The 69,625-nt window shown below is 41.6% G+C and overlaps 4 protein-coding genes across 8 annotated transcripts in view; 1 reads left to right on the top strand and 3 right to left on the bottom strand.

Moving 5' to 3' along the window:
- Window positions 1–163: 163 nt before the first annotated feature.
- On the bottom strand, window positions 164–12,598 carry ints6 (integrator complex subunit 6). Of its 2 annotated transcripts, none has more exons than XM_030786196.1 (18): window positions 12,306–12,598; window positions 12,090–12,167; window positions 11,216–11,365; window positions 10,001–10,090; window positions 9,137–9,320; window positions 8,440–8,565; window positions 7,938–8,086; window positions 7,534–7,686; window positions 6,926–7,058; window positions 6,399–6,493; window positions 5,390–5,500; window positions 4,967–5,182; window positions 4,685–4,811; window positions 4,279–4,421; window positions 3,873–4,049; window positions 2,647–2,956; window positions 1,548–1,641; window positions 164–1,125 (listed from the first exon to the last, which is right to left on the bottom strand). In XM_030786196.1, exons 1-18 carry the CDS (start codon window positions 12,414–12,416, stop codon window positions 1,023–1,025), a joined length of 2,550 nt encoding a protein of 849 aa, XP_030642056.1. In that variant the 5' UTR covers window positions 12,417–12,598; the 3' UTR covers window positions 164–1,022. The 2 variants fall into 2 exon arrangements, with proteins under 2 accessions (XP_030642056.1, XP_030642055.1); XM_030786195.1 differs by having other exon boundaries at window positions 2,647–2,958; window positions 3,857–4,049.
- A 2,813-nt stretch (window positions 12,599–15,411) lies between these two features.
- Window positions 15,412–24,878, top strand: wdfy2 (WD repeat and FYVE domain containing 2). 3 transcript variants are annotated; one of them, XM_030785998.1, is made up of 12 exons: window positions 15,412–15,632; window positions 18,677–18,744; window positions 19,006–19,079; window positions 19,395–19,449; window positions 19,976–20,126; window positions 21,391–21,503; window positions 21,849–21,975; window positions 22,727–22,832; window positions 23,240–23,341; window positions 23,773–23,903; window positions 24,113–24,221; window positions 24,555–24,878. In XM_030785998.1, exons 1-12 carry the CDS (start codon window positions 15,496–15,498, stop codon window positions 24,582–24,584), a joined length of 1,203 nt encoding a protein of 400 aa, XP_030641858.1. In that variant the 5' UTR covers window positions 15,412–15,495; the 3' UTR covers window positions 24,585–24,878. The 3 variants fall into 3 exon arrangements, with proteins under 3 accessions (XP_030641858.1, XP_030641859.1, XP_030641860.1); XM_030785999.1 differs by having other exon boundaries at window positions 15,526–15,632; window positions 18,682–18,744; XM_030786000.1 differs by lacking the exon at window positions 15,412–15,632 and adding an exon at window positions 17,025–17,038.
- Window positions 24,879–32,086: 7,208 nt separating this feature from the next.
- fam117bb (family with sequence similarity 117 member Bb) lies at window positions 32,087–59,921 on the bottom strand. Its single transcript, XM_030787548.1, has 8 exons — window positions 59,066–59,921; window positions 50,407–50,585; window positions 40,690–40,782; window positions 38,561–38,674; window positions 33,401–33,538; window positions 32,944–33,151; window positions 32,581–32,701; window positions 32,087–32,350 (listed from the first exon to the last, which is right to left on the bottom strand). Exons 1-8 carry the CDS (start codon window positions 59,919–59,921, stop codon window positions 32,116–32,118), a joined length of 1,944 nt encoding a protein of 647 aa, XP_030643408.1. The 3' UTR covers window positions 32,087–32,115.
- Window positions 59,922–65,008: 5,087 nt separating this feature from the next.
- bmpr2b (bone morphogenetic protein receptor, type II b (serine/threonine kinase)) overlaps window positions 65,009–69,625 on the bottom strand; it is a 37,790-nt gene continuing 33,173 nt past the window's right edge. The window contains exons 10-13 of one of the 2 annotated variants that reach the window (XM_030785923.1): window positions 69,597–69,625; window positions 69,273–69,445; window positions 67,601–68,850; window positions 65,009–65,692 (exon numbers count right to left, since the gene is read on the bottom strand). The exon at window positions 69,597–69,625 is cut by the window's right edge and continues 108 nt beyond it. In XM_030785923.1, the coding sequence (XP_030641783.1) occupies window positions 65,418–65,692; window positions 67,601–68,850; window positions 69,273–69,445; window positions 69,597–69,625 (1,727 nt within the window). In that variant the 3' untranslated portion in view covers window positions 65,009–65,417. Of the gene's footprint in view, window positions 65,693–67,573; window positions 68,851–69,272; window positions 69,446–69,596 lie in introns of both variants that reach the window. The other variant, XM_030785927.1, reaches the window with a different exon arrangement.

The following is a 69,625-nucleotide window of genomic DNA, read 5'->3' on the forward strand; positions in this document are numbered from 1 at the left end:
TGATTCAAAAACATTCAAAAACTCAAATAATTCCTTTAGTCGTAAACAAAAGATGAACTTCAGTCTTTACAGGAAAGAATGTCAGTTTTATTTGCAAAGGCCACTCAAAGTGTAAAATAGAAACTTTATTTTCATCCAAATACTTACAAAAAGGCCTTTACATGGTTTTATGTTTTAAATAATACTCTCAATTTTGCTTTTTACATCTATACAGATTTCTCAAAAAATACTTTTCGTAGCCACCAAATCAGCTTCACAAAAACTGAAGTATGGCAACATCTTGGTCCCTCAGTCAGGGAAAGAGATGGGGACAGGGAGAGAATGAGAGAGAGAAAGAATGACAGAGAGGGAGAGGGAGGGGGAGAGAGAGAGAGAGAGAGATGAACAATTGGCAGTAATTTGCACGTAAGAGCAGCACTGAAATCTCCCTGACTTTGTGTGTGTGTGTGTGTGTGTAAAGTGGGATGAGCAGGGTAGCACTGTACAATACTATATTACAGGACAGCAACTGTATATGTTATTACCATCATACAGATGTCTTATACATGTTCACACTTACAAATGGGAGGTTTCAGTGGATCATTCTAACCAAGGCCTCAATGTGAGCCCTATTTAAAAACTCTCACAAAACAAATGACAACACACACTGAAAGCAGCATCCAGAAATCCTCCAATGACATTCTCAACATACATTTAAGGCAGGTCCAAACAGTTGGTAGACATGAGCCTGTAAGTGCAATTTTATTGGTGGAACTGAAGATTTCGTCTGCCACTCATCACCATGAGGTAAACCAGTTGGCAGCGACAGTGAGTGTGTACCTGAAGTGCAGAGGACAAATCTATTGCCAACGAAAATCATCTCTGGTTGAGAAGAGACAGAAATGGGAAGTCAAATGAAGTCTATTTTTTTCTAAGAAAATTGTCCCAGCTCCACTCCAGTTAGCATTCTTAACAATGCTGACTCCCTTTAAAAGAAACACTTTTTCAGACAGCACATAGACCCACATACATCGAATCACTGTCTATCTGTGTGGGTCTTCCTCGAGGTGGTTCATGGTGTTGGCCCGGATGTGGATTTCTTCCAGAAAGTTCTCGAGCTGTTCAATTAGAACCCGTTTCTTAAACCTGCAGAACAGAGACAGATATGGATGAGTGACAAAAGCCTTATCCTGTTTATAGTTTAAGGAAAAAAAAAAAAAACCATGTCATGAAGGACAGATCAAAGCAACTGAAATGGAATGACCAATAAAATTTCAGAGCAGATATGCAGAAATGTTGAGATCAACAGAAATCTTTCCCACATGACTACAGTGTGCTTCAGGTAGGAAACTACCAAAGCTCACTTTATAGGACTTTGTTTAAAAAAAAAAAAAAAAAAAAAAGCGTAGTTCCACGCTTTTATTTAGTTATTACATTTATATTGCAGTTACTCTACAGAATGCAGGCCGATTTTTACTGTCTTGGACAGGTACAATAACCTGCTGTATCTGAATTTTACTAATCACGTCCATTTGGATTGTGCCTACATTTCCCAGAGGTCTGTGTACCTGGCAGCTTCTTTGATTATGCTCTGCAGGAAGAGGAGTCGTGTGTCCAGACTGCCCTGAATTTGCTTCAGGAGGTAGAAGATTCTCTCATAGCCTGAATGAACACAGAGACAGCAGACAACATTATGATTCTAATATCTGACAAAATTGCAGCAGCAGCAGATGCAAAGAGTTTTACCATACACCCTTAATAATAAGACCAAGACAGAAAAAAATATTTCAATAGAAAGCAAATCACCTGTAGTGATTTTATAGTGGCATAGTTGTGCCCACAAAGGCATGAGTATTTTTGGATTATGACGCCTTATAGTAAGCCTTATTACATGAACATTAAACATGGCAATAAGCAACAGGGGTGTAATAATACATGAATTTGCACTGAAGCATTCAGTTCAATGCATGCACATTGGCAGGTAACTCGAATTGCCGAACTTTCCACTGGGTGATGTATAATACCACATATAAAAGCACACACTGCTTGTAATATAACTGTTCACATGGACAAACTTGTCCAATGAAAGACAGACTTCATTAAAATTCCAGTTCCTGGCAGTCTTAAACGGTTCTTGTTTAAGTTCCTGCATATTTAACAAGCTAGTGCAATGTGTGCAACTTCAGAGTTCAAACTTCTTATCCCCACAGATATTTTCACTTTGGAAAAGCGCAGGCGACTTGACTCCGTCAGCCAGCAAAATTTACAGTGTTCTGTTTTAATCACGGTTGTGCTGAAAACCATGACCTAAAAACAACGCTGTGTGGCACACCACACGTTTTGGGAACTGTTTCAGTGCTTAACATTGTTTAACATAAGTTGCAGTACTAGCAGAAATACTAGCTACTCCAGTCAGCAAGGGTAAGTAAGCATGTTCGTGTAACAGAAATGACTGACAATGGCAGATCTATATCCCTGCAGCAGTAAAACATAGCAGAAATGACTGACAATGGCAGATATATATCCCTGCAGCAGTAAAACATAGCAGAAATGACAGACAATGGCAGATCTATATATCCCTGCAGCAGTAAAACATAGCAGAAATGGCAGATCTATATATTCCTGCAGCAGTAAAACATAGCAGAAATGACTGAGTGCGATACATACGTCTTCCTGGTTTCCTGATCTCTCTAGTGATGAGGACCCGGAGCTCTGCGTTCAGTTTTTGGCTCTCCTCGTTCCGTTGTTTCTTCAGACGGTTTGGACAGGTGTAGTGAGGCGGGGGCTCCTCGTCTTCGCTGCCCAGTGACGTCACACCGTCCCTGGGCTGCCCGTTCTGCGTCCCTGGCTCCTCCAGGCTGTCCTGGTGGTTCCTCTGAGGTTCAGGGTTCTCTGGAGCAGGGGAAATCTGTCTGTCTGGGCTGTGGTCTGAGTCACAGTGGTTGCCAACGTGGTTTCCAAATGCCACCTGGTCGGTCTCTGAAGGAAAGGAGAAGATTTTAATACATTCAGCCATCATGTATCTCTGTACTCATATACCACAGGGTTGGCCAACATACCACAAGAAGACTGCAACCATTCTGAAATCTATGGGATTGCTTTTTCTAGATAAATCTAAATTCAGAGCAAGAGGCTATGTTCAAGACATTTAAACAACCTCTCATTGTATAGAAATCTAATAGGAAACACATAAATGAAATAATGTTTGGTTTCCAGTGTATAGCTTGCATCACAGGATTCTTCCTTGAAAAGAAGACTAAGGAGCATGCACACTAACACTGGTTGCCCATTCAATTCTTTGCTTTTACAACAGTGACAGCAGCAATAGAGTTTACTTGTGCTGTAGCTTTCTGATAAATGATTTCCTAGCATACTGTGGCTTCAAAGCAAAGAAAAGACAATAAAGGGTTAGATCTATATTCATCACCATGCCTACTAAAATCCTTCAAAACCAGATAAAAGCTGTCAAAGTGAGCCATGGAGGTATGACTCTCTCTCTCTGCAGAGACTACAGAACAGAACAGAGTAGGTATTTGAATATGGCACTTGACAGCTACTCCAGCACAAATATGATTTCCATAGCACAGTGAAATGCTTTTTAATTGGTGAAGTGTGTGTTTCTGTCTGTGTGTGTTTCTGAATGGGTTCTAAAAACTCATTACTCCATGGTGTTCTGTGTTTGTTACAGAGATTCATTTCTGAATACTCTTCTGTTTTGTCTAGGTGTGTTTGTGTCTGTGTATGAAACGAGGACTAATCTGTAGGTGACGTTCTGAGTGTCTCTGCATGGTGTTACAGGTCTATTCTGCCTGACTGAGAGTGTCCTCTGTGTGTGTGTGTGTGCGTGCGTGCGTGCATGTGTGCTGCAGTGACTAACCTCGCGGTGGGGTGGCGTCTGGCCGTGGAGAGGACGGTGAAGAAGGAGGCGTGTATGAGTGTCCTGGTCGTAGCAGAGGGGACATGCACCTCCTGCGTTTGGGGGCCCCGTGGGGACTGACAGGTTCACCAGCCCGTTTCCCCTTCCCCTGAGTCCCCGTCACAAACTCATCTGCCTCATCAACCATCATCGCCTGGCAAAGACAGACACACAGACAAGCCCAAAGAAAAGCAAATAAGAGAGAGAATAAAAGAACATGTTGCATCCATTTTTCCCTTTCATAAAAAAAAAAAAATCAAAATATAATACATAATAATTAATACAAAGTGCTAGAGAGAAGAGAACAAAACATCAGAACATCTTGTTTTCATGACAACAGATTGTCAGCAACACTGTTGTGAAGGGACACAGCTGAGCGGTACCTTCTTGTCCAGTTTGAAGGGGTTTCCAAAGGTGTGCAGTCGTTTGGGCTGGTCTGGATCTGCCTCTCTGAGGGGAGCAGGACAATGCTTTAGAAAGTCCTGATAATTACCCATCTGAGCGATGGGAACACTGTGAAGCTGATCTGGAGGGAGGGAGAGAGAGAGAAAACTGATGTGTAAAATGTCAGGTCACTGGTAATAAGTGGTTGAGTAGTCAATAGTGTAAAAGGGCAATTCTCAATTAGATCTGATTTTTAGCCCCCGAAAAAATTAAACAAATGACACTTTTTTTTAAACCAAAACCAATTTTTGTACGTTTGTCTTTTGTAAAGATGTTGTTTGTGTATATGATATATTTTCTTGTCTTTTCTTGTAATCTTTTACTGTATGTGTAAAGTGAAGCCACCTTGATCCTGTCCCTTGAGAATACAGATACTGGCATTGAGAAGGTTTCGTCTCATCCGAGTCAGCTGGTCCAACAGGTGCAATCTGGGGATGTCATATGGGTTACGCAACCCTTGTGGTTTCAGATTCTGAGAAACATAACAGAAGAGAGAAACGTTATGATAAATACAAATGTGTGTCATAAAATGACAAAACATTTCCATTTTAACTGTGCTTACAAATCACACAGGAAGACAAAACTAGGGGAAAAAAAAACAGCCAATGTTTGAGTGTGTGCGCGCACCTTATTCATAACAGCCAGCTGAAACCCAGAGAACTCTTTAGGGTTTAGCTCCATCGGCATAACAGCACTATCTCCCATGATGCTTCGCAGCACCTGGGTGAAATCCTTTCTGTGAGCGAGTGAGAGGGTGAAGCTTTGGGTGCGCAGTTTAATCCCGCCCTCTGGAGCCACCTTCTTTCCAACCGATGCACAGACCCTGTCTGCCTCAATCTTTGCCTTAGAGACAGAAGCGTGCGCACATGCACACACGCAAAGAGAGAAAAAGAGCGCACTTTGAGTTCAAAAGTAAACATGAAGGGAAAAAAGTGACTTTGAAGTGTACGTGTTCCCCATCTCTAACGCATCAGAGACGCCTCTCTCCAAACTTCAGAGACACATCATCTACAAAGAGAGGCGACGGCAAGACTCAGGCCATGTATGTACCTGTTGGCTGAGTTTCTTCAGGTAAGAAACCACACTGTAGCTCAGCCCATACTCCATGTTGTCTGCCAAAAGATTTGGAGCTCCCATCATCCTTAGAGCCTTCCTGAGGGGCTGCCGAAAAACAACAACAAAAAAAACCCCAAATATTATAGTTAAACGATGTCAGGATAGGATAAAGCATGGTGGAATATAACAAAGCAGGGTATGGTATAGAGCCTGACCGATAAATCGGCATGCCGATATTATCGGCCGACATGAGCTAAATGCAGATAAATCGGTATCAGCAATTATAACGGCCGATAAATGACAGTTAAAAAAAGGGACGGAAGATGGATCCTTCATGTCAGCCATGCCTGGTTTTGCTGCAATAACGTGAAAGCCGGTATAGTGAGTCAAACATCGAAATTATGTTTAATGTTACGATAGTTGAGTGGTGTACACTAAGCTGTTGAACTTAATTGTAGGTTTATTTACGAAACAGCGTGATAGTTTTAGCAGGTAAACAAACAATGGTCCTGTCATTTCTCCCTCCTCTCTTGCAAAATTCTCTGGCAACATCACTTACAGCAGCTTATAACACTGTCCATCGCTAAATTAGGTTACTGACAAAGCAAGCTAATGCCAGGTTTCTGGTTAATGAGCGATTTAACTGTAGCGTTTAACTTATTCTGCCTAAATGAAGCGATGATAAATATATCTGCGACTCGCACATCTGTAGTTACAGTCGGTGCATTGGAAATGATTAAACCAGAGGGGACACGTAAGAGAGCAGAGAGAAGAGACTGAAGGTTGTCAGAGACGTTTTCTCTGAGCCAGGACAAGATGTAAAGGTCAATTCAATCAAAATCTTGACTTTGGCTCAGGGAATGATTACATTTTTGATTGGGTAGCAAGAACTATGGCAGGTTAAATCCAATTACAGCTTCTGAGGGGCGCGCGGACGCTTCTAATGAAATTCTCCATTAGGATCGAATCATCAAGGAATCGGTTTCATAAAACAGAATGTTACCGTTATGTAATACGGCGGCATTGTCTTCAGGTAAGTCTCGAACGCTTGCCTCCATTTTAACGTGGGCTTGAACTTGTGCACTCTAATCAAATCATCTGGAGAAAAAAAAAACCAAACAAAACAACCCAACATGTGGTTAGTTGAGAGGTTTTAGATCTTTGATGAGTCAAAACATATGCAACCTTTTGAAGTAATCAGATCATCTCACACACCAAGTATAACAACAAACTAAGGGTGTATTTTGTACAGACACTTTGACACTAAAACACTGTTTAAGCATCAAAGAGCCACAGTGAGAAAACTGACGTTAACATCAAGTAACTGAGTATTCTGTGAACATTCTGAATGATTATGTTTTTGCAGCTTTTCATGTGCGAGGCTCCAAACACAAAAGTGATGTCAGAAGCATACGAAATAGTGCCTGTGAAAGGGCGGAGCGGATAGACTGGTAAGCGTGATGTCAGGTTTTTAAAAGAGAGAGTAGAGGTTAAAGGGTCAGAGGTTAGAGAGGGGAAGCGCACACTGACCGAGTAAAGGCAGCACCACGGGGTAGTTGTATGGCATGACAAACAGGTTGACACAGCTCAAAGTAGTACTGGCTTTTAGATAACCAAACGGTTGGCCCAATTCCCCATACTTAGCACTGTTACACACAAACACCTGAGAGAGAGAGAGAGAGAGAGAGAAAGGAAGGAAGAAATTTACATACATTTACATTATAATACTGAAAGCTGAAGACATCAAGTTATTAAAAACAGATGGTGTAGTGTGTTACTTCCAGAGTGTGACATTTTTAAATTTAATTAATTAGCATTATTTCAGCTATTTGTGTTTAAGGGTGTTTATAATGATATAAAAGTCCCAATCAAACTTTGTAAAATTTTCCAATATCATTATCATCAATATGTAATAGATTTTTATTCCTGGATGCTGGCCAGTTTTTTATTGGCATAAGGTGAACATTCTAACCAACACAGCATTATTCAGCTGAACTACATGGAACCAAATTCAACAGAAGTGAAGGGAATTACACAGAAAGGAACAGAATTTAACTGAACTGAACTGGACAGAATAGAACTGGATTAAACAGCATTAAATGGAATGGAAGAGAACGAAACAGAGAGGCAAGTCATACCTGCCAGCAGGTGTGAGGTGATTTCCTCTCAAGTATAAACTGGGTCAGGGGAGAAGGTTCTAGCTCATATTTATCAAATGGAACTTTATCAACAACCATGGGTTCTGCATCCACACAGGAGAACCGTACCTGAGGGTGCGCTGCACGAGGAGGCTGGAATACACACACACACACACACACACGGAGTCAAACAAAAGCCACTATATTAACTGTCTACACAAACACACATCAAAGAAAAAACAAACACGCAAACACCTGACTGACAAAGACAAACATGAACATGAAGCTCTTACATTCACCACGACTCTACAAGTGCATGACCACAACCGAAACACTAACACACATGGACTGAACACACACACACACACGCAAAAAAAAAAAGCCACACACACAAAGGCTCTCACCAGGGTGGGAGAGTTCTGATCAGGCCAGAAGGCCTCTGGTATGGGCCAGTGGCCTACTGGGACACCTGTTTTTGGGTTTGGACGAACATAGATCAGTTTATGACAACTATGCCACAGCTGAGGACCTGACTTCACCTCTGTGACGCCATCTGAAAAAACAGAGAGAACACAGATAAGTACTAAACCTCTGTGAGACCATCTGAGAGACAGAAAGAGAACATGGATAAATACTGAACCTCAATGCCTGAAATTCATACAAACTAGTCATTTATTGAGCTTCTCAAACAAATTTACAAAGACAGTAACAAACTGCAGATGTAAAAGTTTGGCCAGAAAATACTCCAAGCTACATCTCGAAAGATCAACCGCTGGTCAAAAGGCCAACTCAAGCAGAGGACAAATACACGTCATGACACCAGTCAGAGTGGAAACCGATTCTTCTAAACATACACAGTCAAAACTCCCCTCCCCCCCGCCAACAAACGCACTCTCTCTGGCCTACCTTCCAGCGGCGGGGGGTCCGATCCTGTCTTTTCAAAGTTAATGACAACGCCACTCTGAATCTTCTGCACCAGAGACTCCAAACATTGATTTAACATTCTCTGGGAAAACACGCTGTAAGAACGACCTAGAGAAAGAGAAGAGAAGACAAGGAAAAGATGGAGTGAGAGGGAAAGAGAGACACAGAATGAAACATACTGTTTTGTTTTGGGGTTTTTTGCCTGAAAGTTTTTCAACGGTTGATGTATTCCACTGGCTGCAATAGCTGAGTTTCAGCTATAGTTGGAAGCACAGGGAGTGTACGAGGGCGCACTGTGAAAAAGCCTTTCACACTAAAAAGTGGTGAACCGTTCACAAAAGCGCACACAGACTTGCATGCAGACTATTGTCATAACACCGATATATCACAGAGGAATAAAACCACAGATTTGGGGTTACAATAGGGAAAAAAACAGTTGATCTTTTGTTCCCTGTCCGCCTCCATGACTCAGCAAAGTTTTCTTAACACCACAATCAGCAAAGCTGGCTGTAGCCACGATGTAAAGACAGCTACCAGCTGTTTCTCGATGCGGTTTGACTGAGTGGCTTTCTTTGTGCAACATTACTGAACCCGTCCTGTTCTTTCAGGAAGCCGTCTTAAACACCCAGGGAGATTATTTCACACGCCATCTCCCACATGCACTCTCAGGTAAGCTCACCTCCTGTGACCTCACACATGGGAGTGATGGGGGAGGTGTCAGACGGGACCGCTCCCATTGGCTCAGGCTCGGTGGAGGCGTTGCCTGGAATGCGGAGCACCAATGAGAAGAGTCGCTGGTCCCAGCGGAAGGGCTCTTTTGTCAACTCACTCCCCGGCAGCGGCGTTGTTAAGGGCAGGTGAAGCTGGGGTGGGGTGGAAGAAAGAGAGAAAGACAGAGTTAAGAAGTGATGCAATGTATTAATGTACCCTTTGTTCAAAGGTTGAATTTTCAGAATGCCTGCAGTTATAAGACTAGGGCTGCTAATATTAAAAGAAAGACAAATGAGGAGTTCTTGCCTTGGGGGAAAAACCATCATGGCCATGAGTCGTGACCTGTTATTGCCCTGGTAAGAGCCAGGACAATTCTGTGTATACTGGTAGGCTCGTAGTGGGCGTGTTTTTTAAACTGAGGACTAATTTTAATTTTTCTAAGGGTCTGCCTGTTGGCTCAGGTGGTCATTACAGATGGAGGCAAGGGGGAAGACAATAGTCCACAAACTTTTGTTTCCTTCATTCTTGCTCCCACACTGAAAGGTCTGATCAGAGGTGGGAATATAACAATAATTATGATAATTATTATAGTAATGACAAAAAAGAAGAAGGGAGAGAGACTGAGAAACAAGAACAAGGGATGAAAAGGAGGCAAAACAGCTGAGAGCTGAAGAGACCTAAAGAAAGAACGGAAAGGGTACAAGGAGAGCAAGTGAAAGAAACATAGTAAGAGAGGAAGGAAAACAGGAAAAGAGAGGAGCATCAGCTGACCCACAGGAAGCACTCCTGCGTGACCCTGGGTGCCCCTGTCTCCTTGGAGACCATGTCTGACCTCGTCCTGCACCCCTGCGTTGCTGGTCAGCCGGTTGCCATCGGTTACAGCCACAATGATAGCAGGCTCCAAGAAGAAAGGGTTTCTGCCCTAGAGAGAAATAAATAAATAAATAAACATGATAAATATGAAGGTCACACACACAATCAAAATACACACCGAGATAGTGAGAGAGGCAGCATACATGACGTACTGCTTAGGTACATCAACAATGTACACGTCATTAAAACCCAAGGTGGCCCCACGAAACTGATCAACACAAGCAGAGGGAGGGAGACAACGAAACATAAAAGACCAATTCAAAGGTTACACAAAGTCCTCAATCTCTGAACACAAACCTTTCCATCATACTCAGATCTATTAAACTTAAAAGTAAAGCAGAAAAGACAGAGGGCGGGGACAGGGGGAGGGATACGGACAGTGGAATCAGCTACATTCGCGACTGTATCCTGTGAATGTAAGCACATTTTTCTCTCCACTGAAACAGAGAGGCTTACTAAATGTTGAAATCTGACACTGGGTGAAAATGTATGTACCCCATTACATGACCCCTCATGGTTTTAGTCTAGCTCCTAACATTGATCTCAAGGCACATCAACCTCAAAGGGGCCTCTTACCAAACAGTTTTTTAAATAAACAAATAAAACTAATTCTTTTTAAATTATGTTTCTGTCTTCCTTACACCTGCAACCAATTTGACTATGTATGAGAGCTGCTTCTTTCTTTTTTTTTATCCCCTTCCTCTAAGATATTAAAAAGATATAAGTATATTAACAGATATATAAAAAAAATATTCTACGGAACATGAATGTTTATTTAAAATACTCTCACTGCCATTTGTTAACCTGATTCAGGCAGTAAAAATATTTGTACAGTTTTCTCAGATTAGCTGGAACTACCACCCCATTCTTCCACTACTTTGGGGCCAAAACCACTAGTCTGATGGAAGTCCAAGGGCCATAATCATTTGAATTGGTTGCCTCTGCTTTTAAAACAGTGGGCATTACATTAGAAACAACTGAATTAGAGATGTGAGTGACAAAGACTATTATTTTAGTACTACTATGACATGTGACTGTTCATTCAGATGTTACTCAGAGGAACTGGGACAATGTAAAAATATCAGATGCTTGCAAAACGTCAGTACTGGGGCGCTCTGGGAGTGTGGGACATTAAAGGTATGTGTTCACAGGTTGTACTTTCTTAACTACTTACCTGCCCATAATTGTCAATCCCAGAGACTAATCTATTAAGATTGAGCAAATCAAAAGCAGTCCTTAAAGACTGGCCAAATGTTGTTAGTCCAACAGCTTGCAGATTCCTTAGCTCAGTCATGAAGGTGGCATGGCTGTCTTTCCATCCGGCCTGGAGACAGAATTAACACAGCACAGAACAAGAAAGACAACAGTAAAAAAAAGATGGTGATTACACATCACATCACAACAACCCACATCACAAACCTAAACTTCTGTTTCTTTTGAACTGCTTTTATCACGTCACAAACTTCTACATGCTTTAAAAATCTTCAATAAACCAGCACTTTCTCAGTCTTCAATAGCATGTGTCTATTTATGGTGCACTGTATAAATGCATTGTATACATTCTAGATTATAAAATGCTGATCCTTCTAACAAACTTAAATTCTGTTAGTACATGAGGAACCTTTATTACAACTTGTGATCATCCAGCACTTTCGCAGTCCTGTTCATGTATCATATCCAGCCAAGTTGGCGTTAAGCTTCCCTGCAAGAGTGCTTGTCTGTTATGTAACGTATTCCCCGCTGAAATGATTTAAGTGTATCAAGTAACACATGCACCGTAGTGGCAGTGGACCCTACAACGAAATCAGTTTCCATGGACTGGTAGGAGTCAAACTGAAATGACATGCGCTCTCTCAAAACTTGAATCCATTAATCTAAATGCCACAGTTCATAGGAGGAACAAAATGTCGGCCATGTTGTAGGCTATGAGGGATATGTATGCTTGTAATGTTATTTAAACGGACTACCACGGCAGACTGTTTAAAGAGTGACTAGACGAAATGAGATTTTTTAAAAATGACTAAATGTTTTTAAAAATAAAAGGTTACCTTGATTCCGGCTGGTGCATCTTCGAAAGAAACTAACATATATCGGTCTCCTCTGCTTGCCGGATCTCTACTCCTAAGCTGTGGGAACAAGAATAGACTGGAAGTTAGGTATTATTTCTACAGACAGTCGCTTAACAAAATGTCGATGCCATTTTGGGGAGCATCCAAAGAGTGGTTATTATGTATGCAAGCTAACGTTATAGCATTACTAGCTACCTTTAGGAAAGTCTCAACTGCTCCCTTTGCTATGTCCAAATAGGTAGTGCCCAAATGGGAGCGCTGGTTCATAGAAGCGGATGTGTCTATCAGAAACAGTAAAACGGGCATTGTGTTGGTAATTTACACGTCCTTCATGGACGAAATTTCAATAATACCGGCCCACTGTTAGAAAATAAACTGTTTGTTCGCCTCCTACCGCTTCTAAACTAACCACCACGCAGTTAGCTAACTTGGCTAATGCTAACTGCCTGGCATAATTCTTTAGAAGTGTAACACTACTTCGCACAGATGCCCTTTCCCCGACTATCTGATATACACCTCAAACTCGAGGGGCAATCTGTTGATTTACCAGGGATATAAATGTTGATATTTTAATAATAAACAGTTTCTCCTAAATGTTATCATCTTCACACACTAAACTACCCCCTTGATTTCCCTACTGAAAGTATTCTGTCGTCTCCAGTCAATTTAATCTCCGTGCAGATATGGCCCCGCCTCTGAACCGGTCTGTGGTACCATGTGTCGAAGAAGGCCTTGCCTGATTGGAAGTTTAAAATCAGAGACGGGCATATCTGAATAATGACAAAGGTTTCAATGTACATGCGCAAAACCATGGTTTTGGCTGCAACCATAAAACAAAGTGTGACGGAAGATACCGACTGCATTACTGATAGAGCATACCACGTATCTGTGCAAGATCTGTGTACAAAATTTAGTTCTTCTTCTCCCGGACGTATTATAATAATCACACCCTGTGTATTATTCGGTGTGCCAGTCTGCCTGCCAGTTGCTTAGTCATGAGAACGAAGTTCCATTGTTGCCTCGCGTTCTGCCAAGAGTGAATATTTTATTTTCTCGGTTTGGAGAGGGCCAGGTTTATTTTGTTCATATTGTGATGTAACCGAGCTCAAGGAGCAAGAATGCATATATAATAGTGACCCATATAATAGCTCATAAGTATATTTAAGGGGAGGGGGGCATAAAAGAAAAAATGTAAGGCCCTAAAATGTTCATCATATGGTCATCGTATGGACCTGTTAATTTCTGCATCTTGAAAGCTATGAAACACATGAAGAAAAATAGAGGTTGTTCTCCAGGGTGCCAGGAAGGGTTGTCAAAACAAAGGCCCTTATTTCAACCCTTATTAGATAAGTGATGCAACAGAGGCCTTGTCATTATCTATGACAATTCACAGAATACAACTGAAATACCTGAAAAAAAAAAAAAAAAGGAAAAACATATTCAAAGAATCTTCCAGTATACTTCTCTGCCTTTGGGCTTTATTACTGATTTGTTCATCAAGAGACTTTTCATTTCTACACAGATGCTGGCAGCATGATTACAACCAAGCAAGGTCATCATAACTTTGCTGAGTTCCACTGGGTTCTTACTACAACCCGTGTTCAGTGATGAGAGGCTTTTATTCAGTTTTATCACCTGCTGCAAAGTTACAGATGACAGACGAGGGTGTCATTGTAGTTTGTTGCACACTATACTACAATCAAAACAACTCTTTTTTTTCCACAAAATCAATTTACATCTATATTAGGTAAGTGATAAAAACACTCCTGCTTTTCACAAAGTCAAAAATCTGTTTAGTATTAGAGTGAAATGTGCCTTTGAAACTGATTTTCTTTATTGCTGCATCAAACACTAGTACTGTTACAACACCATTCTAACTTTAAGAAAACACTGATGGGTTCTGAATTTGTTCAAAAATGAAAAAGAAAAACATTGTGTCAATTTTTTTTTTCTGTGTCTAACTGTATTGCAACTCCTTTTGTTAACTAACATTTAAGACTATGCTTTCCATGTTGGAATCATTCAAATCTGAAAGAAATTATGGAAATCCTCACAAATGATCTGAAAACTGATTACAGTAATTACCGGACATCAAAGGTCACGAAGATAAAAACATAACTGCAGCTAAGAGCTAAGACTCAAACAAGACTATGCGCTTCCTCTCTAATTTCTGTTCTTGCTTAAATATAATTTGTTTTGAAGTATTCTGGAGGTTTCGAAGAACCTTGGATTCATTAATACAAGTTAGCTCACAACAGTTCTCTCATAAAAGAATCATTGCCAGGATAAGACACAAGTGTTAAACACAGAGGACAGAAACAGGATCAAGAAACTCAAGAGGAGATCTTATTGATCGGACTCTTGGTTTTGTGGAGTTGATTCTGTAGCAGAGAACCAACCTAGCAGTAGCCTTCCTGTACCTGACTGATTTACTGGACCAGGGGGCACTTTCAGTGATTCCAGACTCTGTGATTCTGGACGTCCTTTTCACCTGCTGCCATAGGGTTTGTTTCATTTTTAGTTTATTTTAAACTTTGATTTAACATCACTAGTACAAAAGAGAACCAGTTCCTCCTCAGTAAGAACAGACTGGGAGGTAGGGAGAGAACAAAGGATGTTGTAGTATCAACTTGGTGGATTTAAGTGATTTTAGTTTAAGGGCACATTTGCACTGATTTGTAAAGGGAATCTGTTCACACAGCTCAGGAGCAACTGATACATTTCTCAGTATGTCGCTCAGAATTTCAATTAGTTGCTCTTCGGTGAATTGTGACCCAAATGTTTGAGCTATGTTTATACGATCAAAGCTTTTAAGCTTTCGCTAGAAATCAATCAATCAATTAATCAACAAGAAAGATATATTATTTTGAGGTGTTGTGATAAGAGCTAGCATCACATTTCCGGTAATTAAACTTTCAGAACTAGGGGAAGTGTGCGCTCTTTTAATCTAATGCTGCGTACCAAAAACGCAAACAAATTGTATTCTTGCATGTTCTGGTATAGTTTGTCCAATGTGTATGGCCGTGTGGCCGCAGTCTTGTGGCTCATACTTCAAAATCTGCCGATTAGTAGGTCCGAAACATCTGCGATTTAATGCACTCAGAATCTCACTGTCTCCCATTTCGCAGCTGACTGGCTAATATTTACTATCGTTCAGAATGACGAATGACTGCGCAAATTTAGCGCCGTAAGGAAGGTTCCATGGGCGTCGTGCATGGACGCGTAGTCAGCTGACAGTCGCATTCTGGGCTGTCACAAATGGTCATACCTTACTGTAGTTTAGATTAATTAGCACCAGCAGGGAGTCCAGCAATGCGGACCAGGCAGCCGGGAAGTGGGGTGATATGATACGAGAAAGTCGGGTGACTGGACTAATCCATCGGCTATGACTGCAGAAATTCATCCCCGTCCACAAGCACGGACACCCGTTCTGCTGAGCAAGATTGAGGCTTTTCAGGACATTGTAAACACAGCAGTTATCGTCCCCAAAGAAGATGGTGTTATCAGCGTGTCCGAAGACAGGTAAATCATCCCAGAAATCGACAACCTCTCCGAAAATCGTTCCAACAAATAGGAACGCGGGAAATAATCCAGTAACAAGGGTGATACATATTAACGCATTAACTGCCGGTGTACAATACATGGGTTGCTGATCTTATCTGGTATGGTCAAGCATTAAGGTACCTACTATTCCCTTTGTAAATAGTAACTTGTATTCTTTCATGAATCGTTTTAGACAGCGTAAAAAAAATTGGTAAACAACGCCATTTTGTATTGTCAGTATGTTTAAAAAAATCCGTCTGTCACTTAATCATTGGTTTGAAGACAACTGGAAGTGGGTTATGATTCATGCATACTGCTGTAGTGGTTTTGTCATACAAAACCCTGCACATATCGTATGCTACTTCATGTACACTGCACAGTCTGCGTCTCTTTCAGTGTGGGTGTTAGATATGTTGTTTGGTGCTCGTTTCCGTCTGTCTGCTCCCCCCACCCCAAACTCACACACACACACACACACACACACACACACACACACACACACACACAGAGAGAAACACAAAGGAGAGAAAGAGAGAGAATAACATAAACCAGCGCACAAACGTCAGAGCGCTTCAGAGGGTAACCTTAAATTACACTTGGAACCAGGGTTAAGACGACTTTCCGGGCAATGTGTTTTTTTCTTCTCAAACTAAAATTGATTGTTGTCATATATCTACCGTGTGCAGGGTTAGACTGTCTCAGGTTTCTTTTGATGATTGGGCTACATGATGACTTAAAATCGAGGTTTTCTCATCAATATATAGTTGTAACTTATCCCCAAAACAGAGTGATTCTGCGGAAACGACCTTCATGAATGTAAGCGTCATGTGATAAGTGTGTGATAACGCTCAGTGCAAAAGTTATGCACTGGTGACTAGAAGAGTTGCAGGTTTTTGTGAAGCGTGTTCAATTTTATTATTGCCACCTTACATATCTGAAGCACAAGTTCAGTGATGCTACTTTTTATGTTCTGCAAATGGCCACGTCTGAAATATGGTGTGTTGTTATACCTTGAAATTTGTAAACTTTGTGAGCTTTGGTTATTTACCCCAAGTCAATAAAGTCAAGGCGGTTTAAACCTGACTGCCCAAACACACAAGACTAAAACTGCCTTTGATAGGCTGATTTTATCAACAAAATTTGTAATTTAAAAAAATAGCTTCGCATGAATTTGTGTGCAGCAGATCTACAAATGAAATGTAAATTCGTATTCCAAATAGAAGTATCGTATTATTTGAAAAAGGTTTGTCCAAAAGTAGTCCATGTCATGTTGTGTAACAGGCGTTAAAATCCATTTTTATATGAAATAACTTCAAGCAGCAATAAGACAGGCTGTGATTTCACAGAGAAGAGCATATCCCGAGGATCCTATTAAGCAGCATAAGGTCAGTAAGTCTCCCACAAATATTCAATAATAATGAATTTAATTTCAGATGGATGGGTCAAGCAGTGTAACATCAGATAGTGACGCAAAAAAAATGGTTTAATTACAGCAATCGCAATTGCTACAAGTTGTGAAAGTCATGGTACCTTATGTTTTTAATAAAACTACATAGCCATACAAAGCTTGCTATATAAAATTAGGATGTTTCAGCTGTATTTTGTCAGAAGTGTTCCTTGACGCATTTCATGGTTAGTGTCCTCCTTTTAATATAGGTATTTATTTAGTTTAGTTTAGCTGTTTAGTTACTTTTTCAAAAAAAAGTCAAAATAATTCAGAATTTTGTTCAGTGCTTTAGCAGAATTTTTATACACAAACATGAACTGTATCTGTCATGGCCATTAATAATAAGTAAAGGATTTAAAATGGAGTTGAAACTGTGATATGCATATAATCAAAACTGAAAGGCACTTCCTGTCATTTCTGAGACATGTATGAGAAATATGGTATTTGGTAATAATCAAGGGTTGCACAACCTAAAGATTTCTGTGTGGTGAAATCAGATATCTTGGTTTAAGATTCATTAATACAATAATGTTAGCAGTCAGAACAACATGAACACACAGTACATTGTTATGGACTGAAATACATTTTAAATTTATTTTGCTCACGATTGCTTCACTCTCTCTCTCTCTCTCTCTCTCTCTCTCTCTCTCTCTCTCTCTCTCTCGAACACTTGAACTTTCTCCTTGACTGGACATATGTCAAGTAATTACAGTAGTGAAGATGACTGTCTTTTTTTAATCAGTCAGTTATTACAAGTCTGTTTTTATACTAACCATTAAAAATTAAACATATGTGCTTTTATAGCATGATAACACAGGATTACAGAGTAGCAGACTTCAAACAATGACTGTCCATTGGGATTTTTACATGCAGACAACATGTATGCTGGAAACGGATAAATAACCTGAACCCTAGCCATTTAATGGCTGTACATAAATAAAACAATACCATTTAATGGCAATAGCTTTGGAAATATTACAACAGTAGTCATCCTGAGTTTGATTGTAATGTCATTTACAAGTATTAGATGTATTAGATATGACTATGATTGGACCTGTTGGTCACAACATTAACTTGCATCTCATACCTGTGGTTGTGGATGTGTTCTTGTTATTGACTAAATAAATAAGTTGATTTCCATGAGATCTGGATACATTTCAAACTTTGTCCAGGAGATGGACTGAGTATTTCCAGCTGTCAAGGTCACCTTCATGATCTATATGAATACTCCCATCTTGCTAGCACTTATTGCACTTACTTTATGTTGATCTTAAAGTAGTAGTAGTAGTTTAATGACCGCCTGTTAAGTTCAGTCTAACTTATAGAGGTGGCCCACTGATGTATTTCTATCATCATCACTGATATCTTTTCCATCAGCAGCAGCAGTAGTAATGTTAGAAGTGTCTCTGTTATCACTGTTCTATTACTGCTACAGTATTGCCCAGTTGAAATGAACTGTTTGCCTGATAAATTCCTTGATCTGTAAATGAGTTGACTGCGCCATGAATTAATTTTATTGGTTTATTGGATAATGGCTTGTCTGACAAATAAACTGATTGTTATTGATCTTCCCCAGAACAGTGCGCGTGTGGCTGAAGAGGGACAGTGGTCAGTACTGGCCTAGCGTTTACCACACAATGCCTGGTAAGTCAGCTCTGACTTTCTCAAAGGAGAGCTTCTCTAATTCAGACCCTTTTCAATCCTTTGTGGGGGGTTTGATGCAGTCCACTGACTGTGAAAGCTGAATTTGCCGAAATTAGCTGAAGGCTGTGGAAATTTCAACCGCTTACATTTTTTCTTTATGTATGGATTAGGTTAACCATGCTGAATATGGCTCTATATATTTGATTTTCGCAATCTCTCTCTCACACACGCACACCCTTAAGCTATGCTGTTCTGTTTCAGCTCCCTGTTCATGTATGTCCTTTAACCCTGAGACCCGGAGGCTGTCAGTAGGCATGGACAATGGAGCCATCTCAGTAAGTGAGACACCACCATAACCAACAGTGTCTAACACTGCACTGCAGCAAGCACTTATACCAGCAAGCAGAGCAAAGTCAACAAGCCATCATAGAGCTAGAGTTTGACACTAACTCTTCATGTAGGAAGGGATGATCAGGGAGAGAGACATAAGAAGATTAAGGAAACATTTGACTGAATCCCTTAGTAATGTAGGGGTTCAGTTTTGTCATGCCTTTCTAGGTACCACCCATATGATAATGGTATGTGGAATGTGCAAGTGAATAATTCTAATAGTGTATGGGTGTGTGTGTGTGTGTCTTTGAACCTTCTAGGAGTTCATCGTGTCTGAAGATTACAACAAGTTGACTCCTGCTCGAACATATCAGGGTAAGACAGGATGTTAGTCTCCTTCTGATGAGGTCACACATTGTGAGTCTAATGGACATGTCACTTTGCATGTCTTTGTTTTTTTGGTGGGGGTTTTTTGTGTACTTTAGAAACATTGAGGAAAGCTGTGGACCTTCCACTAAATTTGGTGTGTCAAAGAAAAAAGACTGGAAGATCAGTTTCTAAAAGTTTAAGGTCCATTTGGCTACACTGGCTAGCCTAGTCAAAGCAGCTGTAAATAATTTGCCTGCGAGTTCTCTGGAAGTCTGGCATAGCCCGTAGTGTTGAGAGCATTACGATACTTTCCTCTGCTATACACAGCTCAAAATGCATTTCACACAGTGCATGTTCTCTCTCTTGTCTGTCTGCTTGTATTTGTGTGTGTGGGTGTGTGTGTTGTGTGTGTGTGTGTGTGTGTGTGTGGTATGTGGTTTCTTGTGTTTGCGGTGGGTGTGGCTGCGTTTGGCGGTGCACTTCTGTGTGTGTGTGTGTGTGTGTGTGTGTGTGTGTGTGTGTGTGTGTGTAGCTCACCAGGGCCGTGTTACAGTGGTGCTGTTTGTGTTGGAGATGGAATGGATCCTCAGCACAGCCCAGGATAAGACTTTCACATGGCACTGCTCAGAGAGTGGCCAACAGCTGGGCTCCCACAGAACCACAGCCTGGGTGTCTGGTCTGCAGTATCCTCTTCATCACCTCACTTACGCTCACTAACCTCACCGCTATGCTCTTCAGAACTCCTGTGGCTGATAACCTATATATGGAGGATGTGTGAAAAAAATGTGTTGGTTTAGTTGTGTGAGCCTTTATACTTAAGTCATGGCCCTGTCTTTTTACAGAAGTTTGAATGGTGGCAACAAAAAGTATTAGACTAGTTAAGGTAATAAAGCAAAGAAACAAACATTAACCAAAATAGATGGGTAAAATAGCTGAAAGCATCAGTGCTTGTTTTCCGCTGTCTATGAATGTTTTTTCACTCTTCACTTTAAATGGTCTAGTCTTCGAGGTGCGAAAATGTGGTTAGAAAAATCCCTAGATTGTTCTAGTCTTAACCTGTCGTACAAGTCTTTCCTGTGACCTAGCCATGTGTCATTCTGAGGACTGTGGTTTTTGACAGCTACATCAGAAAGACACAAGTTTGGTTTCTTTCTCACCCCTGCAGGATAAGTATGTTTTGCAGTATGGATATTATTTTCAAAATATTTAGTATGCAACATGTGAAACATAATTTCTCAGAAGTCAATTCTTAGTTTAGTTTTTTTCTGTTACTGTTTGAACTTTCGATTCAAAGTAGAGGGGCAGGTCCTATCCAATTGAAGTTAATGCTAGTTTTTAGTGCTGTGTAAGTGCTGGTTGTATTGTTAGCAGGATTTTCAAAGTGTGATGTTGTTGAACAGGTTATCATTTCACTTAACACCTAGGATTAGTGTGCACAGCACAGTAATGTGGGTTGACCAGCAAGTGGCAGTATTCCACAACCCCATAGGGGCATTCAGATCATTCTGTAATCTGAGGTAAAGGAATTAACAACACAAAATAGAATTTAAAAGATTATTGATTATTAATTTTATATCTGTTATTATTGCAACACAGTCTGAATTAAAGGTTTCTCTTTGCTGTTGCTAAAAAGACTCCATAAATGGATAAGGTTCTTTGTGCAGAGAGAGAGAGAGAGTGAATAGGGTGAATTATTTAAGTGATATTAGGGTTAGATTTGGATTATATTAGATTAGAATTATATTAGAATTGTACAGCACACATCAGCCACTTTATTAGAAACACCTACTTTGTGGGTAAACCCTCTTGATGTCCAGTTAAGAGGTTGTGGCCCATCTGTTGCCATGCACATTTTGTATTAGCCATCCTCTAGTCCTTCATCAGGAGAAGCAGAGAGCAGGCCAATGGAATTGTGTTAATATGTTTCCTTAAAGATGCAAATTTCAGGTTTGATGTGGAAACAAGACATGCCTTTGTCGGAGACCAGTCTGGCCAAGTCACCATCCTTAAACTGGAACAGGACACCTGCAGTCTGGTTACCACTCTCAAAGGACACACAGGTACACACACATACACATACATGCACGCGCACATGCACGCGCACGCACACACACACACACACACACACACACACACACACACACACATCGTCTCCACCACACACATACCTGTCACAGAGGAGATACAGAAGCTCACATACACCCGCTCAAAAAAGAGTCTGTTTTACACACACACACACACACACACACACACACACACACACACACACACACTCCCTGCACACTTGTCATGTAATTTACTTCTTAAAAAGCATCAGGATCCTCTGATTAAGTGTGAATGTCAGTGTACAGAGAGTAATGCGTGTGTTTGTGTTTGTGTGTGTGTGTGTGTGTGTGTGTGTGTAGGCAGTGTGACAGCGCTGTGCTGGGATCCTGTTCAGAGGGTGTTGTTTTCGGGGAGTTCTGATCATTCCATTATCATGTGGGACATTGGAGGACAAAAAGGCACAGCTATTGAGCTACAGGGACACAGGTAAATATACACACCCACATAGAAATGCACACACACTGCCTTTAAACTGGAGAGAGACAGGTACACTCTACACTGAGGTATAGTGACACAGGATGCAGAGAGACAGGTACACTCTACACTGAGCTATAGTGACACAGGATGCAGAGAGACCGGTACACTCTACACTGAGCTATAGTGACACAGGATGCAGAGAGACAGGTACACTCTACACTGAGCTATAGTGACACAGGATGCAGAGAGACAGGTACACTCTACACTGAGCTATAGTGACACAGGATGCAGAGAGACAGGTACACTCTACACTGAGCTATAGTGACACAGGATGGAGAGAGACAGGTACACTCTACACTGAGCTATAGTGACACAGGATGCAGAGAGACAGGTACACTCTACACTGAGCTATAGTGACACAGGATGCAGAGAGACAGGTACACTCTACACTGAGCTATAGTGACACAGGAACTCACACTCATACGCTCTCAAACTACAGGGATGCAGGTAAACAAACGTACTTACACACACTTTCCACTAACTCGGCAGAAGTATGGCTTACACAAACCACTGAACTAAAGGGAGGCATTTAACATTTTAACACACTCACACACACACACACAGATGCTCTTGAACTGCAGAGACAACAAATGGTGACTATGCGTCTGGATGGTTTTATGCTTTAATGCTTTTTGTGTGTGTGTGTGTGTGTGTGTGTGTGTGTGTGTGTGTGTGTGTGCGCGTGCATGTATTCATGCAGAGAGAAGGTCCAGGGTCTGTGCTATGCTCCACACACTCGTCAACTCATCTCTTGTGGAGCAGACGGAGGAATAGTTGTGTGGAACATGGATGTGACACGGGAGGAGGTGGGAAAAAGATCAGTGGCAACTACAACCATCCTTCCCTTATGTTTGTCTTTTTAACCACAATAAAACTGTCCTTCCCTTATGTTTGTCTTTTTAACCACAATAAAACTGTCCTTCCCTTACGTTTGTCTTTTTAACCACAATAAAACTGTCCATCCCTTATGTTTGTCTTTTTAACCACAATAAAACCGTCCTTCCTTTATGTTTGTCTTTTTAACCACAATAAAACCATCCTTCCCTTACGTTTGTCTTTTTAACCACAATAAAACCGTCCTTCCTTTATGTTTGTCTTTTTAACCACAATAAAAGATAAACAAGAATGCTCACAATGGTGTTTTATGACATCACCCCATCCATCGTCCTTCTCTCTCTCTCTCTCTCTCTCTTTCTCTCTTTCTCTCTTTTAGACTCCTGAGTGGTTGGACAGTGATTCCTGTCAAAAATGTGAGCAGCCTTTCTTTTGGAACTTCAAACAGATGTGGGACAGCAAAAAAATTGGCCTTCGACAGGTAACACGCACACACACACACACAGACCTTGGCTTTCTCTTTTATCAGTAAATATTTAAAAGATCTTTTTTTGAAAGTAAATCTTTTAACACTGTCAGAAAATCAATTCTGTTACTACATTAGCGAGAAAAAACAGGGATGGTCTTCGTAATCAGGGTTTTAAAGAGTGCTATTAATGTTTAAAAAGTTGCATTTTCACGTGTAACTTTGTTTAGGATGTGTCCTAAATTGGTTGCACTTAGTGAGTCTAAAATCATTATTTCCACCTTGACAAACCTGGAAACACTGCATGCTTTTTTTACAATAAATCTCAGCTTAAAAGATATGTATGACATGTAATATTTTTACTCCTATCTTTCCACCTACCCCCCCCCCCTCCAAACCCACCACACACACACACACACACGCATGCACCCCTACACCCTCCTCAGCACCACTGTCGGAAATGTGGTCAAGCGGTGTGTGGGAAATGCTCGTCTAAACGCTCCACCATACCACTAATGGGGTTTGAGTTTGAAGTGCGAGTGTGTGACAGCTGCCACGAGTCCATTACAGATGAAGAGTGAGTACAACCTACAGCTTCTCCTCTGAAAAGAACTTACTCACACAATCAGCTCCCTTTGGAGAATAAATAGACTGTTATCTGATTACATTAATCAGATCAGATAACCAATTAACTGATTATATTAATCAATTCTCAAGCACAGACTCTATTTGTAATATGTATTGAAATAGAGAAAAGCAGATTTTTTTGTTTGTTTGTTTCGTCAGACGAGCTCCCACGGCGACATTCCATGACAGTAAGCACAGCATTGTTTACATGCACTATGAACCAACCAGAGGATACCTGCTCACCTCTGGGTCCGACAAGGTCATAAAGGTCAGTCATTGCCTAACATTAAACCTTCAGCTCGGTCTGAACGGCCGGTGTTTATAAAAGAATGTGTGAATTTTCTTCTTATTATGTCAGTATTTTATTATGATGGCAAAGTGAGGTGACTGTCAGGTGAGTTTTTGGTCATAGGTTGCTAAAACCGTAACATAAGTTACTCCACATCACAAAAAGATTTCTTTTTTTTTTGACATAGTTACTTGTCTTATATGTTGTTACTTGTTACGTGTTACGTGTTACTTATTACTTGTTCTTATTTGCGATAACCACTGTTGAAATCCGAAATGGGAGGAGAATATTGAGTGACGTGTATTTCTGCAGCTGTGGGACATGACTCCTGTGGTGTCCTGAGAATCCCACTCATGGCTGGAGGCACAGAGCGCCATGCACCAAAGAGATAACGGTTGTCTGGGCAGGAGATGGGTGGATGAGAGATGAGTAGATAGAGCCTGTGAAACAAAACAAAACCTGACTGCTGTCAACATCGTGAGACTGCTGATAATCACCTGCACCATTCTACTCATGAAGAACAATCCCTAAGTCTGGCACTGGGTAATATGATGGACTGTAGAGGAGCTGCATGCATGCGTGTGGGTGGGTGTGTATGTGTGCGTGTGTGTGTGTGTGTGTGTGTGTGTGTATTAATGTAGGCCAGTTAATTCTCCTCTGTTATTTCTGTTATAAACTGTTTAAATGACCCCCCTCCTCCTTTTAGCAGTGTTTCATCTGTCCTTATTCTATGCTGTACTCTCTTCATGCACTCAGTGTGACCAAGCAAGCATAGCAAAGACTTCAAACTTAACACATTCCTGCAGATTTGACAGTCATGAAGGAGTTATGAATAACACATTCCTGCAGATTTGACAGTCATGAAGGAGTTATGAATGACATATTCCTGCAAATTTGACAGTCCTGAAGAGTTATGAATGATCACTGTGATTCCTGTGAATGTCGTTCCGACTGAACTTCATGAAATTCCTCCCTCGTTTGAATATTTGTGAACTTTGCTGTCAATGTGTGACTTCTGGTGTACATTATAAAACATATCTATGGCTCCTCATTGGCTGTTCACCGTGCATCATTCACGAGGACTTGTGTGGTAACACTTGGTGGTAAAACCTGCATGCAAAACGCATTACGAAGCTCTCACGGGACTTTCCAGTCGGGCGGTTATGACACTATCATAGCCCGTCGCGAATTTCCTTTCCTTTTCATCAGCAGCTGTTTTGTGTTAGTTGGACAACAGACTCAGTTTTGTGTCTGCTGAAATAAAAAACAAAAACAAACAGTATCAGGAGCTTCTTATGAAACATTATGCATGCTTATAACAAGAAGTAATGTCCATAGGCACTGAACTGAAGTGTTGCCACAAATGACATACATGTCATCGTAACCATACTCCTCTATTTATATTATGATTATCTGTGATGAAACTCCATATTCTCTTACTGCATTGTAGAGTTCCATCTTCAGGATCATGATGAAATGTCCACTCATAAGTCAGTGTTGAGATGAGAATGTCACACAGGGCAGTGTGACATGTTACACAGGAGCATTTAATGAGGACTACCACTCTTTTCTTTTGTCTGGTATATTGTTCACCAGTAAGAGTTCAACACTCTCCAAATACAACTTCTGAGCAAGTAGAGAGTTATGCATGTTAGCATGTCTTCCCTGATTTATTCAGTGGTGTGTTTTTGTTTTTTTTTCACTTCTGGAATGAGAAATGCTTGCTGGTGATGCTGTATGGTTACAGAAATACTTGTCATGTTTTAACTGAAGTTTTTATGAAGAGCACAGCGACTGAAAAAAATATATCCCTCCTGTCTTGACTGGATCTTCTGTCCCGATTTACCTTCTGGCTGTTGTATAAGTCACTTACTCCAACTGAAACTAATGAACATGTGATTTGTTTGGACATAATTACAGTCTATAATACAGATCTTTATAATGTTCAGAACCTTCCCTACAGTGCATATTACATTTACTCAGGTATTGTTATGCTTAATGACTTAGACTGGGCCGATATCAGACGTTAATTGGCATATTGTGACTGGAAGTAGAGGAATATGAGAACACTTTGAGTGTGTGTGTGTGTGTGTGTGTGTGTGTGTGTGTAAATTCAGGCCTATTTTCCTTATGTTCAGAATAACAGTTCTACACACTGTTTTGGGCAACATCTGTGAGGTTTTCCCATTCTAATTACAGTTGTACAACATAATAATAATAGGTTTTGCCTTTGAAGTGAGGACATTTTGCTAGGCAGATTTATGTAGACAATAACATCTTTTTCTGCTTCTCCTAGGTACAAAAATAATAATGATCACAATAATAATCATAATCATCCATTTAAATTGATGTCACTACACAGGCATAGTCATACATCTTAAAATCCATACAACGCTGAATCCCCTAAAACGCTCTAAAACCACAGATGGAGGAGGTCCCTAAAACACCCTAAGGCCACGGATGGAGGAGGTCCCTAACACACCCTAAGACCACAGATGGAGGAGGTCCCTAAAACACTCTAAGACCAAAGATGGATAACGTCCCTAAAACACCCTTAGACCAAAGATGGATAAGCATGTTACAGATTGTTATCTTTGAAGACAACACATTCCTACTGCTGTTGGTCTTTATGGAGACCAGAGATACATTGAGTGTCCTGTTGGTGTGGCTCTCTCTCTCTCAGGTCATTCTGAGTGACCAGTGCCCTTCATCCTCAGTCTAGGCCAGAATGTCATTAGACAGTTCACAGGCCCCTACCACCTTCTGATTCATAGACTCACCACCAGGGGGAGTCAAAATCACTCAGTTTTACCCAGTAAATGGTAGTAAGTAGTGTAACACAGAGGAAGATGAGGAGCCTCTCAGCGTTGTCTGTTGACCTGGTGAAGCCTGGTTCTCCTTCATTCCCATAACGTTGATATTCCTCACTGTCAGGGCACTCAAGGGTGTTCATTATAAAAGTCTGAATCAAAATCTAGTGTTGTCATACAGTATTTTGTTTTGTGTGGATACCACACTGCTCAGCCTTCTCTGATCTGCCATGAATGAGATTAATGTGAGTTTCACAGAGCTTTCCTTATGCAGAACATGATTTGCTAGACATACAATTAGAACAAATGAAAGCAGAAAAATGGATATCAATAAATGTCTCTGCACTAAATTACAGTTACTGCAGTTAAGTATAAAATGTATGAATCAATTTTATGAATAATGCCAAAATAAAAAAAAATCATCTAACAGCTCAGGCACATGTAGGACATCATACTTGCCAAGTGACTAAGTTAAAATACAACAATATTTTATACATTATTTACCACTGATTTGATTATAAGGAGTTATGTTTTCTTCCAAAGTCTATTAAAATGAATGCAAAATTGTGCATAAGATCCACATGAAACCTAAAACTGTAACTGGAGGACGCTATGTTTAAAACGACACACAGCTCTATGGAAGTGGAGAGAGAGAGGGAGGGAGAGGGAGAGGGAGAGGGATAGAGAGAGACTGTTTAACCAGCTGATCCTTTCGTCAAGTTTAAACTAACAGCCCAGAGTGTGAGCTGAGCCTGGAACAATAAGCTCTGGATACTCAGGACGTCCACAGCGAGACGGAGAGGAATCTGCAACTCATGTCCTTCTGTGAGAGAACGAGCTGTCCCTGCCTGACCCACAGTCCCAGAGAACATAACACAGGCCTCCTGGATGGGTACAGCAGATGGATAGATAGATACATGCATACATACATACATACATACATACATCTGTGATGGAAGCATGTGGTTAAAACTCTGTTTAGATAAGAGCCTTACACTGTCCTCTGTGTGAACATCTCGGTCCTCACGTTCACAAAAGCCTGTGAAACAGAGGCAGGCTGGTTGACAGGGCATTGGCTTTTGTGTCTGCATGACTGCACTGTTTCAAACACTCTTCTCTTCCATACTGAACACATATATAAATACACACGCACACACACACACACACAGGCTTCCCATACCAGCAGCACCCTAAACCTGCCTCTCTTTTTGCCCTCAGCGGGAGATCTGTACCTCCTTTAAGAGACAATAAAACTGCCCATCTAAACACTACATCTCACAGTATATAAGTAAGTATAAGGAAATAAGTATTTAAATTCTGGCAACAACAATAAAGTTTCAATAGACGAATTTTTACGAAAGTGTGATAGCAGTGTAACAGTTTTGTGGAGTTCTGGAGTATCTTTTTAATGATATCAGTGATTAGGGAAAGCTATCACATTTATACTGATGAATGAATGACCAACACAAAAAGAAGATATAATGATTTTGATTAATTTTATTCTCTACAACCAACTCAGTGTTTGAAATGGCTTTGCACCTATGTGAAATGAATTTGGAAAATCTACAATATATCAAATGTATTATAAGACTCCGTTCTACACATATTCAAACAGCCTTAGAGAGTCATTACTCTCAGACAGTACCTAAACCAAAATAGACAGTTAAAGTGGATTTGGTTGTGGCCTCGCACTTGGTTCACGGACGACTTCCTCTGGTGCCCACTAGGTGGTGCATGTGAATCCACTCAGTAACCAAGTCTGAAATAACCAATTTATGTTTGTCGTCAACAGAAACCAGAATTGTCCTACATTTCATTTCTGCCAGAATTTGCAAAAACGATTGAGTGCTTGATTTTAATACATGATATTTTTCGCAGGTTTTAGTGTTTGCTCTTTGACAAACTGTTTAAAATAAAAGGAAGTGGTCCTTGTGTGTGGAACACCCAACGACTCAAGACAATTCAATCAGGAACGAGTGAAGCTTTATTCTTTTAAGTGATACAGACAAAACTTGATAAAGAAATATGGGAGACAACAAAAAACTGAATGGTAACAGAAATACTACACAATGTTAACACGTAAGCTTTTGTTCAATAGATCATGTAACAACAATGCATAACTGCACAGTCGTAGTCAAGCATCGTATTATATCATACGTGTTAACTGATGAGTATCTCATCACTAAATTATCTGCTGATCAATGGTCCATAAAAAGCAGTTACATTTCTCATTTTTTCATATGTTTGCCTTGTAACTAGATTTTGAACTAATTAGAAAAAAGCTAACTTATATCCCCATTTTTTACTGGAAACTCTCAATATTTATTCATACTGATAGCAAACTCATAATTGTTTACTGGTGGTACACAAAAGTAGTGAAATATAATCAGTTGCATTAAGACTTCTTTCATCAACAAAGGACATTCTTTTTCTTTAATTCCTGAGAAGAGACATGTTATTAGTGTATCTGTGTGTGTGTGTGTGTGTGTGTGTGTGAGTATGAGAGAGAGAAAGAGAGAGAGAGAGAGAGAGAGAGAGAGAGAGAGTGAGTCCAATTGGCCTAACTAATTAACAAAGCTTGTAAGGGACCTCGAACAGTTTTTGTTTTATTCTCCTGAAGCACATTAATGATGCCACTGAAGATATCAGTAAACCTTTTGCCATGTTTCCTGTCAAAATGGAACAACAACAAACCACCACCTATTCCTCAAACAGTCACAGACTTGAAGCAGACTTGCACACCAATCAAAACTGAAAGCATCACTCCCAGTCAGAGTAAACAGTTCACTTAGGGACGGCTCTCGTCACATACTCCTGACGTGCCAGCGGAGGCAAGACCCCGGCACTGGTTTTACTAGTCCCACAGCTGTATTAAAGACATACCATCTTATCTGGTTTTACTAGTCCCACAGCTGTATTAAAGACATACCACCTTAACTGATTTTACTAGTCCCACAGCTGTATTAAAGACATACCACCTTAACTGCTTTTACTAGTCCCACAGCTGTATTAAAGACATACCACCTTAACTGCTTTTACTAGTCCCACAGCTGTATTAAAGACATACCACCTCAACTGATTATACTAGTCCCACAGCTGTATTAAAGACATACCACCTTAACGGATTTTACTAGTCCCACAGCTGTATTAAAGACATACCACCTTAACTGATTTTACTAGTCCCACAGCTGTATTAAAGACATACCACCTTAACTGCTTTTACTAGTCCCAAAGCTGTATTAAAGACATACCACCTTAACTGCTTTTACTAGTCCCACAGCTGTATTAAAGACATACCACCTCAACTGATTATACTAGTCCCACAGCTGTATTAAAGACATACCACCTTAACGGATTTTACTAGTCCCACAGCTGTATTAAAGACATACCACCTTAACTGCTTTTACTAGTCCCACAGCTGTATTAAAGACATACCACCTTAACGGATTTTACTAGTCCCACAGCTGTATTAAAGACATACCACCTTAACTGCTTTTTGCTCTTTTTACAAAGGGGCAGAGTTGAAATGTTCTCTTGCGGTAGTCTTGTATAGGCACTTATTTTGGAAGCCATCATTTGCATTACTATTGCATTTTAAACCAAAAAACTGTATATTTCAGTTGTCTTTCTAAAAACATCCAGAAACGCATGTGGAAAAAAGGAGTGTAAAGGACTATTCTTTACCATTTGAATACTTTAACTTGGAGAGTTATGTTATTAGTATTTGAAAAACGAAAAAAAAAAAAAAAACTAAACAAGTAGAAATCACAGCAAGACGTTTGGCTCTCTTCAGATAAGACCCTCACTGTGACACTGGCCACGATTATGGCAAATAACTGACTTCAAACGGAGCTTTCTGTTTGCCTTATCACACCATTTTGTGGTTTAAAGGTACTTTGGTCATTTTTTGGAAAGATTCACTCATACACAGTTGGGCTGAGAGTTTGTTACACAGCTCGCCTGACCCTATGGGGAATGCAAAGATATTTGTGTATTCTTGTAGAATAAGTTGTTTCTTTCAAACAGTAACGTTCAGGTTTTTCTCTGTGATACTGTGGCCCTTCATTACAGAAGGTTCAGCTGACGATCAGAGAGAGAGAGAGAGAGAGAGAGAGAGAGAGAGAGAGAGAGAGAGAGAGAGAAAGAATGTCCCCCATCTGTTCAGTGAAGACTAGGCAATACATTCCTTTCACTCTGTTCCCCACTGTGGTCTGAAGTTTGTGTTTTGGGTTAAATGCATTTCAAACAGGAATTACAGCCAAGCAAACAATACAGTCTTGTTAGTGTAGGTCAGGAGTTGTGCTGTTGACTGTTCAGTCTACAATGCACACTCACTCCCTCACTCTCACATTCTGTATCTCTAGTCTTCCCTGGGCTTGACCAAACTGGGGACGCTGGGAAGTGCTGAAGTCAAACCAGTTTAAAAATGCGTGTGGCCAGAGAGCACAGCGGGTCCAGATACAGAAAGAGACTTTCACCAACCCAGGACAAATACCAGGTCTCCAAATCTCATTCAAAATCAACAACGTAAGATCCTCAAGGATGTGAAAACTCAAATATAGGAAAATAAAAATAATACAAATTATTTTTAAAGAATAATCCTGCGTGAAGGATTCGAAGTAAACTATTACTATTATCAGCATCCTAGCACAGCTTGTTGTGTATAGCCCTGATTAGTGTGTGTATGAGTATACTATCACTGAGAGAAAACCAGAAGACAGCCAATCCAGCCTATAGCCTGGTAATAGAGAGGCAAGCTCAGACTCACTGCATTCTGATCATAAGCTTCATTTGAACCAATGGGGTTCTTGGTCCTTAATACATACAAGTACAAACCTACAAACCTCTATGACAAAAAAACAAACCAAACAAACAAACAAAAAAAAAAAAAAACATGTAACCATTTTTTCAATTGTATCAAATGGAGAACGGAAGCATGCATTTCACAACATAAAAGTCTTCACTCTGAACTGCTTAAAAAAAAAAAAAAAAAAAAAGTCGTTGGCTTTTTCTGCTCCAAAAATTCCGCCGGAAATGGTTACCATGGATACAGGATCCGCGTGTCAAGGGTACGCTCTAGCTCTCTGGTTACACCAGGTTTCGGGTGGGACAGGGTTTGTGTGAAGGGATTCTAGTGGACCCAGGTCCTGTCCTGGACTCTTCAGGGTCAGCTCTGGAGCGGGCAGTAATGGTTTGAGGATGTTAACAGGGCAGAATGCAGAGCTACTCTTAGGGATGAAGTTGACCTTGTTCTTGTCTGGGCTCAGGAACAGTGGGACCTCCTGAAGCAATTTGACCCTGAGCAAGAGAAAACAGGAGAAGGGGTAGAAGGGAGAGAGATAGAGAAAAGAAAAAAAGTGGGGGAAAGAGAAAAACAGTGGGAATAGGCAGATGGAGAGAGAGAGAGATCCCTACAATATCCCTTTATCTTCCTTTAAAGGCTTGACTGCACCGTGAGGAAGAAACCTCAGTGGAAAAACAGACGATAAGATGGTAAAAATCAGGAGAAAGGGCTGTGAGTTACTTACTGTGTTTCTTCAAAGACCTTGACCCTCTCACAGCCCTCTGGGGGCTCCCGTTTGAACATGTAGCTGTTGTTGGGTTTGGGAGATGAGGCGTATTTGGGGAAGGGAGATCCAGAGGCCTGATCTGTAGACAGAACGCAAATGTCAGGTCTACTGCCCCTGAACATTACAGAACACAAACGTCAGGTCTACTGCCCCTGAACATTACAGAACACAAACATCAGGTCTACTTCCCCTGAACATTACAGAACACAAACATCAGGTCTACTTCCCCTGAACATTACAGAGCACAAACAGTTCTCTGGGTATTCAAAGGGTAGGCTGATAGAGTTTGTGTGTGTGTGTGTGTGTGTGTGGGTCCATTACCTCTCTCTTGGTTGTCCGTGAGGGAGTCATGGGCAGGTAATGGGCTCTCACCGTTAAGACCCAGTGATGAGGGAGAGACGGACTGGGAGCGGCTGCTGCTGTCACTGTTGGTACCAGCCGAGGGGGTCTGGGTGTCCACACAGTGTGAGCTGGCACTGTGAGAAGACACAGGCAGAGGGGCACGGTGCCCGTCGGGTACATCCTGAGGCTGGAGAGAACAAAAGAACACACTAATGTTAACAACCCACTCCATCCCACCGGCATGCCACTGATCTGTGTGAAAAATCAGCAGAGGTGAGGTCCGGATAAAACCCTATATCAAAATGCAATGGTAATTTGTGTGGAAAAATACTCCTAGTTGAACAACAAGGTACAAAACACAGTTGTTGATTATGACTCTTCATTTCACATTGATATTCAGCAGAGGACACGTTTAGTTTCAGAGTGATGTACGTACTATAAGCATGTCATTTCCAGAGTCTTTGATGATGATGCGTTCGATTTCCTGGTTCAGACCTTCCACGCTGTTACGGAAACGTGATACAGAGGATTTGGAGATTGGAATGGGAATGAGTGCGCTCTTTGGGGTGGGAGCCTGAAACACACACACACACACATAGAGAGAGATGAGTTAGTTTCTTGTAAGATTGCATGAGTTTGTTTGTTTTATGTGAGTCCTTCTGTGTGAGAGGATTAGAGCAGACAAGAAAATGTGACAGTGTCGGTCTAAACTTCTAAACTTCTAAACTTCTAAACAAACAAACAAACAAACAAACAAACAGAAAACAGAGAAACTCGGTCAGAGAGAGGAAAAGAGAGAGAAGAGGTAATTAATCTTGACCTTTCCTCACAGTGTACTCTCAGTCAGCCTGTGACAGGTCTCCTCTGCTCTCTCCTGACCTCCTACTGCCTCCTCTCTCCTCTCATCTCTCTCCTTTTCTTTCCCCATACCACCACCCAGCCTTCCAGTTTCACTCTATCCTGTTCTTTCTCTCCCTCTCCCTTTTCCTTTCTCCCTCTCTCTCTCTCATCTTTCAGAGAGCAGGGGGAGTCCAGGAACAATGGCTGCTACATTCCTGAGCAGTGTCTGGGAGCTGTGTGGTCCTGCCTGCCTGCATTAGCATCTCAATACCACTCCTCCCAATCATGCCACACTGCAGATTAACTCTCCACAGACCTCTGTGTGCGTGTGTGCGTGTGTGTGTGTGTGTGTGTGCGTGTGTGTAAGTGATTTATTTAGCACTGGATTCCTTTTCAACTCAAACAGCTACCTCTAAACTGAAACTGGCCATTAAGGGCTTCTTCAAAACAGTGCCGATTGTGACCTTGCCAACCCACTAAACAGAGAGGCAAATGTCTGAGGTTAGTCCCACTGGCTTTCTCTGACAGGACTGATTCAGCAGGAACACGACACTGAAGGCTGAATGTACCTTGGGGGTGACCTGCATGAAGGATAAGTAAGGTTTCTAGTCACACCAGATGACTGCTTTATTCCTACAGTCAGAGTGGCTCAGCAGCTCAGAGAAAACACTACTCTCTTACTATGTGAATCTTCTAACCGTGACTATTACACAGTCTGAACAGCTCCCAGAACCATCTCCACCAAACAAAAACATACAAACACAGACCTTTCAAAATAAAACAAAAACAAAATGATAGCACAGTCCTGTCCAAACAAAAAGACCACTGAACCGAAAACTTCAACTGCAACTTTAAAATATTGGAGAAAAAAATGAAAGCATCAGTTAGTACCAAAAAAGTTTGAAAACACTGAAATGGCAGGAACTTAGGAAATATTTAGGTTGTAACTGTTAAACTTTACAACGACTATATCATTCATTTGCTGCATACAGCAGTAGAGAAAATGGAATAATCTCCCCGTAAACATTACAGAGATCATTTATTTATTCAGAATTGTAGTGTTAACAATATTTTGCTTAATATTGCTACCAAAAATACGACCAAAATATTTTGCCTTCGTTTTGTAGCAGTTTCTGGTTTAGCATATTGTAACATTGTGTACTCTCACATGACTAGATAAATATATTAGAGAAATTGGACTGAAAAAGTATACTACTTTGATTACTTGAAGGGAAAATAGCGAGAAATGTAAGCTAAATTTCAAGACCTGTCATGATGAAAAGTCTTATTCAAACAACCTAAAAGTTTTATCCAAAGATTTAATGAGAGAGCTTGTGATTGTGGGTGAACTAGTTGCATTTGTCTGTGTGCGCGGTCTAGTTTAGTGAAACCTGTATTGAGGATACTGGTTTTGACACAGCACTGGGAGGACTGATTCCCTGGAAGTTTGCCATCCCTTTACCATTCTCTCTACCCCAGAGATTTTCACATCCAGCTGTCATTCGACTACAGTGGCCTTTTAAAATCCAGTGACTCTCTCTCTCTCTCTCTCTCTCTCTCTGTGTCTCTGTCTCTCTCTGTCTCAGCAATCATGGTTGTTTGACTTGTTTAAAAAGCACATAAAGAGATATGTACACTCTTGTGAATGCAACTCATTCTACGCCTACTGTAATCATTACACAGTTACAGACTTTAACTTACTAATCATCTACAGAACTGTCACTCACATGTTCTTCATACTCAATCCAGAAAGTTCTAGATTACTTCTCTGTTGTGTAAGAGAACGGCCATGTGGCAAGCCACCCTCTTGCTTGTGACTGAAATCATATCAAATGCTGAAAGGCCTTCATCAGATCAGTTGGCTTGAGCCAAAAGAAAGGTTTCAGCTCTTCCCATATCTGCCAGCAGAGAGTGCTGTTGAGCACATGATGAAATGACACACAGGATGAGAAACTTTCCAGTGTGCGTAAATCATTGAACAGGTCTTACTCACTACCAACGAAAGATAAGTGACATAAAATTGAGACAAAGAGGAAAATCTGATCGCCAGTGAACTGGAGGTAAGTCTGATAGCGTGTGTGTGTGTGTGTGTGTGGTGTATGAACAAGTATACCCTACTCCATCAATGACACGCAGGGGATTTTAAAAGAGGAGCTCAGACACAGACACACACACGCCCCTTGTTCCCCAAAGTTCAGGGGAGCTGATGACCCCCTCTCATTAATAAAGTTCTGTCTCTGGAAAGTGTCCTGTCCTTTTTCCCCCTCACTCAGTCTTCTTCCTCCCCTGACTCTCTCTCCCTCTCTCTTGTCTTCTTTTCAACTGTGTCTGTCCTGGAGAGAATAGTGTTTCATCTCATCCACTTCATCTTTAACTGCTCTCTGCATTCATAAAGGAGTGGCCCCTTCTTAACCCTGACACACAAACACACACGCGCACACACACACACGCACACACACACATCATCACACACAGACACACGTACGCATGCATGCACGCACGCTTGCAACACTGTTTTTGTCTCAGGCTACTCCTACATGAAGTGGAGAGGAGAACTGAGGTAGAGCTTGCTCAAATTGAGAACACAAGCCAGTGAAATACACACACTGGAGTAGAACTGTTTCTGGAGCATGTTTAAACACACACACACATATACACACACACACACACACACACACACACACAGACACACACACACACTGGGCCAGGAGAAATGGTCTCAAAAGCACACAAACATACATACATACACACAGAGCCCACAAGAAGTCTTTAAAAGACACAAAGACACATATGAACACACCAGTAGAAATATGCAAAACAGACATAACAATCAGTTACAGCCTCCACACAGGTACACAGTCTGTTCAAATTGTCGTCTGTGTAATTTAAGTATCCCTCTACAACATACAAATACCCCTCTACCCCACACAAAGACTCATCTACCCCACACAAACCCTCCTCTATTGCACACAAACACATCTCTACGTAACACTCATCTACACCACACAAACATCCCTGTATTCCACACAAACACTCTACCCCACACAAACATTCCTCTATTCCACACAAACACCCCTCTGTTCCACGCAAACACTCCTCTACCCCACATAAAGACTCCTCTAACCCACACAAATACCCCTCTATTCCACATAAACACCCATCTACCCCAAACAAACACCCCTCTACCCCACACAAACATTCCTCTATTCCACACAAACACCCCTCTACCCCACATAAACACTCCTCTATTCCAAACACTGCACTACCCCACACAAACACCCCTCTGCACCACACAAACACCCCCCCCCAGCCAAACACTCTACCCCAAACAAACACCCCTCTACCCCACACAAACATTCCTCTATTCCACACAAACATTCCTGTACCCCACATAAACACTCCTTTATTCCACACAAACACTGCACTACCCCACACAAACACCCCTCTGCACCACACAAACACTCCTCTACCCCACATAAACATTCCTCTACTCCACACAACCACGCCTCTACCCCACATAAACTCAAACTTGCTTCGCTGCACTCCCCGTGGACAGCCATTTTTTCTGATTGCATCTGGTTCCCATTAGTATAAACACAAACCAGACACACACACAAACATATACACACTGCAAAGAGGGAAAAACCCTTGAAAAATATTCGTCTTTAAAAAAACTCCCACCATCACAGCGACAAGAAGAACTCTAGGAATCTGTGCACATGCTTTGACAACAAATCAACAAGCTGAACTGTTAACTCCATCAGCCAAGCAACAGAAACATCTGCTTGTAGATATCAAAGGCTGAAGAACCTGAAAAGTGCTTCTGAATACTATTGCCTGTGTCAGAGAGACCGAATTTATACACCTCAGACAAGTTTGTGTGTGTGTTTTTTTTCAAAGACACATACAGACTAAAGCATTGCAGAAAGCTACAAGCTAACAAGAGAACTAGGAGGAAAACATGTCTATGAACTGATCAGGAAAACTTTACCAATCTTTTTACGTTTACGTTCTTTGTTCAGTGGACCTGAGCAGAAAGGATTAGAGACTCTGAAAGTTTCTAGAGGTTTCCTGTGCACTCTACAGTTTCCATTTCTCAGACTGTTGATCTGTCACACTTAAGAAATGGCTGTGATCTCCTGAGTGTGTATATGTGTGTGTGAGTGACAATATGCGCATGTGTGTCTGCGTGTGCATGCATGCGTATGTGTGTGTCTATTTGTCTTAGTGCTCCAAAACCAATGGACACACACACACACACACACAAGCAGGCTGCGTACAGTGTTTAATTGTGTGTTTAACTGCTCAGCCACAGCACAGACAAAATGCAAGCCACATGTTCAACTAAGTCATGAACAAACACAACATGGAGTGGGGGAAAGAGAGAGAGGGGGGGGGGGGGGGGGAGTGAGACAGAAACATGGAAAGACATACAGAGGCCCAAGGGTGGTGCAGCAATTTATTCGGTCTTTCAGTCCCCATGAAGGGAAGCCTTTCATACACAGAGTCCACTACACCTGACCCTGATCATTCTCACACACACACACACACAAGACCAACAAAAGGCAAATACAGAGAGCAGAGCAGCACCATTGACACAAACACACGCGTGCGCGTGCGCACACACACACACACACACACACACACACACACACATATTTACAATCTATTTACATCATATAGTTGCTATCATGCACAAACAACAACAGTAGGTCAATGTTGCAATAAATTCTGCCCCAACAGCAAGTATGCTCACCTGTGATTGGTTGATAGGTGGGTGATGGCCATTAAAGGGTGATTTACGATCTTTATCACGGTGTTGACGACTGCTGTGCTTACTTCGTTGAAGCTGCTGACGCAGTTTAGCAATCTAAGAGAGAGAGAGGGGGGAAGGGGGGGGGGGGGTCATTTAATATTCCTCACTTCCGTAAGATTTCTGATGGAGTGGAATCTAATAAAGCAGTTGATGATCATGTCAATAGTAACAGACGGACGTGCAGGGAGGTGTATGTGTTGTGTGTGAGTGTTTTGTGAGTTTAAACGTATGGCAAAGTGAATGGAATGACAGTAGGCTGACAGAGTTTGGGAGTGTACGTGTGTGTGTGTGTGTGTGTGTTTAAATGCACTGTAAACATGTTTTAAAAGCAGGGAATGAGACCAGAATATGTGCGTGTGTGTGTGTGTGTGTGTGCGCGTGCATGTGTGTGTGTGCGTCTGCAGGAATGAGACCAGAAGGTGTGTGTGTGTGTGTCTGCAGGAATGAGACCAGAAGGTGTGTGTGTGTGTGTCTGCAGGAATGAGACCTCACACAGGCCCTGCTGCTTCTCCACATTCCAACCTGATTACCCTGAAAACCCACGCCATTTACCTTCAAAAACACACACAGCCCATAACCATGTCCTCAAACACACACACACACACTCGCACACACACACACCACAATTCTGTTCACACAAACACAGTCACACACATGCATGCATGCATACATGCAGACACAGACAGATGGGTGCACACATGCACACACTCACAAGTACATCTCTATTGGTAGTGATGTCCTCAGTTAAGCTATTGGTACTGATATGATCAACAAATGTGCACTATAGCGATGTCATTAGTAAATCTGTTCGGGCAGTGATGTCATCAGTAAATCTGTTTGGGCAGTGATGTCATCAGTAAATCTGTTTGGGTAGTGATGTCATTAGTAAATCTGTTTGGGCAGTGATGTCATTAGTCAGTCTGTTTGGGTAGTGATGTTATTGGTAAATCAGCACTGGAGGTGAATGGGTGGTTAATGGCAGTCTGTCTCTTCACTCTCTCCCATGCTCACTTTTTCAAGCTAGGTATGAATATATAAATAAAACACACAGACGCATGTGCACACAAATGCACGCACGCAACTTCTGAACACATGCTATGACAGACATGCATACACACACATGTAAGTCTCAGTCCATCCACAAGGCATCGTTTCCTAATACTGTCATGTTAGGGTTTGATATGAGACTCTGGCAGACTTATAACTCTATTATAGATACCAGACAAATACTTTATATTCCAGCAACCATAATTTGATCTGTTTTTAAAAAGGACATGTTAACTTTAATATCTGGTTTTAATACAGAATCGGATACTTCGACAGTCATTCATAATATTACCAAATCACTGATGATATCAAAAACATATTGACACTAGGACTGCTGTGAGAGAAAGAGGGAGAACCATTGCATGTAAGAGCATATAATTTCACCCTCTGTCTCTCACAGGGCTGCTCAAACACAACAGGACAGGAGCGGGGTTTTTTTGCAACCTCACATGGCATTAAAGAATAGCTCGCACATTCAGTGATGGTAAAGGTTACATTAACCAAATGCAGATGTACAACTGAAAAAATATAAACCTATATAGTTACTAGAAGTGAAAGATATATCTCAGGACACATAGCTAAATAAATGACAGAACTCAAAGTAGCAGAGAGAGAGAGTGAGCGTAGGGGGAGGAGAAGAAATAGAGAGAGAAAGAAAACAGTTAAAGAGAAGTAAGGGGGGAGAGAGTAAGCGAGAGAAAGAGTGCAAGAGAAATGAGTGAAGGGCATGAGCGAGAGAGACAATGAAGGAAGAAGAAAGAGAGAGAGAGAGAGAGAATGAAGCGGTGGAAGAATAAAAGACAGACAGACCAGTATATAAGACTGACAGAGAATGAATCTTAGCGTTAGAGGTGGTTTAAAACAAACCCCCACCCCAGCCACCTCACTCCAAAGAGAGAGAGAGAGAGAGCGAGACCCTCGAACTCCAGCCGGGGGGGGGGGTCCACAGTCCTGCTGAAAGGGACAAAAAGAGCAAGGAGGGAAGGGGTGGGGTAAAAAGAGCCTAAAAAAGAGGCTCTGACCTCTTTGAGCTGGTCATTGCTGCTCCACGATGCTGAGCGTTTATGAGAACTATTCTTCTTCTCCAAACAATCATCCGTCCAAGCACTGGGGGTCTGGGAGAAAGACAGAGAGGGGGAGGGGGGGGAGAGAGAGAGAGAGAGAGAGAAGGAAAGAGTGAGGAAGAGAACAATTTCAAAACAAACACTGGAAAGTTTATATGGACATGCCAAGTTCTAAGTCTCACAATACAATGATGAGTTTTTCACTCAGTTTTCATGATGATGATGATGATGATGAAGTAAGCTGACCCAGTAATACAGTCTCACATTTTAACCCACTTACACATCTTTCATGCCCCCTAAATGTCCCCTCCCTTTTTGTCTCTCCCTCGCACGCACGCACGTGCTCACACACACACGCACACACACTCACTCACACGCGCGTGCGTGCGCATGTATAGAGGTGCATGCATGCACAGAGAACTGGAGTGCTTTGGGAAATGGTATATTGAAATAAACTCACTTTCTGATTAAGACACAACTCACAACAACTCACTTTGTGATTAAGATGCATAAGCATTTTAAATGTTTCAGCCACTTTCCACTGAGAGTCAAAGTTTTGCAGAACATCCTGACTGGAGAAACTGTACATGACTGTATGCTGACCTACAACAAACCGTTAACACTTTTAATAACGTTGGAGCGACTTTTCCTCATGACTGAACTGAGAAACAGAGTTATAGCTGTGACACAATCTCTGTGGAATTCAATGTTTTTCAGCCTCTGCCATCTCTTATTCTCAACATCTACATTTAAAACAAGACTTTTATACTTTAGTAAATGTGCTGGACATGTTCCTCAAGACAGGAAAGTTCTAGTCAGATCCGGTTCCTGATCTGGGGTGTGATTCAGGGTAGAGATGCTAAGGTGATACTGCGATAAATGTATCAATGGTCGAAGAGGTCAAATTCTTCAGAAAACCCCATTTATACTAAACCTTCAGATTATGCAGATGTCAAAAGGCCTGTAATTGTTTTGTGTGGAAAGGATGAGAAACTGAGCTCTATCTCACATTGCGTGCAAGCAAAGCTGCTGCATTCACAACATTTTCACGCCCCTGTCTTTTATGGTCAACTGAGCGATGGAGAATATGTGTGTGTGTGTGGGTTGTGACATTTAGCCTTAAATCAGCACTGCACTTCTGACAATTCAAATGCAAACACACACACACACACACACACAAACACTCAGCAAAAAGTGTTCAGAAATGTTGCCTATGATGTATTGTGCAATCACACATAAGACACCCTACATACAAATGTCTTCAAAGTCAACCACCAGGCTCCTACACACACACACACACACACACACACACAAGCATACACACAGACATACATCCATATATCCACATGTTGTCACACGCATGAATGCACACACACACACACACACACACACACACACACACACACACACACACACACACACAAACACACACACACACACACACACAAGTGCACACGACAGCAGTCTTGTCCCCAGCAGTCCCTGAATGTGGGACAAGGCCACTCAGGGAAAAGCATACACACCACACACACACACACACACAGAAAAATGGTGCTACACAAGATGCCAAGCTTGATGCCAGAAACACTCTGAAACACACCAACACACACACACACACACACACACACACAGTGCCAATCTTGATGCTGCTGAGAATGTGCTAGTAAATTCAACTGGCTACCTCGAAGGTTATCTACTGTAAATGCTAATTATACATTCACCATCCAAAAACACAAAACGCTCATGAACACACATTAAACACATAATCCTCCAAGACCGCCATCCACACACACACACACACACACAGCCTCTCTCACACACTCTCCTGCACTATCTCTCTGTCTTTTCTCTCTCTCACACACACACATGCATCCACAGAAAACACTACAAGCACTGGCATGGCTGGAATGCATATTTAAACCAGTCCAGTCCCACTGTGTTCTTTAAATGCTATTCTTACACCATTCAGCAAGAGGCGAAATGAGCTCCTTAATGACTGTAGAGCTGAGTGACTCCGCATGCGTGCGTGTGTGTGTGTGTGTGTGTGTGCATGCAAGAGAGCAAACTCATCTGGGAGATGACTCTACCACACACCCGACAGCGGTGTAGAAGCTAAAGGCCCAGGGCATGTGTCTCTCCCAACACAAACATTTCACAGCACCACAGCTCTATATGTGCTAAACAGCAAAGACGACAGCAGAACACAAAACGCTCACAGTCACTCCACAAACATCTGAGAAAACTGTAGGTCTTACACAATACCAAACATGACACGACAGAACATAAACACACATTCACACTCACACACTCAGCACAACTCATTCCACAGAAATATGGCAAATCACAGGACGCCTACACTTTCCTACATGGCAACATCCAACAGCACACACAAACACATAACACAACTCATTCAGTCTGACATAAACACTACAGAGTAAATGCACAAATCTCCCATCTCCATTTCACTCTCTGATTCAACATGCCTACACTGGTTCATGAACACTAAACTACACACACTCACTCTTGCACCGCTAATGTCTAATGTATTTCATCACATCAGAGCAAGAGACAGAGAGAGAGAGAAAGAGGGAGAGGGGGAGAGAGAGAGAGAGAGAGAGAGAGAGAAAAAAAGAGGGAGAGAGAGAGAGAGCTTGGATCTGGGTGGACATATAAACTTTATCTATCTATCTATCTATCTATCTATCTATCTATCTATCTATCTGTCTTTTCTCTCTCTCTCTCTCTCTCTCTCTCTCTCTCTCTCTCTCTCTCTCAGAGTTCTCCAGCTGTGTGAGCTTATGATGGCAATGTCTGGAATAAAGCACTTGAGATAACACACACACACACAGACACACACACACAGATACACACACACAGACACACATGCACACACACACACACACACACACACACACACACACACACTCATTAATGGTCCTCAGAGGTAAAGAAGAGAACAGCCAACAGAACACACCCAATCAAAAGCAAAAGGCCTTTGCTGAGGCCAGCACAGAGAAAACATGGTACAACAAGAGCAGGAGGAATACACACACACACACACACACACACACACACAACCATGTGTACACATGCTCACACATAAGTACACAGATACAGACACGTTCAATGTTAGATTGTTTTAAAAGTGTGTTTCCTATATACTGCACAGGTCACTGATTTTTTGTGCAGTATCCATGGCGATAACACACATGCACACACACACACACACACACACACACACACACACACAGCCTGCTGAGTCATCTGTAGGGCATGTCAACACACTTGCTCTCCCTTATAAATCCTGCAAAAGGCACAGGTTGCCTTAACATCTCTGTTTCCGTATTACTCAAACACAGTCAAGACATCAGCCCTCTCTCTCCCTTTCTCTCTTCAATCTCTCTCTCTCTCTCTTTCATGGTCTCTTCGACTCTTCAACCCACTTCATCATCACAGTCTCACTCTCCACACACCTCGCTTTCCGTCAGCTGCACCGAAGTTTACAAAGAAACAGATTGCTAGGTTTATGACATTGAAACTATTTAAAGGGGGGGGGGGTGTGTTTTACATAAACTTTGAGGTTGAATTTCCGTATTTAATTAATATTTCATTCTGAAATCAGGGCTGTGGAGTCGGAGTCAGAGTCAGAAGTAAAACTGGGTTACTGGAGTCGGAGTCAGAGGTACCATAAATTGAGAAGTCCAAGTCGGAGTCGGAGTCGGAGTCGGAGTCAGAGTCCGGGTCAGAGTCAGGGTCAGGGTCAGAGTCGGAGTCAGGGCCAGAGGCAGGGTCAGAGTCAGGGTCAGAGTCAGGGCCAGAGTCAGGGCCAGAGTCAGGGTCAGGGTCAGAGTCAGAGTCAGAGTCAGAGTCAGGGTCAGAGTCAGGGTCAGAGTCAGGGTCAGAGTCAGAGTCAGGGTCAGAGTCAGGGTCAGGGCCAGAGTCAGGGTCAGGGTCAGAGTCAGGGCCAGAGTCAGGGTCAGGGCCAGAGTCAGAGTCAGGGCCAGAGTCAGGGTCAGGGCCAGAGTCAGGGCCAGAGTCAGAGTCAGGGTCAGAGTCAGAGTCAGGGTCAGAGTCGGAGTCGGAGTCAGAGTCGGGGTCAGAGTCGAAGGTTTTGTGTAGTAACTCCACAGTCCTGTCTGAAACTGCAGTTAAAACTCTTCTTCCGTCTGTCCACCCCACCCCTCTCACACCCACACCCACGCACCCAGACACACTCACACACTCTCTCGCTATTCTGTTCTGTGCACTTTCTGTGAGTAAACGTGCATGTCATATATTTTATGGAAGAATAAATAATTTATGTAATCGCCACATACTAAATAGCCATTACCAGAGATTTTGCATGTATTTTCCCAAAGAGTCAAGTCCCCATTGGAAAGAGAAGTGGGAGCAGAACTGAATCAAATATTGTTTCAAAGCCAGAAGTGATGACGAAAAGTACTGCGCACACCTGCAGACACAATATGGTTCAAAACGCATCCAAAATGCTCCATAACCTCTATGAACTCTATGAACCACAACAATTTTGCCAACAAATTAGCACTTATGATTCAATAAACTAAATAAATCAAAACTGGCTCAAACAGTCTGTGTTTTTTTCTCTGTTGTTTGACATGTCTGTTTCTGTATGTGTGGTGTTTGAACCTGTGTGTGTGTGTGTGTGTGTGTAAGCCTATGACCTAGGACATTCTGATTATATTCAGTTGTGTTTACATTTGGGTATATTCAGTCTTGGCATTCACACTCACACCACACATTTCACAACTACAGCTGGATTAGAGCTGACACATGGACATTAGTGTGGCTTCAGCCATGAACCTTTCCCTCCTTTTCTATCTGTTTCTCTCACACACACAAACACACACACATTCTACTGCACTTCTATCCTTCCCTGACTCCTATGACTGACTCTGGTGTGTGTGTGTGTGTGTGTGTGTGTGTAGGCTGAGCTCCGGCCTACTGCCAGGCATTACTTCCTCCTTCCCACCGGTATAAGATTTCCAGCTGAGGCCAGTCTGACATCCACACACACAGGGAGGGCTCTGTTCAGCAGCAGCAGCAGCAGTGGCCGAGCGTGTGTGTGTGTGTGCACGCGTGTGTGCGTGTGTGTGTGAGTGAGGCCCGTCTGTTCTCAGAGCTCAGCACAGACAAGAGACAGAGTGACAAACACACACACACATACACACACACAGAGACAGAACTCAGTTTCATGTGTGAGCTTTTATCAAACATCTGTGCACTGAATGGGCCTTCAACCAGTCAGTGCTGTGATTATTTTGACTAACTCGATGTGAGGAGAGCACTGCAGCCCTTAGAGGTGAAACAAAGTCTGGATCTCAATGTGACTGAAACAGGTCATGAGACTGTGTGTGTGTGTGTGTGTGTATGAGGGTGAAGTTACAGTAGGGTTGAACTGTGAGTAGATTAGTGTCAGACACAAAGGGCTCTTTATATCCAGAGGGTGTGTGTGTGTGCATGTGTGTGTGTGTGTGCGTATGCAGTCCTGCTTTTGAAGCATAGGGTGCAGGGGAGAGGCCCTGGTTCTGTGACCTCAGGTTCATTTGAGTGAGGAAACTCAAAATCACTTAGCATTTAACACACACAGTCCTGCATTACACAAAGACCTTCAACCACACACACACACACACACACACACACATACAGAGCTGCTGACCGAGTAGAGCTTTCTCTGAAGAATTCAAACTCAAACAAACACCAGGAGTGTGGCATGCATTCTCAGGTCAAAAACAGGGAGGGAGGGAGGAAGGGAAAGGAGAGAGAGAGAGAGAGAGAGAGAGAGAGAGAGAGAGAGTGAAAGACTATTGAAAAGTTCATTACCAAGATCATCTAGCTGAAGACTGCAGGGCTTATCTGTGAACACAGAGTCCTTTAGTCCTCTAACCCTAGTCCTATAGCAGACACATAACGAACCAGAGAGATTGTTTTTAAAGTAGCAAGCAAGTTAAAATCACAAACAAGTATTTCAAAATAGGGACCAGCAAAATGTCCCCCCCCACCCCCAGCATAGTCCTACATTTGTGAGGACATATAAACAAAGATACACACACCAAATTCTTGATGTTACCCGGATATTCTCATGGCAGAGTATAATAAGATTTACTTTACATAGATGTTACTTAACATGGAGAGGAGCTGAACAGAGAGGAATTCTTCAAGGTATGAGTATAATGCATTTCTCCAAACCACACTGTTTTTATTATTAATGCGCTATATATTTATTATAAAACTATTATTAAACAACAGGGAGTATGAATAGCCTGCTCTCCTGTTGGACAGTGCTGTTTATTACACTCACTGTGCCAACTAATAAAACTCAACTGGTTTTCAAAACTCAGTTCTGGGCTTGAGCACTCGGACACTGTACATGCACGCACACACGCACACACACATACACACACATACACACACACACACACACCACAGGGTTTCAGCAAAAACATACTGGAGTCAGAGAATAGCTGAGACTTTCAGTCTGCCAGTGCAGGGGGGATTAACAGGACACAAAAAGGGCTTTCTTGCTGGAAAATGTGACAAAGCGACAGGCAGACTGTTGTATAGAGTCTGTTCAGAAACACAAAGATGGGCCACAATGAACCCTGAGTCGTTAGAGCTGTCACCCCTCCAAACCTGCTGCTCGCATGTTTGAAGAGCACATATGCACAAATAAAACCACAACAATAAAAGAGCATGCATACACACACACACACACACACACACACACAAAATGACTATGACAAAAGACCTTGTGTGCACTGTGTGCAGTCACACGGCATAAATGAAACAGTAAAAAAATAATAATAATAATTTACATACTACCGAGGCAGTTTTTTTCCATCACATGTATGCGTAAAAAGTCTTTTTATGCAAATGACCCTTGTGCATGGCATTCAGCTAAGTGCAAATGAACTCTGTCTCTCTGCCACCAGAGTGATCCGTTTCTGTAATCACACACCATACTGCACCTCACTGACTCTCCATACACTGGCATAACTACTGTGGTGGGGTTTCTCAGGGTTTTTTTTGTTTTTTTTTGCTCGATTTGCAGGTGTACATGTGACATTTGACACAGCGACAGACTTACTTACAGTTCAGACACACGCAGTCGCTCACTTTGGCAAGCCCTCTCTGAAAGCACGCGAGACCTTCTTCACAAAACTATGGGACTATTCTTGGGTCTCTGGGCTTTAGCCACAGGGTTAAGAGTTACTGTAATTTCAGAAATTGCCCTTTGGGTGAGGTTGACTTAAAGGAAAGGGTGTGTTTGCCAATTTTTCGTCTTTTCATCCACAAGTTCTTCACTTAAAACAACGCATTCCATTAACTCTGTTTTCCATGTTTCAACATGCTAACATTAGTACCGCTGTCGCTGGAAACGCATGCATCACAATTCACTGGGGTGTAACTGCTAAAAAGCAAATTTTAGAGTATGTACCCACAATGACTATCAAGTGTTTCCATGTACACTGGGCTTAAACACATCCATTAACGAATGGCTCAGGGATTCTCTCTATGCTAAAATTCCTTTTGATAAACTAACTCCAGGTCTGCTCAAGTTACCAGACTATCACAAAGATCATTCTTCATGACGTTAGGGAGCTTTGGTGTACAGCAAAACATCTCAGATTTCATAAACAACTCTGTATCAGGTCAGATGAAAAACTGTCTGGCTTAAACATAACACTGTTCTACCAGAATCTGCCATAACAACGCACTGGTATGCTGGTAGATGTCTAAACAAGCTACCAGTAAAAGACACACTGACAGAGTTACAGGTTTGAGGCAATGAATTTCTTTGAATATGCAACAAATATTGTTTGTGTGTGCGTGTGTGTGTAAGTGAGTGTATGTGACCACGTGAGTGATTGAGTGAGTGAGTGTGTGTGTGTGTGTGTGTGAGTGTGTTTTCACTGTATGGTGAGACTTCTTTTGTCTCCATTTACTCTTTGTTTTGTCACTAGGTGTGATTGTGTCTCCGTGGTAGCCTTCATACTCATCGATACACAATGTGGTTATTATGGCATACATTCCAATAGCAGAGTTTGCGAGATGCTGTCCAAATTCCACAGTGTTTTCCCCTGGCTCCCTCTTTTACATACTTACTCACTGACAGAAGATGGTAACAGTTAACAGTTAGAAACGCTTATGGAGTTTCATTTTCAGGGGGAAAAAAGGCACTCACAAATATTCAAATGTAACTAAATGCGCATATGAATATGCCCACACCAGAAACTAATAAGCATACACAACAACACACACTTTGTACTCTAAGCTAGTGGGGATTTCCCATAGACATTCATTTTACTCTCAGTAAAGACCGATAATTCTTACAGTTACCTTTATCAGAAAACATTTTGGCACATTTTAACATAAGTTTTCCAAACAACATGTATGTCTTTGTTTATAAAAAAAACAAACAAAAAAAAAACAGACTGAAAAAATATATTTCGAATACTGAGGCGCAGTAAAGTCTCCGTGCTTTTAACCCCCCCCCCCCAATATAATATATTTATGGCATAGATATATTTGTGACGACACTGGGCTCTAAGAGGTGATGTAGAAAATCCCCTCGACATACAAACACATACACATACACATACACCACATAAGGCAGAAAGAAACACACACATAGATGCAAAGATACAAACAGCAGTCCTATCTGTTTTAGGTAAATAAAAATGTAGTTTAAGAGACAGGGACAGTGAGGACATTGTTGGGCGGTGAATGAACACGGGTCTGGTGAGTTCAGTCTATTCACAGATGGAAAAAGAGAGAACAGAGAAGAGAGTGAAGCTGCTCTGGTGAATAGTCTGGCTTTACCAAAAAAAAAAAAAAAAATGCTAGAGCTTCCTCTCATCTCTCAGTTGAGCCAGGAAGAGACGGATTCCTCCCTTCCTCTCCCTGCCTCTGCATCTGTCTGTGGCGAAATTCATCTCCTGATCTTGTGCTATTCATCATTCACTCCCACTTTCATCCCCTCCCGTCAGAAGGCCTTTTTCTTCAGATGATAACTCAATATCTCTCAGAGATCTCAAAAACATTTTTGAAACGACCAGCACAAACAGCGCCATTCCATATTACATTTGTGAAAACCTGATGAAATTATTGAAACTCAAATCAACACAGAGCCCTTAAAACCCTGAGAGTTATGAGAGTTATGGCCTACGTAAAAAAAAAAAAAAACAACTGCAAATTGTCTTGTCTCTTGCTCACAGGAGAATGTTTCAGGCAAAAGCTAAATTAAAACAAATAAATAAATAATATGTAGTTACAGACACTTCTTTGCTTATTTTTCAAAGAGGAGCAATTTAAGATACTTGAATCTCTGGGGGGGGGGGGGGACTGGAATTAAATGTCTTGCTCAGACACACATCTGCAGTGAATACGTACTGTGAAACCATCAGTAAGAGTTTTTAACTAGCCCCTCCACAGTCCAGTTTTAACTATCATGCTAAGCAATCACATCTGCAATCCTCTGATTAATGAACCATTAATCATCACTGCTGCTCTTACCCTTAAAGTTGTGTGTGCATGTGTGTGTGTGTGTGCATTTATCTGAGTCTGAAGAGCTTGTGCATGCCTGTGTGGGCGCATGCATATTTGTTTGTGTGTGTGTGTGTATGCGCGTGTGTGTGGTGTGTGTGCGTGTGCTTTTACCTGAGTAGCCTTGTCCCACATGCAGGGACTGCTGGGGACAAGATTGCCGTCTCGTGGCCAATGACCAGACAGGTAAGGCCCCGTCAGAGCGTCCAATGAGGAGGTGCGATGGATATAACCACTCCCACTGGTGCCACCCGCACTGGACACTGAGCTTGAGACAGGGAGTTTACATCTCTCTGGAGAGTGAGAGAGAGAGAGAGAGCAAGCAGAGAGGAAGAAAGTGGAGGGGGATAAAAAGTGGAATAAAAAGATATTAGGAAACAATACTCACTGTTTTCAACACAACGATTAACCATGATGACTGGCCAAAGGTTGCCATAACTGTAGTTGTGCAGTTGTGTGTTGGAGTTGGAGTTGGATAGCAGAGTTGTTTAGCGTATTATAAACTTATTGTCATGTACAGTACTGATGTTGTATGGTTGTAGATGTGGAATATATATTGTTCTGCACAACTGCAAATATAAGTATGTACACAAGTCGAATTTTTCATAGTTGACTAATGAGTGGCTGGTATGCATAAATAATTCATTATTCAGGTGTTTGCTGACAGGCTGAAAAGCCTCAAAGGATGAGGTATAGTGTATTACGTAGAACAGTCACATGGCGGACTGACTGATGCATGCTGGCAGTTGTTTTTTTGGTTCTCTTCTATTTTTTTGGGCAAGAACGTCACACACTGCCCACTGCAAAATTTCAACAGATTTTGGTAGGTCAGCATTTCATAGCGTCCATTTAGATCTACAAATCGGCATATGAATACATGCTGCAAGACTTATAATTTCCACAATACAGACCCAGAGACTAGCTGCTTATGTGTTGATTTGCTAGTTGACTTTCTTTCAGTGATACTGGTCATGTATTAAGTATTCCAAACCATATGGATGAATTTCAAAGTTAAACTGTCAATTACTTTCAAACTGTCTTTGATAAGGTTTATTATGACACACCAAGCAGTGTGCATTGCAGTCAGTGTCTACAGATGGCATCAGGTCTTCATTTATACCAGCCTTTCTGAACCAGTCAAAGCCAATTATTTCCGCTCAGTTTAAATTGCTTTAATATCTCTTACATCGATTTCAACATGTTAACCGTGACCCAAAAGACCAATGATCCTGGTCAATCTGGTCCCAGTCTTAATCTGCTTGTCCAGTCTGAGATTACTGGCCCCAGTCTGAATTTACTGGTTTCAGTCTAAATGAGTTGGTCCCAGTCTAAATCCACTGGTCTGAGTCTGTTAATGCCTGTAAAGCTGATTATCTCCTGACTGGTTGAAGACAGTCTGGCTTCCTGTTTGTCCTGACCTACATTCTCTCATATGACACACACACACACACACAAAAAATCACACTCCATTTCTTTTTTCATTTTCTTTGATTATTGGTTAAGAAAGGGGAAATTTTTCTTCCCTCTCCATTTTAAAATGATTTTTCTTAATCTATGGTTTTCAGCATGAGGAGAGGAACAGAACTACGCAAACATTTGAGTGCAAGGTTGCTTCAGTATGGAGGGCCCCACTCTCACTGACATGCAGTCAAAGGGTTTCTTTCTTTCTCTCTGTCTGTCTATCTGTCTGTCTGTCTATCCCTCGAAAGAATACTGTGCACAAAACACACTGACTGTGTGTGTGTGTGTGTGTGTGTGTGTGTGTGAGTGTGTATCTGAGTGTGTAGACTCTTTGTCTTGCTAAGTTCATAAAGGAAACACTACAAAAGGCCCACTCAATGCCATTTCGCTAAGATGTTCATTCTCTCTATGAGAAGTCAACACACCTTTATTGCTGACAAAGAGATTACATCTATGTGTGTGCGTGTGAGTGTTTGTGTGCAACTGTTGATGTTTCCAGGAAGACCAATCAGAGGGGAGTAATTAAACATGTTTACTTCCATTACTCTAATGGGAAGACTAAAAAAAACAGGACAAAAACAAACAAGGACCTGAATAGCTTCTGATAATGGAGTAAACCAACCCTACCAAAACATACACAGACACTTGTATGTTCCTAAGCATAGACACACACACACACACACACACACACATCACAAACACACACACAGCATGACAGATAAAAGGAAATTCTAGCTCTTGAAGATAAGCATGTCCTTAACACTGAACTGCACATGCGTTGTGTGTGTGTGTGTGTGCGTGTGTGTATCCAAAATGTTTGAGAGGTACAGAGTGGAATGCAGTTATTGATGGCCTCTTATTCTAACCCTCTCTAAAACAAGTGTGTGCATGTATGTGTTTACACCAGAACCCATTTATCACTGCACGGTCTTGAGGTTTTCAGACTTACACTACAAACAATCCTACCAGACGTTTGTGTGTGTAGGTTGTAGTTCCCACACAGTGTTAGGAATATGGGGGCTTATTCATAATAAATTGACAATGACATCCCAATAAGGCAAAGAGCCATATCTGCAAGCCTACCAGAGAGCTTTTGTAAATGGTATGTCAAGAAGAGCTCTCTCTCTCTCACACACGCACACACACACACACGCACACACACACACACACACTTAAACTTCTGTAATGAGAGGTTTTTGGTGTTTAGACACAGGTTGAGTGTGTGAACTCATACAGAGGTACTCTTATCAGAATGGCCTTGGTAATGGGAAGTGAAAAAAAGAGAGTGTTTTGTCTTTCATACATTCCATCCATCACACTTTATCCCTCACTTAAAGATAAACCGAAGCAGGGGAGAGGCCCCTACGGAGGGTTTCAGCCAGAAGTGACTGATGAAACCAGCATTTCTCCAGTGGTACTATTATAACTATAATTTAAAAAAAACTACAAATATTTCTTTAAAATTCCATTTACATTTATTAAAAAACAAGGGCAAAACTCTTTGCCTAAATAAACCTTTCGGTAGTACAACCAACATCACAACACCCTAAAAATTGTGCTTATCTGGTGGTAGTGTGAGTGTAAATCATGTTTTGGAACTTAATGACCTATCTGCCTATAAACTATTATCTTACTGTTCAGGATGCTTCTTTTTTAACAAAACCCAATATTAAACTGGCTATTTCTGTCAGTGTAGCTAAAAGGTCTGCATATGCCAGTAAATATTGATCAGTTTGCTAGATTAATATCCAAACAGAGAAAGTGTCTTCACTGATACTATATTCATCACATGGCAGTATTTCTTGTGTGCGATATCTTTCACATATTACAAACACATGCATGCCCTCAAGGTCATGTTCTGCCTAAATTCAAATCAAACCACCACCATCCCCCTTCCAAAAAAACACACACACGTGCTTCTGCCTAGCAACCTTACCACCCAAATACCCAGATTAAGAGGAACAAAGCATTTTCCACCTTGGAGGACCTCAGAGGGTGGAGAAATATACATTAGGTGGGTTTTTTTCAGTATGTGTTGTTTTTCATTTTTAAAGACTGGTAAAGATAAAAATCAAGCACAGTACTTTGATATTTTCCCGGCGACGAAAAGTGTTACATAAATAAATCTATCATCATTATTATCATTCTGGTGTTGTATTTGGATGTGTGATGTTTTTAGAGCTAAGGTAGCATTTTCTCCAAGTGGTCTAATGATTAGCTAGGTGAAAGCTAACTCTCTCTGTGTCTAGTACACCCAGCTATTTTTCTTAGATATGTTTGTATGGAGTTCTCTTCTCTTCAACATCTCTCTTTCTCTGTTTCTTGTTTGTTTTCATCTGCCCTGTCTGTATTTGACATCTTTCTGAGGATCCTGAGTGAACTTGCTGATCTGGAAATTTACTGGACTTTCCAGGCACTAGAACAAACCTTTCAGCACACAGTGGAAAGGGTTCAAAGCAGGGCCAATGGAAGATGGAACATCCCCCTGGCTCTACCAGGCATTTCAGAGGGCTGCTAAAGTTTTCTGTTCTGGCCTCTCAAGATGCAGGGGCTTCCCAGGACACATGCCAATGTTGTGAAGCCAATACCAGTGAATCTTGTGCAGCAGTTGTCACCCTAACAGTATACACATCACTTCCCTGTGACTCTGTAAGTTCTGTTAGCTCTGTAAGTTCTTACGGCTTATGGTGATTCACCTTTAAGCATACAGGTAGGCTAAATTTCTGATTAATAATGAGACATAAGGGGGACACACCCCCTTACGCATTGACGGAGCTCAGGTAGAGAGAGTCGACTGCTTCAAGTTCCTCGGTGCGTACATCAAAAACAACCTCAGCTGGTCCAGACAGACAGACTCAGTAATAAAGAAGGCTCAAAACCGACTCTACATCCCAAAGAGGCCAAAGAAGTTCGGCATGTCTTCCCAGACCCTCACGAACTTCTATAGATGCAACACTGAGAACATCCTCACTGGCTGTGTCACTGCCTGGTATGGAAGTTTCGCCACTTTGGACCGCAAGGCTCTCCAGAGGGTGGCAAAGTCAGCTGAGCGTATCGTCGGTTGCAACCTCCCTTCCGTGCAAGGCATCTACCACACATGATGCCTCAGGGAAGCATCAACGTCATCAAGGATTCGTCACCCGGGCTTCAGCCTATTCTCCCAGTTGCCGTCTGGAAGGTGTTATCGGAGCATCCGGGCACGGAGCACCAGGCTCACAGACCATTTCTTCCCTCAGGCCATCAGACTGCTAAACAGCTCCTAACCAGCACCAGACTGCATAATCAGCTTCACTACCTCAGTACTCTGCCCTACTCTATTACCTCAGTACTCTGTTCTCCACTCTACTATACTACCTCAGAACTCTGAACTCTGACCCTCACACACTTGCATTTCACCCCCCCATACCCCCTGTCCTGCATGTCTTGTCTTCTTAGATAAGCCCTTTGTGTGTCCATGTATATGTGGTGTGTCTACGTATATTACAGAAATGCAACATTCACTTAGTTATTTATGTAGAATTTTATCTGTAAATTTCCTTTAACCATAATTCTCTTCTCCAATTCCAGTTATTTCGTGAAAAAATAACTGGAATCGGACATGGTACATTTGTCCAATTCCAATTCAGTGGTACATCTGACCATATATCTGTAAATAGAAGCCTCCTTTGCACTACTCCCATCTGCACTACCGCTATATCTGTGTATTTGTCATTGCACTCGTGTAGTCACACCTTTGTGTGTTGTTTAGTACAACCGTCTGTCTCACAGTCTGTATACTGTTCTACTGTATTTATTATATGGATATGTCCTGTGCTATGTACCTGACCTAACCATGTCATAAGACTTTCAGTGTGCGGAGGACCTGTGCTGTTCTGTACATACAACAATAAAACTCTTTGACTTTGACTCTTTGGCATAAAGGTGTTCACGTCTTGCTCTTGGCAGTCACTTCTACTCAGAGACATAAATCCTAGGATTTTGGATTCGGAGTATAACAAGGATAACGGGTGCTCTAAATTCATATGCACACGTGTGTGGACACACACACACACCAAAATATTCATCCATCATCCTTGTCTGATGGATGATTTCAGTGGTTTTAATAGGTTTGGCCTCCACTGGAGCAAAGGTCGTGTGCCATGCCTCTTCACCTCACTCTTATCTGGGAAAATGTGGTTCACTTCTTAGTAGGACATTCTGTGTCCACTAAATTCTAATGTAGTGGGACACTACTCTTAATATCGTTGTTTTATAACAACAATGCTGCACTACTACTAATAATACTCATGTATAAATAGTCCACTGAGTGCATGTATTTGCATGACATTTGGATCAAACTCTGTTAACTCACAGCTTCTCCTTGTTAAGGCCCTGCTTTCCTGACTGTGTAACAAAGTATCGTTAATCAAGCCAAACAGACCTGGTTAGATAGATATCATCACCTGGACATGTATTGCTACTAAAAAGGGAATAGAGTTACTAATAAATCTGTTTGTTTGGTTTTTTTACCTTTCCCTTTAGTGATTTGCAGAATCATACGTGTCTCAGATAAACACGGGAATTTAAGTGATAATTTAGAGATGACCCTAAACTATGTTCAGGCAGAAGCGACTCCAAGACCAAAGGGCTGAGCTTTGGATCCAGATGTCAGTATGATGGGCCGGAAACTCAAGGTTATGGGTGGACATCTGAAATTACTTCAAGATACCTTTGTGCATTTTTTTCAAATAATCAGTCATCAGTAGAACCAAAATGGAAAATAAAATATGAAAAATATGACTGACACTCTCTGGTTGCCTTGCAATTAAAAAACAAGGCACAGCAGCGCTCACACACGCACAACTAAACACGAAAGACGAAATTCAGTTTTTTGCAGATCGCATTTGTAGATTCGCATATCATCATTTGTTTTTAAACTATATCCTAACTGTTGTTGGCAGGGGCGCCGCTAGAAATTTTGGGCCCTATGAGAGAATATAATATTGGGCACCCTAAACCCCCCCAAACCTGATTGTGAACAAGCTAGTTAGCATGTATGCTAGTTAGCTAGCTATAGCAAGAGGGGACACTAGCTGACTACAAATATACTGAGCTATATTAATTATATCTGGACCAAAATTGGACTCATCTCATTTTCAGCGAAATGACACTAACACCGCACTGTAACTTGTTAGCTTCGACGATGACATGTCAAATCACCTGACCGTTCATCATCTGTTCTGCTTGCAAGCCCACCTACTGGAAAACAAAAATTCTAGTGCGCTCTGTAATCGTTGCTGGAAAGTGTACCTACGCAAGACTGAACAATGCAATGAACAGAGACGGGGGGGAAATATAAAGGCTATCCTGATCATTTTGCAAAAAATGTTCAAACAAACCACAAGTTTGTTTCATTTGTAACCTTTTAATAGATAAATTTATAATTTTAATGGCATTAACTTACTTATGATAATAATAATAATAAGTGTTCAATGAGGGCCCCCTGTAAGTGCTGGGCCCTTGTAATTGTCCTAAGCCCCCCACCCCCCACCCCAGTACCCCTGATTGTACAACTCCAGGCTACCATGAACTCAGGTTTAACAAAATCCTAATAGCACAAACACCCTCCATAACTGACGTTTCTAGCTAGTCCAGTAGGTGGCTGGAGACTCTCTGTCATCAACCCGCATCATTTCCATTTCTGTATATGGTTTAACTAGTTAAGCTTTGCACAAGGGCGAAATTTGTATTATCAGTTTACTGAGAGCATTTCCAGACATCGCTCTGCGTTGTTGGTTACGCTTGATCTGTAATTTCATTACCACAAGCAACAACTGTTATTTACAGATCTATTATTAGAAAAAACAGTTTTTGGCTGAAGTGTTTTTCTTCCACTTCAGAGCATCTCTTATTTAATTCCTTGTAACTGCCATGGCTTTCATTTTAATTTACATGAGGTGTTTATTTCCTTGGTAGGCCTTATTGGAGAGCACTCCTCTACTCATATAACTAGGGCCTATAGGAATGCAGTGAACTTCTGAACTTTGTTTGAATATTATAGTTTAGTTTAAATAGCTTAAATATTGGGATGACGTTCTCACTCTGGAGAGAAGAAATACCTGTTCGTCATTCTTTTTGAGAAATCAGAGATCTGATACAGTCCTGAAGCACAAAGCTACCACATGACCTATCCAAACTGGTCCCACTGTAGACTGATTAGCAGACCCTTCCAAGGCTTCTCATTCTATAATCCTCTTCATAATCATTCAGGAGCACCAAAGCAGTTTTGCTCCCCAAGTTCAAAAGAAAGATTCACAGCCAATGGAACAGTTACTCTCAAGAGCACAATAGAGAAAAAAAGAATAATTTAAATGAGGGACAGCATTCAGAACAAACCAGATGAACATCTTCTTTAACATTACATAGAATATAACGAACATTCTGGTTCTCCTGACTAACTTCCTACTGTACACAGTAATGTCATCTCTAGAGCAACTTAAGGGTAAAGGACACACTGACAGACTACGCACCACCCACTGATTACTGGACTGTGTTGTCACTTCAATGACACTACCATTCCAGTTCACCTCACCCAAAAGTCAATGGGCTCCTTTCCTGCAATTATGCTTTTTGTTTTGTTTTGTTTTGTTTTAAAGAAATTTTCTGTGTCCTGCAGCAAGACGACTGTCATAGAAATGTGTTCTGGTCATAAAAAAAGAAAGAAAGAAAGAAAAAGAAAAGAAAGAAATCATACACAGAGGAACTGTGGGTATACAATGAATGATGGTTCCACTCTACCCCTGCCCCCACCCCCACCCAAATCTCTCCCTTTCCTCTTGTCTTTGCTCTCAGAGAGTTGTTGAGAGTTTTAAGTACTGAACAGCTGATCACTTTGACTCCCTGCAATTCCAGTAACTGAATGTTGCATAAATGATCAGAGGGCTGTGACAGTGTTAATGTCAGTTTTTGTATAAGTCACCATGCCAATGTCTTGAATAACACACGTTACCGTAAGAGTAAAACACAGTCTATGACTATAAAGGGATCAGGTTCCCGACAGCAAGGAACCAAGCTGCATTTACACTACAAATAACCTTAACTGAACAAATGTCTAATGGTTCAATACAATTGGCTACAGGTTTCCCTGAGCGACAGGTGGCATCTGTAAGAGTTTAAAAAAGTGATTTAATGGATGATCCATTGCTCAGCCAATAGAAATAAATAGGACAGCAAATCTCCAGTTGCTTTGTCCGAGCGAGTCTATCGATTTTTCTCCTCCAGAATTGCCTAATCATTACAGAAATTAACTTGTGTTCTTTTTGTCAGATGTTACCTTTGCAAACAGGTGAAGAGGGACTGAATCTCTCTGGAGAGACTCTGTCATGTTCTGGCGACCACTGCAGCGACGGAGGCAGAGGTTTACCCCTGTGACCGCCGGACGATAACGACGATGACGACGATGATGATGAAGACGGTGAAGCCGAAAAACTTGAGACTTGCGGGGCTGAGGCTGTCAGCATAGAACTTTCCGAGAACCACTGAAGCTGCTGCTGCGAGGGAGAGCAGCACGGGGGGCTGCCGGACACAGGGTAGGGAGGCACGGTCAGCCCGGGATTGACACAAACGTTACTGTGCTGTACATTCAAGTGAGATGATGCGTCTGCTGGGAAAGAGTGTGTTTGTGGCTGTTTAACCGGTGGTCCGGCTAAACCAGACGCGGACACGTATGGGGTGACAGTTGGACTACTGCTACTTCTGGATGATGCTGATAGTGATGTTGCCACGGAGACCGTGTTGGGGTGAGGTGTACACGTAGGAGTGGATGATGGGGGGAGGCTCGAGACACCAGACAGCACGGCTCGAGTGGGACTACGACTGTGTGATGCTGACGTGCGCACACTGGTTGCTTCATATCCGCCGCTAAGGCATTTCCCGGTGCCGTTATTGTGTGTCGGACTGTTGCCTCTACTGCCTCCAGTATGTACGGACCTGGTCTGTAGAGGGGGCTGTGCCGGAGGTTTCAGCTGGAACGGAACTGTGGCTTTCATAGGCAGCAGTCGACCAAGTAAACTTCCTCCAGAACCGATACCGGAACCTACCGAACCTCCAGCTGCAGTTCCACCACCGACCCCACTGGTCAAACTGGGATTTGAAGTTGGTGACCCGTTCTTTCGAAATTTCTGAGACATGACTTTCCAAACTTAATCCAAAACCGAATAAGTATATATTTATGAAGAATATACACCACTTCTAAAACGTATACATGCGGTTATCTTATATTACAATGCTTTAAATAAATCCTCTTTTGTCCTCTTCTTATCTCTCCATTTTGTCGTTACCTTTCCACTTTTTTCTTCTCCGTATGGCAAACTACACACACGACACGCACACACACATACCCAGCAACCACGCAAGCCAGAGTAAACTAAACTGAGCCACGCAAGGCAAACTTTTGCCAATATCCCGCCTCCCAATCCCCCATTGGCTAATCTTTAAACTAAGACAACTTCTCATTGGCCACAGTGTCGGTCCTTTAAATCTCTTAAAGTTGCATTGAACAACTCTAAATTTTCACATAAGAAACGCAGAAAAATCCTATGCTATACATATTATGTGTGGTTTAACAAAGACATTTACTTTTACATTCTTTGGGTGTATGTTTTCGTTTACCCAACATTTTATGTTTTCTTTTAAATCTTAACTAATTCCTCATTAAACTAACATGAATACACTTGAATTTCGCAAAGGTTTCGGGCACCATATTTCAGTTCGTTACAGCATACTGATAATTCTGTGATTTTACGTCTTTATTTCTCTATATATTAACTATTGTAGTTGCTTTGTTATGTGGAGCACGTGGTTATAGATATGACGATGTGCTTGGGTTTGACACCCTCGTGTGGTCATTCCAATAACTGGAGAAATTTAATCCTACTCTAATTTGTACATTTTAATAAATTAATACTTAAATTAGTTCGATGTTAATACTAAATGTATTATTAAGAGAGAGTACATTACAGGAGTATATGGAGGTGTGTTAATGTAGTACACATTCAATGAGAAAATGAAACACGACCACAACAAAGACATTTTCATTAATATAATATTTAATGAACTGAGTAATGTGGGATTGTACAGTAAGTTTTCTCTCTAGATGGCAGTTTTAAACATATATTTTCTGAACAGACTAAAATCAGGAGTTATCATTTGTTCTTTTTCATTTTTACTTTCTCAGAAGCGCTTACTTTACAAGCAGTGATAGAAAAAAAAACAACTTCAGTGGCTTTTTAGAGCAGTAATCTAAGCAGGGCCAGAGGTTATAAAGAACACCTTCAGCATCTGAAGAAACACATCAGCAGCAGCTCAAAACATACCTTTCATTCTCACACGCACACGCACACACACACACACACATACAAAAGCAATTTGAAATGTGACTTTATAGTCCTCTCCTTTTTCTAACAGGACATAGGCCTACCATCTATTGCTTGTCCCCTTATACTCATTAAATTTTATTTATGTATTTATTTTTTTACAAATCCATCTTTTTAAAAACTGAGACATTTTCAGTTGGGCATTTGAGAAAAGGCAAGAAGAAAACTCAGCAATATGTCTCTCTTGTTTTATATGAATTAGACATGGCAGTTCTCCAGGAACACATACCAAAATGTATCATGATGCTGTAATCCTGTGTGTTTCAGACTCTGATGTTACATTCATATTTAGTGACCAGTTGTGGGTAAAATGATTAAATGCAAGGCCAAAACATGCACTGTGGTGTGGCTGAATCTTTTGACTGTTTTTCCTGCAGTGAACCAATGTACCGAGCCACAACCCATCCTGTCAAACTTCTTTACTTATTTATGTATCCAGATAAGACCCATTGAGTTTAAAAGTGTCTTTTCCGAGGGAAATTCTGGAGTTATGTCCACGCTGCATGCTTGGTGACATAGCAGAGAATCCAAACAGTATAATCACACAGTATTTTAGTCAGACTATTTGTTTAGAGTCCATTACATAAGTCATTAGATGTTCCCAGGGTCTGTTCTAAGGCTGGGGAAAGTAGCTACTTCTACTCTCTGAGTTCAATAAGGAGTTAACAAATTCAACCACAAACACTCCTTCTTTAGGCAAATTAGCGCTGTCATTTTCTGCACTTTCTTTGGTGATTCATTATCTTATCATGTGTAATCCTTTTTGGTGTACAGGGCCCAGTGGGGGAGACAGGATTTACATGTCTATAGGCCAGATCCACCGGGGCAGAACGGTGCTGGTTTATCAGCCTGTGTAAATGTCACATCACCAGCATCTCGTTCCTGTCTCCTCAACAACAGATATACTACATACAGTATCAGCAGCTCCCCACATTACACACACATCGTTTACTCCACAAAGGGACAGATTACGTCTAATTTCTGGCATCATTAAAATGTTTGATTCATATTTCAATCTCCAATTTCATTTCTCTTATCCAACATTTGTTATCCTATTTTGATTCATAAGCATTTATTTTGAGTGTTTCTTTGCAGACAGATGACATTTTGTATGCTGGCTCTGATTCTTTTTATTGGAAAGCCTTTCAGAGCATGTTGTTAAGCTATAGCTGTTGGCATGACGTGAAATCTGACTTGATACTTCTCTAAATCTTTTCAGAATTTCTTCAAACCCAAAGATAGGTCTTTTTTTATGAGACAGTGTGTGGTGGGGTGGAATTTATACTGGTAGATCTGGCAACTGCTTTCTGACTATGACGTGTGTTTAGTAACACTGAAAACCATTGGATATCTGAAAATACTGGAATATGGCTGACATATCTTATGGGTGATAATATTAATCAGTTCCTTGAAACTGCCACATCCAATAAACCAAAGCAAGAGGATAATTAAAGAACGCAAATATGACATTTTATACATGGTTATGTAGTCAGATTTACAAAGAATTTGTTAAAATTAAAGTACACAAACACAGTTGTCAGAGAGTATGGACTGGGAAGCTTTGCTTCTGAAATAACTCCAGAAAAATACAGATAGATAGAAGGTTAGGTGGTTCATCTAATATGAACGCCAATCCCCCCCCCCCCCCCCCCCCCAAAAAAAACCAACCAAACAAACAAGAAACAAATTAACAAAAATCAACGCAAATACACAAAGAGATGTGTGGAAATGCAGAATAAAGAGCTAGCATAGATTGTTGTCTTAGTTTATACAGAAATATTCAGTGTCAAGTTTTCAATAGTTTTATGTACATAGAAATTAGAACAAAAGCTTGGCGTAACATGCATTCAGTGGCTGACCAGCATGATCTAGGCATATATATATATATATATATATATATATATATATATATATATATATAAGATCTGTATTTTGACAGTAATTGGTTTGAGGGTTTGAGCAGTGTTCAGAGCACTGGTTAAAATGAAAGGAATGTGGAGAGACACATGTGACTTAAAGCTGCAAAGAGTTGTCCATTTTTTTTTTTTTTACTCCCAACTCCTCTGTGACACAGCTATGGGAATACAGCATCAGGCAGGGTACTTACTGTGTGCGTATATACATACACACATACAGACACACAGACATTCTGTTCTCTCTCAAACACAAGTACACTCTCTCTTTAACATATAAACCCCCCCCCCCCCCCCCCCCCCCAAACTCTCTCTTAAACATCACACCCACACTTGCACTCTCTCTCTCTCTCTTTGTCTGTCTCATACATAGATTCAGACAGATAGAAAAAGACATCATTCCACATATCTAAAGAACAAAACAGTGTAGCGCGCGTATGAGAAAGAGTGAGAGCCAGAGTGAGAGAGAGTGAGCGTGTATAAAGTCAGTAAAACAAACTGGACTGAGACTAGCTTCATTTTGACTGTAACAGAACTAAAGCCGTGTATCCTCCACAGATCTGTGGGTATGTATGAGTCACACTCACATAATTCCACACCCACAGGACAAAGTGTACAAAAACAAACCCAAAAAAAAAAAGACAAGAAAAACAAAAATAATCACCCCCTTCTGATGGTTTGCGTTTCCCTCTCAGATTTTGATGAGATTGGCAAGAACGTGAAAGATTGTCAGCGAAGAGGTGACTCTTCTCATGCAAACAGAGGGAGGCAAACACAGCACAATTCAGCTTTGCTGCTGTGTTACACATCATGTAGTTTTAACCACAAAAACAAACAAACAAACAAACAAACAAACAAAAAGGCTGCAAAATATAGAACACAGTTCAAAAGTTGTCTTACAGAGCACCTCAACACTAAAGCCTATTGCACATTTTCAAAAAAAAAAAAAAAAAAAGACCATGATTCAAAATGAGGGGGAATATGCAGGTAACTGCCAAAATAAAGGAAACGCTTGAGTGAATGAGGGATACAAAGCCTATTGAAAGCAGGTGATTCCATACATATGTATTTCCTGAGTGAAGTCATTAACATCCCAGCATGCTTGAGTGTGATGTATGAAAATGGTGGGCAGGCCCAGTCACCTGTTATTCTGGCTGCTATGGCAAAAGAAAAGATGTAATTGACTCTTAAAAAAAAAAAAAAAAAAAGGGGGTGACTGTTGGGGTATATTCGGCGTGAGTTTCAGTGACGAAAAAACCGCTGAACCTGCAGGTGTTTCGCAAGGAACAGTGATTAACAACCAAACTGAACGCTTAAAAGGATATGAATACCAGAGCCGACGTTTTCTACCGACGTCAACAAAAGAGCAAATGACCACACTGTGAGTTTCTCATATGGAGAATGGCTCCACATACCTCCAACAGAGGAGTTTCAGACGTCAGGAAAATCAATGTCAAGGTATACTGAAACTGCTCTGGTCTTTTTCTAAGTGGCCTTAGGCCCTATTAAGACATTTAATGTTGCCGTTTCCGCTACTTTGGCAGTTACCTGTTGATAGTACGTACAAACAAATGGATAACAAACCGATGGATTGATGAAAAAATGAATAAGATTGAAAACATAAGGTAAAAGGATTGCAGTCCATCCTGTCTTAAAGACCGAATGCGGTTTGCTTTTATTCTACTGTCAGCCTTTTTATTTGGATTCTGTAAATATACATATCCATGTGGGCTGGTCCAGTATGATTGTTAAAATTAACATATTGTCATTTTTTTTTTTTGTTTGTCAGTTCTAAGACCAAGTCTTCAGCATGGTCAAACAGAGGAAAAGATTTAACTCTGTGATTAAGATTAACTATATATATATATATATATATATATATATATATATATATATATATATATATATATATATATAAAGTGCAACATATAAGGGAGAAATGATCAAACAGGCAAACATACACACATACATACCATCATTCTTCTGATTTCTATTGAACAACAGTAACTGAACATAATAATAATAATGGAAGCATTTTTTAAGCCAATGTGTTCCTGCTGCATAGCTGGGTTCTCTTTAAAGCGATTTTTTTTCTTTGAGGAAAAATTGGAGAAGAGTTCAAGAAGGTATGACGACGTTAAGTGCTTGCCAACAACTACAGGTCTTAAAGAGTCTTCTTTCCTCCAAAACGCTTGTTTTTTTTTTTCTTTTTTTTTCCTTAAAGATCTTTTTTTTTTTTTTTTTTTCGATTGGGAAATTCGGAATATGAAAAACATGCTGCCAAACACTTTGACCTCAACAGTCTCCTCTAGAACCTTCAATAGACAGAGGTCAAAGGTCACAGACAGGTCATGCCAGGGGGGTCAGAGGTCGTGGTGGCGGTCCCAGTGCCCACCAGAAAGACAGCAGTGCTGGATTTGGAGCGGCTGGCGCCCACCCGTGTCTCGGCCCCACCCTGCCACCTCTGCCCGTTGTTGTTAATCTCTCCGTCCAGCGTCTCCGTGGAGACGACCCATGTGGAGGGACGCCACCTCTTCAGTGAGTAGGGTGTCTTAACGCGCCTCTTTATCTTCTCTCCTGAAGCTGCTTTCCCCTCCTGAGAAGTTCCCTCTCCTAAAGCAGAGGAAAAACACAGAGGGGATCAATGTTAGTGCTCTTTAATGCATTCAAAAGCTTTGCTGAATCCTTGATTCTGTCCTAGTTGACTGTTCCCTGCCTTGGGAGGAGTTACAATCAGTCTGTGACTACCATCATGGCCTATAGTACGGCAACACACGGAAAAGAGATTACAGCCATAGTGATGAAGTGGAAAAATATTTCGTGGTGGGAGCTACAAACATACAAAATACCTTGGTTAAATAATTCAAAACATAATAATGAAGAGGTTATTGTTGGGTTATACCACTGTATTGCACTGTATCGGGCTGTATCAACCTTCTCAGGGTTGCTTTTTCTCATATAGGACTAATCTGCTGTGCATTATTCATTACACATTAAATGCTTTCCCCATTCAGTTCAGCAATACGTGAACAGAACTCTAACATCGGAATAACTCTGTTCAAATACGTGTGATACATAACGAACATGTGGGCCTCTGTGAAACACTTCTGATTCCACCTGCTGGTTAATGTAGGGAACTGCAGACTGAAAGCCAGTCCTTTGGATTGTTTCAGTCTGTATGTTCAAATGCCTCGCAACAATAACAAAACCTGCAACCAATTACAAAAATAAATAAATACCAAACACAGGGTCTAAGGAAAGGTTCATCAATATTTCTTTTCTTTTTTTTTCTTGACAAAAGCATTCCACTGACTTCCCTATGACTGAAAACAGGACTACAAGAGGCTGAGATCTGGATTACTTTAACTTCCAGAAACTGGAAGAAAAAGACTTTTGGATGCCCCGCCCACCATGGAAACTCTCACCCAACTCACTGATGACCTTGACTACACTCTCAGTCTCTCTCTCTCTCTCTCTACATATCCTTTCTCTTTTTTTTGCTCTTTTTTTTTGCTTCTGTGTGTTCCTGAAATGAGATGAGTTGTCAGATTATGGTTACGGGCACAGTTAGGTCTTCCGATGGTTAAGGTCACAGTTAGGTCTTTCTGAGTCCAGTGGCTTGGAGGAAAACAGTTATTCTGATTTAAAGCTGATGTTATGTTTGATTCAGGTTCTTTCTTTTATTTGTATTTTTTAAAGGAAGACTCATGGAGGCCTGATACAGTGTCCTGTCTCTCACAGTTTCTCTGCATTCAGTCCAAACACCCACTGAAACACGGTCGCCGTGCTGAGATTTCTTGCCCTTTCTTGTTTGCCTTGCCTTGCATAACAGTGCGTGAATCAAGGTTGGAGCCGAGATGAGATCGTGCTCTTTATCACCACCTCTCTGAATCAGCCTGACAGCTCTGGATCTTTATCAGCTCCAAGGCATTTCCTTCCCTCTCCCACAGTCCCAAACGCATGCGCCCGCACACACACACACACACACACACACACACACACACACACTCACAGAGAGAGGGAGAGAGACAGACAGACGGAGACAGAGACAGAGAGACAGACAGAGAGACAGACAGAGAGACTAGCCCTGAATAGCTGCTTGCTGTGAAGTATGCTTCTTACAGGGTCAGTCCAGAACTCACAGACTCTCTGAGTGAGAGGAAAGCCAAGGCTGTTGTCTGGTTACCATATGGCATCCTCCACTGCACTCATGAGACCATATCAGAGATATTCTGCATCTATGTCCACTTCCTCTCTCTCTTCATCTTTTCTCTATTGCATTTGCATGCTGGTTCTCTATTATGAACCATTTTTGCATTTTTGTCTTTCCATATGATGGTTGACTCAGGATTTCATAGAAAGTCATGGAGTACAGCTTGAACTGAAAAACCGAGAGAGAGCAGAGAGAAAGCAGAAGGAGAGGGAGCAAGCGAGTGTGACAGCGGGGGAGGGTGTGTGTGTGTGTGTGCGTGTGTGTGGGGGGGGGTTAGTTACCTGTAAGTTATACAGGTAAGTTATTACCTGACAGCGAGGATTCCAGAGAGGATGCTGACAGGTCCAGTGAGTTTGGCCGTTGGGGTCGTCTGGGTTTGTTTGGGGTGCGCAGCAGGGTATGGTCCTGCTGTTTACTGTCGGCCTCTGAACGCACGGGTTCATCGAGCACACACGCACTGCCACCGCACGTCACCACTGACGGATGTGGGTGTACGTAGCTGTTACTGTTGTTGTTGTTGTTGGAGTTGGTTCGTAGTAAGGGCTCATGTTCGTCTGGGCTGGAGTTTATATTAACATCGCCGCTTAGCTGACTCTGAAACGAAAACCCCGCCCCTTCTGTCTGAGGTCCCGCCGGATTGGTGTTCCCAAACTGCCCTGATGAAGAGGCCCCGTTCACATAGCCATTAGCCACGCCCACTCCTGCTCCCACGCCGTTGCGTACGTTTGGAGCATTGTTAGTTATCGTCGCTAGGTGTGGCTCCACCGTAGCGACGGCGTTCATCTTGGCCACGCCCGTTTCTACCTGTTTCAGGTTAGATTTGTGTTTTCCGAATTTGAGGCGGGAGGTGGACGGAGGAGCTGGTTCTTTGGCCGCGTGTTTGGAATGGAGCGGCAGACTGCTCGGACGTTTGGGGAGGTTCTGTTGTTTCGGTAAAGGAAACACCGCGGATGGAGGAGGGGCAGAGGGAGCGTCGCTGACTCCAAACTCCACGCCCGAGCCTGCCCCCGAGCCGGTTACCTCGGCAGCCAGTTTGATGAGGGGGTATAGGAGGGTGGAGCTTCCAGAGCTGAGCGGATCGGGAACGCTGAACTGTTTCTGGGAATGTTCCATCAAATTCTCATCTGAACTTTCCTTCAGGTTCTTGTCGACTTCTTTGGGGTCCAGTTTTGTAGTCTCCAGATCCTCTTCTGTCAGCTGTAGACACACAGGCACGCTGTTACCCCCTCCGACCGGGCCCTCCTCAGAGTGGCCCGATTCGGAGATGGTCGTCATAACTGTACTGGGGGTCAAACCCGTGGTGGTAGTGGTGGTGGACAGACTGGTCCCGCTAGTTTCTGGACTGGGAAGTCGAGCTTGGGCTTGCTGTCTCTCGTAGTTGATGGAATTTCGGTTCTTCTCGACGCTGCCCATTCCACCCACAGAGGAGGCGGTACCCGAGGTGGACCCGTCACCGGGCAGGTTTTTGACAATGCCTTCATGGTCTTCAATAAAGGATGAAGAGGAGTAGTCAGGGTAAGACCCCAGCTTAGGCACACGGCGACTGTTAGTAAGGTTCCTGAAAAAAAAAAGGGATAGATAGAGGGTCAGACAGAGGGAGTGAGAGATTAAGATAAAGACAGGTAGTCAATGAACAAAAAGCAAATGTAAATGATCTAATTTATAATATATGTAAAACTGTAAACAAACTGATGAGGGGATACTTTAGAGGAAAGTTATAAACCTACTGTATTATAAATCTACTGTATAGATATACTCTCCAAAACAGCCCTGACTAAAGCTGAAAAGGTTTTTTTTTTATCTCTAATGCTGACAAATGAAGACAGAGACTTTTCCATATTGATTTTTGTTGCGTTTAATGATAACATTTAGAGCTTGTGTGAATGTGTTATGTTTGTGTGAATGTGTTATGTGTGTGTGTGAGAGTGTGTGTGTGTGTGTGTGAATGTGTTGTGTGCGCGTGCGTGTGTGTATGTGTACCTTTCGTTCTGTAGCGCTGTACTCATGGGGTTGACTGTGGGACTGACAGATTTGTTTCTGTCCCAGATGAGGAGTAGCTCTGCCATCCTCTCCTCCGCACACTGAGCCGTCAGACGCGCCTCCGCATCCTGATCCCAGCAATCCTCCATCGTCTCCTTCAGCGAACGCACCGCCTAACAAATAACATCACAAACACAGCCAGCAATTGGAGTGTAAATAAAGATAAACGACTCAGGTAAACGACAGAGAAAGAAGAGAAAAAAAAAAAAGAACAAACACAACTCTGAGTGGTTAGGATGGGTGCAGACACACACACACACTCACCAAGCTGTTTTCCTTCCAAGCTTCGGGGA

Source organism: Chanos chanos, chromosome 10, assembly GCF_902362185.1.
Source record: "Chanos chanos chromosome 10, fChaCha1.1, whole genome shotgun sequence".
In the NCBI taxonomy this organism is placed as follows: Eukaryota; Metazoa; Chordata; class Actinopteri; order Gonorynchiformes; family Chanidae; genus Chanos; species Chanos chanos.

Coding starts and splice junctions, on each gene's coding strand:
- ints6 (XM_030786195.1), bottom strand. CDS start 12,416: ATGCCCGTTTTACTGTTTCTGATAGACACATCCGCTTCTATGAACCAG. Junction 7,687..7,937: donor ATCAGAACTCTCCCACCCTG/GTGAGAGCCTTT, acceptor TGTGTATTCCAG/CCTCCTCGTGCAGCGCACCC. Junction 4,812..4,966: donor AGCTGGCTGTTATGAATAAG/GTGCGCGCACAC, acceptor TATGTTTCTCAG/AATCTGAAACCACAAGGGTT.
- wdfy2 (XM_030785998.1), top strand. CDS start 15,496: ATGACTGCAGAAATTCATCCCCGTCCACAAGCACGGACACCCGTTCTG. Junction 19,080..19,394: donor TGGACAATGGAGCCATCTCA/GTAAGTGAGACA, acceptor TGAACCTTCTAG/GAGTTCATCGTGTCTGAAGA. Junction 21,504..21,848: donor CACTCTCAAAGGACACACAG/GTACACACACAT, acceptor GTGTGTGTGTAG/GCAGTGTGACAGCGCTGTGC.
- fam117bb (XM_030787548.1), bottom strand. CDS start 59,921: ATGTCTCAGAAATTTCGAAAGAACGGGTCACCAACTTCAAATCCCAGT. Junction 38,675..40,689: donor GCAATGACCAGCTCAAAGAG/GTCAGAGCCTCT, acceptor TCTCTCTCTTAG/ATTGCTAAACTGCGTCAGCA. Junction 32,702..32,943: donor CACGGACAACCAAGAGAGAG/GTAATGGACCCA, acceptor TTCTGTCTACAG/ATCAGGCCTCTGGATCTCCC.